This window comes from Amborella trichopoda, chromosome 9 (assembly GCF_054954075.1).
Source record: "Amborella trichopoda isolate Santa Cruz 75 chromosome 9, AtrichopodaSantaCruz75HAP2 v2.0, whole genome shotgun sequence".
NCBI classification, from domain to species: domain Eukaryota; kingdom Viridiplantae; phylum Streptophyta; class Magnoliopsida; order Amborellales; family Amborellaceae; genus Amborella; species Amborella trichopoda.
Genome location: NC_142344.1, coordinates 3,577,981 through 3,649,676, shown reverse-complemented (window position 1 = coordinate 3,649,676; position 71,696 = coordinate 3,577,981). Strand labels below are relative to the sequence as shown.

The following is a 71,696-nucleotide window of genomic DNA, read 5'->3' as shown; positions in this document are numbered from 1 at the left end:
CAGTAAGAGGCTCAATGTCTCCCATCTTCACCATAGCTGAGGCAAAATCTGAATAGAAAGTGCTCCTACTTTCGCTATAAGTTCTGACCAAACTATCAGTAGAGCCATTATTGAACAAGACTTGATCAGAGTGGAGCAAGCCCTCCAATTGAAGCAAGTTCTCGAAGTAGTTGTTATCAAAGCTAGTTGGAGTGACTAAGTCCAGAGGAGCCAAGTTGCTCATTGTATGATTTGGAGAGATGTATTTATAGAGAGAGTGAGGCGGGGTCTTGACGTGGTTCAGGGAAATTGTGAAATGTTACTGAGCGGCGGCTAGTTGCATGGACGCCAACTACGACTGTTTCTCTGTCTACAACTATGACTGTTTCTCTCCCTACAATTACGAGTAAGCCAGATGACAGTGTTGGACGTGGCCTATTTCTTGGTTTTTTAAGTATTTGACTCTTTAAACTTCAAACCTTTCGATGAAGGAGTGTGGTTTTGTATAGAGCTGAGGCTCTAAAACAATCAAAGTAAAATGCACTTTCAAATACTATCGAGAAATATAATTTTAATATTAAAAATCTTTGTGATAGCTTTAAAATATATTTTTATTTTTAATTATAAAATTTAATGCTTATAAAATAATGTAGATATCTATAAAAACTCAAAAATCTTAAAAATTGAAGGTCCAAAAATATATTACAAAATTTATTATTTTTAAAACTTGAAATCTATTTTTTCAAAGTCCATGCATCTTGATGTTGAGATGGCTACTTTAAAGATATTTGGGCATCAAGATAACCTCTTCTCGTAAAATTTGTTAGATAGGTTCTAATTTGGTTGTTTAGAGCCTCGGCTCTCGATATGAACTTCTTCTTTCAAGGAATGAGGAGTTTGCTTTTGGGTACGGTATATTGGCCTAATTATGAACCCTTATTGAATATCATGCTGTCTGCGAAATTGTATGCAAAATGATATGTTGCTCCCGCATGAGCATATTGTTCACTTATTTTCTTAGATAAATCTCAGGCTCTTAAATTTTGGGGATGTAGCTTGAGCGTAGCAAACAAACTTCCAACATAACTTTTTTCTTTCAGATAGCACATTATTGCATATTTCATGCGCTTCAAGTAACACTGTTCCAAGATTGAATAAGGAATGTCCAATTTTTAGAGGGCTAGATCTAAGATTTGAAAACCTGAAAAATTATTTTTTATTTGAAAATAATCATCTTCTGAGTTGGATCCCAGAAATCTGAATAAAAATTCCCCAATATATCTATTTTGCTGATGTGATTAATATATATTATGATCATGCGGTATCATGCTATATACGTTCTCTTTTATTTATAAGAAAAAGTCATTTATTTTTTGAAGAAGGTCAGAATCATTTTTGGCCTTTTGGATTTGGAACCAGATGGACAATTTAACTTTCACACATGATAAAAAAATTATTTTTGGCCCGTGGAGGTAGAATCAGGCGGTTTAGGGATATGCGGAGAACCTACAACAGGAAAAGCATTTGTCACATTTCTTATATAACCAATTCTTTTCTTTGGTTATGTTTTCGCAGAAGAATTGGGATTTGAAGTTCTCATCATTGTTACCACTTGTACCACTATGTATGAAGAGTAAAATCAAATAAAAGAAAACAGTAGAGCAACACAGTACAATGAATGTCAAATTGAAGAAGCAGCTTAAATTTTGATTGAATCGTGGAGAACTAAGGATTTAGCTATGAACAGTTATAGAAACTGTGAAGTTATAGAAACCATTAATTGTACTTTCATGTATAAATTCACCACTGTAAATCACGTTTATATATCAATACAAATAATATCAAGTTTATATATCAATAGACCTGCAAAGCCTGGAGACGTGATTCAGGGCCATCAAAGGTGTTCCATATTTTCTCTCTGTTCATTCTCTCCATTTCTATTTTTCTCTCTCTAAAATCTCCGCCATTATCTCTCTGCAACTTTAAAAAAAAATAAAAATTCATTCGGCCCCTCTTTCTTTCTCTCCTGCTCTGCCCCTTCTTCTTTCTCCCCTGAAACCTGATTTGAATCTCTGATTGTCTTCATTCTAAAACCACATCTAAACTTGCCATCCTACAAAACTCTACCATCAGTTGGATCTGTTGACTGCACCGCTTATGGATCTACTGTCTCTATCATCCGGTTGAGAAGCTCTGCTCTCTGCATCTCGGTCGCTCTCCCTTCTCTCTCTTTTGTCACAGTGAACCTGGTCTCTCTTGATTTCCTAGATTTTGTCTCTCTTAATTTGTTGGATTTGTTTCTCTTTTTTCATTTTGCTTGATTTTTATCACTCTATATCATCTTGTGTTCACATTTTCTCTCTCTAGATCGAATTTGCATTCAAAGAGATAAATCTTCATCCTCAGATATTTTCTCTCTCTAGAAAATTTCCTTGTCTTGGTGTTTGGTATTTGTGGATAAGACAAAGATTTGTGCATGAAATTCTCGTTCTTGGGATACGCTGAACGTTGCCCAGGTTTCTCTCTAGAACTCTGTTTTTCACTCTCTTGTGAGACCCTTCAAACTCCTCTCTTTATTGTTGAAAATCTTTATTGTTTTTCACTCTCTTGTAAATTTCTATGTGCCTTTCCATGGCCATGAAACCCTTCTTAAAGAGGGATGGAGGAAGCAGTTCTCCAACGTTCAGCTTCCTTCTGAAATCTTTGAGAAAACGCGGCTTTGTAATCCTGGGAAGTGGGTGGTTACTTTCTAGCCATTAGATAATGACACTTTCTCTCTCTAAGAAGCCTTCTTTTTTTAGTAATAAGCATTAAATTATAAGAGAGAGAAATATTGTACGTTTAAAGGCCTCATGGCCACACACACATACCAACATCTCCCACTTGGCCATTAGGGCCAGATATATTGAAATATCATAAAGTCTTTACCACTTAATGAATTTAATATTTATGCGCATATTTTTGTCATGAGGCTTTTATACAAGTGCGGTTATACATTTCATAACAAAAAATATCTAAAGTCATGTCATGGTTTTTACATTAATGCGGTTTTTCTTCTCATGTTCAAGACATCAAAAAATATCCCATTTGGGAGTTCTTGACTTAAATATTTCTAAGTCCCAGCAAAGCTACATGCTTTGATAATATTTCTGCACTCAATCCCTTTGTTAAAGGGTCTGCAATCATATCTGAAGATGGCAAATAACTTACAGTTATTTTATTCTATCTAATAATATCATAAATATAATGATAATCAATTTCAATGTGCTTACCTTGGAACTATAAGCTCCATTTCTAATTGATGAAATAGTAGCCTGATTATCACAAACACTTGTAACCGGTCCGTCAGCTACATCCCGCTGCAAATCATTTATGAAGCGTTTAATCTAGACGACATAGGTTGTAGCACTGCTACAAGCAATATACTCGGCTTCCATAGTATACCGAGCTACACAACCTTGTTTTTTAATAGACCAAGAAACACATCCACCTCCAAAGAGGAATACAATTCCTGAGGTTGATTTTCTATCATCTGGGTCTCTTGCAAAATCTGCATCAGAGTACCCAGTAACCTCTAAGTTGTTAGCTTGGAAGCACAACTTGTAATTTTTAGTTTTCTAAATATATCTTTGTATCCTTTTTACAGCTTACCAATAAGCCATCCCAGGATTACTTTGAAATCTACTTACAAGACTATATGCATGACTCAAATCAGGTCTTGTACACAACATGACATAATTTATGCATCCTACAGCTTGAGCTTATGGAATTCTTTACATTTCAGCTTTATCACTATCATTTAATGGACACATTTTCTTTAATAATTTTAGGCCTTTACAAATAGGTGTATCTATGGGCTTGCAATTTTCCATCTTAAATCTCTTTAAAACACTTTCTAAATAATTTTCTTGAGATAAACATAGAAGTCTTCAACTTCTATCTCTTGTTATCTTAATGCATAATATATATGAGGCTTCTCCCATATCTTTTATCTCAAAATGAGAACTTAGCCATGATTTGATATGGTTAATCATGCCAATATCATTACCGATTATCAAAATATCATCAACATATAGTGACAATATAACAAAGTTGCTCCCACTATTTCAGATATATACACAATGGTCTAACATATTGGCTATATAACCAATTTCAGTGATTGCATTATGAAAAATAAAGTACTATTGCCTAGAAGACTGTTTTAGACCATATAAAGATTTATTAAGTTTATATACTTTGTCTTCTTAGCCTTTAATTACATATCTTTCTGGTTGTTTCATGTATATATCTTCTTTTAATTCTCCATTTAAGAAAGCTGTTTTGACATCCATCTGAAATAATTCTAGATCATAATATGCAACTAATGCAACGATGATCCTAATAGATAAAAATTTGGCTACTGGAGAATAAGTTTCTACATAATATATTCCTTCCCTTTGGGTAAATCCTTTAGCTACCAACCTAACTTTATATTTATTAATGGATCCATTTACATTAAGCTTTTTTTTTAGAACTCATTTGCAACTGATGACTTTTCTCTCTTTAGGGAGGTCAACCAACTCCTAGACTTGATTTCTTTTAATAGAATCAAGTTCATCATCCATGGCTTGAATCCACTCAGCTGAGTCAAGTGAGCTAATAGCTTCATTGTAGCTTTGAGGTTCATCTATTGTATCTTCACTCATTGAAGTGTAATTATCTTCATTCATAAATACATAAAATTCTTCTAAAGTCGTTGGTGGGGCTCTAGTTCTTTTTAGCCTATCTGGTATACTTGATTCAATTGAATCATTCTCACCAAATATAGAGGGAGTTTGAGAAACAGGGTCTTTCTGACCCTTATCTCTATCAATTTTACGTAAGTCAATATGCTTACTTAAAATTTTTTCATCATCTATATTTTCTAAGAAATGAGCATCACGATTCTCTACTAATGATCTAGTATCATGGTTATAGAATCTATACCCTTTAGAATTTTTTGAATAGCCTATAAAGAGCATTTTATAGTTTTACTTTGTAATTTATTTCTATTTTATGATGGTATAAACACATGTACCCAAGAACTCCAAACTTTCAAGATAGTAAGGTCAGGTTTCCTACCTGTCCATGATTCATATGGGTCAAGTTTATATATTTAGTTGGAACATGCTTAATGATATATATTACAGTGTTGAGAGCCTCACCCAAAACATGAAGTGATAAATTTGAATGGCTCATCATGGACCTAACCATGTCTATTAGAGTTCTATTCTTCTTTCAGCTACACCATTTTGTTGTGGTGTATATGGCATAGTTGTTTGGTGAATTATATCATTCTCCTTACAAAATTTAGAAAATAAGGCAGAACAATATACACCTCCCCTATCTGTTCGAAGAATTTTAATATGTCTACCTAACTGATTTTCTACCTCAGCTTTATATTCTTTAAATGTTTTTAATGCATTTGATTTCTTACTAATTAGGTATACATATCCATAACGTGAATAATCGTCTATAAATGTTATGAAATATTACATACCTCTATGTGTTTTCACATTTAATGGGCCACATATATCAGAGTGAACAATACTAAATAATGCACTAGACCTTGTCCTATTATGGAAAGACTTCTTAGTTAATTTACCAGAAATACATGGCTCGCATGTTTTGAATACAATTTCTCTTAAATTGGGGAGCAAGCCTCTTTTAACTATTTGATTCATTTTGTCTTTATTTATTTGTCTTAATCTACAGTGACATAAATATGGATCATCCATACACATAAAAGCATCTAAAGAACCACCAATATAACCAGAAAACGAAGAAATTTTATTAATGTTCAGTCAGTACAAATTGTCAACTTTAGTACCATACACTAAAGCCCTAGAATGCTTCCCAATGGTAATTCAACTAGACTTGAATCTTATTTCGTAAACCTTGTCGTCCAGCCTAGGGACAGAAATAATTAATTTGCGCCTTATATTGGACGCATATAATGTATCAGTCAATAAGAGACTTGTTCCTCCTGGTAAACATAGCTTGAAAGTACCAACACCTAGTACATCGCAGTAGGTGTCATTTCCCATGTAAATTCGCTGGTTACCGGCTGTAATCTCTTTCAATTATGTGAATCCGTCTTTGGTCCTCGAGACATGTCAAGTGGAGGCTGAGTCGACCCACCAATTTCTCAGGTAATGATCGAAAACTATTGATTTCAGAACAACGCAGATCAAGTCATTTCTCTTATTTTGATTATTTCGATCAAGGTTGTTATTTTTATTCCTATTTTTATTTTTCAGCTTAGGATAATTAAACTTGATGTGCCCAATTTCCTTACAATAAAAACAGGTTTTCTCAACTTTATTCTTTTGATTTTTAAATTTTCTCCCATTTCCCTTATACTTATTATTTTTCTGATAATTGAAAGGTTTCTTTCGGATCTGAGAAGATGAACGTTGGGCAAAGTAGAGCTCATTTGACTTCTTCCTCATTCTTCTCTCAGCTTCAATACTAAGATGCATGAGAAGATTTAACATGGTTATCTCTTGTGCATAATGTTTCAATGCAATTACAGCAGACTCCCAAGATGGAGGGAGACTGTTAAGGACAATGGACACTTGCATGCGATCGGGGACTGGATTCCTAGCTGCGACAAGGTCTTTTGCAAGCACTGTCATTTTACTGACATGCTCGGTCACTGAGTCCGTTTCTTTCATTCTGCAAGAATTGTATTTTTCTAACAACAATTGTATATGGGTCTCAGAAGTGGTCCCATATTTTTCAGATAGGACGCCCATCATATTTTGAGCTGTTATGTAATCTTCAAAGACTCTAATTAAATCATCTTTCATAAAGCTCAACATACTAGTCCTAGCTACTTTGTCATCTTCTAACCATTTTTCAAGTCGTCTTCTGAGTTGACCATTGGCATTAGGCTCTAAAACTGGTGGTTCTGTTTCTAAGACATAATCTACCCTATCTTGAAAGAGACTATATCCAATTTTTCTTTTTTACATAGAAAAATTGGTCCCATTGAGTTTTTCAAGTTTGGATAGTTCTGACATGACTAGCCTAGATGTCATTTTAAAATTTTAGATAATACCTAAAAGTTCAAAAAAAAAAAAATTGTGTTTAAGAAAGGGTTGTCTACTAGTTAACTCAAAAGGTTTGCCTACTCTTAGTGAGCTGAGACCTCAAAAAATAAATAATTTCTCGAAGAGTTTATGTTTGCACTGCTATGATGAAACAAAAAATTAATAAAGTACGGCAACAAATACTTTATGTCAAATCTTGTATAAAAATAAGTTTTATAAATATATGAATATGTTTTAGCACAAAAGAGAGTATACAATGATATTTTGATATTTTCCAACAAAAATATGGCATTGCATAATCATAAAAATAATGAATTCACAAAATCAAGATCATAAAATTTTCTAACTTAAAAAGACCCAAGCATAGGATAATTATGCAATGCAATGACAATTATTATGCAAATAAAATATGTAGTAAATCCCTAAATTATAAGCCACAAAAAAAATGCATGCAATTGCTATTACAACCTTTACTTGAATAGTTCTTGTGTGCATAAAAATTTTCAATAATTCAATAAAAATATGCACAAATTTTCAGCAATAAAATATGGAAGAAATTAAGGTGCAAGCCAACCGATTTTCAGCAATTATATGTCTTTATCTTTCTCTCTCTAAAATTTGTACAATCTTTTATTTATTTATATTTTTATAACTATCAACAACGATATCTGTTGAAAAAGTTTGCCTCAAAAAAAAAAAATTGGTCACAAAGTGGCACAAAAAAAAAAAAAAAAAAAAAAAACAAGCTAGCATTAAAAAAAAATGTTACCTTGATGATGAGCAAGAAATAAAGGTCAAGAGAGAATAAAAAATATGCGATTTGTTTCTCTCTACCTTTTGATAGAAATCTCCTATTTACAAAGTGTGTATATCAAAAGTGCAGATGGTTTAAATCAAAGTGCGTCTACTTTTGTTGCTTTAACAAAGTACGCCTATTAACTTGCAAAAGGTATAATAATTTATGAGAGAAAATAGTAACAGATTGATATCAAAGGATTTCAGCTAATTTTTACAACAATAAGATAAACCTAACAATGGAACAATTATCTTAGAGATAATAACAAATAAATAATAAATTGACTCATGGCTCATGAAATCAACTTTCTCGGAGATGACAAATTTCAACAAAGTAAATAGAGAATTGATAAATGTTTTTTTTAAAAGAGATATTATTCAATAAAATACAAACTCACAGGAAACCAAATAATCGATTTCGATCTTGGGACCTGTGGGTTATGTGCAAGAATTAAATAAAACATAAATAAATGAATAATGGAACCTGGGAACAGTAGGTTACAAGCCCACCACGCTTCCAGAAAAAACTCTGATACCAATGTTGAAAAACTTGAGGGAAGAGATGGACCCACTCTTAGGATTAGGGGCAGTGTCTTGAGACTATCGATTGTAAAGATCATGCTTTTACCTGAATTGTAAGAACTTTGTAAATTTCTATGTACCTCTCCATGGCCATGAAACCCTTCTTAAAGAGGGATGGATGAGGCCGTTCTCCAACATTTGGCTTCCTCCAAAAATCTCTGAGAAAACGTGGCCCTGTAATCCTGGAAAGTGGGTGGTTACTTTCTAGCCGTTAGATAACGATACTTTCTCTCTCTAAGAAGCCTTCATTTTTTAGTGATAAACATTAAATTATAATAGAGAGAAATATTGCACTTTTAAAGGCCCCATGGCCACACACACGTACCAACATTTATTTTAGAGTGAGAGTTGAGAATGTCTCTGGTTTTTTGTAGCCTTCTCTTCTTGTTTTATCCTCAAGAGCATTTCGTCTTTGGCTGATCCTTACTTGGATGCACTGTGCTTGGCTTGGTTGTGGCTGTTAAGGGCATGATATGATTTGAAAGTCTTGTTACACTCTTCACAAGGTTGGAGCCACGGTTTCTTCGTAGTTAGGAGAAGAGAGAGAAAGCCCATTTTCAACCTTTTGTTGCTCTCTCAGTATTGTCCTCTCTCAACCCTCTATGTTTCCTTCACAGGAAATCAATTTTTCTCTCTACAAACAACCTCCCTCTCTCTCTCTGCCAGGCTGCAACTTTCCCTCTATTTGAGTCTCTTTGCCACCCAAAAGGGACCACCTTGCTACACTATTCCTTCATTTTGCATCCCTTCCCATGGAAAAATCAGAGTCCTTCCAACTTGTACCCATCAAACTCAATGTCACCAATTACACCTTTTGGGCCCCATTTATGCCAAATGTCATTCATGGAAAATGTCTTCTTGGATATATAGATGGGACTTAGAGGAAATCTATTGAGCCAGGAAAACTTGAAGAATGGGGCATAAATAATATTCAAATTATAACATGGCTGATGGGCTCCTCTGAAAGCAATATAGGGATCAACCTAAGCACTTTCAAAACTGCTAGAGAAGATTGGAAATTTCTTGAGGACATTTATAATCAGACTAACTGGGCATGAAAGTACCAGTTAGTACAGGAACTTCGCTTCTTCAAACAGAGAGAGCAGTCAATTCAAGATTTTTACTCCTCCATGAAGATACATTGAGACTCTAGCATTAATGGAACATGCAATTGAACATGGTCCTAGTGCAAAAATAATTACAAAATCTCGGGATGAATTTGAGAGTGTCAGAAATGACCTGATCCATAGAAGGTCTCTCCCCATTCTGAATCACGCTTTTTTTGAGCCAATTGTAGAAGAAACTAAGATCAAATCTCTTTACTCAAGTGTTAAAGGAAACATTGTTTTTTGGCAACCCGACTTCAGAAGTCAAATGTGGTTAAACAGAATCCGCGCAATTCGTATTATATTCCTTTCAAGAACAAGCAATCTGTTAGATGTAACTATTGTAAAGAACTAGGACACCTCAAGTACAACTGCCCAAACAAGAAGAAATACATATTCGATGTTGTTGTTGATACAAATTAACCATTGCTCAAGACCCCACCAACGCAAATTGGAGGTCCCAGTCCTATTCCTGCTTCACCACTTGTATAACTCAAGTACATTTATTCTGGAACAAGCATAGTCTATGTTTTCTCAGTCACACATGGCCTCTAAACCCACTCCCTCCTTTTTAGGTAACTCTGTTTCTACCTCTTGGTTGATCCACGTAGGAGCTTCTCACCATATGACCTCCAATGAGTCCATCCTAGTTGATTGTAACCCCTTGTCTGATACTATATCTATTGTGATGGGGATGAAAGTATAAAAAATGGGCTCTATATCTCTTACCTCAGACCCTTCTAGTAAATTAAGGTTCTAATATTTACCATGTTCTTTCTCTTACCATGAATTTATTGTCCGTTGGTCAGCTTACTCATTCCAATTGTAATATTGTTTTTTTTCCATCTTTTTGCCTCATACAGGATCAACAATCAGGGCAATTGATTAAGACTGGACGCAAAGTTGGTAATTTGTACTACTTGGACTATCTGCATATGTCAAACTCTTATGTCTGTGTTGTTTCTATTGTGGATGACACATCCCTGTGACATCAACGCCTTGGTCTCATCTCTACATCTCATTTACAGTCTTTATTTTCCTGCAATGTTCTTGGTACTATTCGAAATAAAATTTTTATTAATGTCCAACATTATACAATTTGCAAATTCGCTAAGCCTCATGCTTTACCTTTTTCTCGAAGTACTTTTGTTTTCCCTTTTATGTTTGATCTTGTTCATGCTAATGTGTGGGGTCCTGCACCTATTCCATCTAAATGAGGGTCATGCTATTTTGTAACATTTGTTGATGATCATACTCATTATACATGGGTTTTCATTATGAATAATCGCACTGAACTTTTTAAAACCTTCACTCAGTTTTATTCATATGTAGAAACCCAATTTTCCACTAAAATTAAAGCTCTGCACTCAGATTCTGGAGGGGAATATGTCAGTGGGTTGCTTCAACAATTTTTGGCTAGTCACAACATTTAACACCACAAAACCTATCCCCTTATACACCAGAACAAAATGGTGTTGCTGAATGTAAAAATCGTTATATCTTGGAAATCACAAGGTCCCTTCTTTTTTCTGCATCTGTCCCAAAAGAATTTTGGGCAGAAGCTATTCATACCTCAGTCTTCCTCATCAACATCATGCCATCCTCTATTTTATCTGGTGAAACACCTTTTCAAAAATTGTTTGTACGACCACCCGATTATTTGCTCTTACGTGTATTTGGCTACAATTGCTTTGTTTTATTACCACTAATTGAGAGAGATAAGTTGTCTCCAAAGACGATCAAATGTTGCTTTATTGGTTACCCTGATCATAAAAAAAGATATAGATGTTATGACTCTGTGACTAAAAGACTTTGGGTATCTCGACATGTGATGTTTTCTGAGTATATTCAATTCTTTGCTAATAACAATAATTCATTACCTTCTCATCTTTCTTTCTTGGTCCCCTTCTTTGATTCTGTTCTTCATACCTCTGGTCATTCCACTCATGTCGCTCCTTCTGAAGTCCAGGAAGAAACTCAAGCATCTCATGCTGACAGTCCTGATCAAAACTCTGCATCTGCTGATCCTCTGCCGCTCCCTACTCTTAAACGGAGCACCCGGGCATCTGCTCCACCTTCCCGCCTTGCTGACTATGAAATCTTCTTACCTCAACCCCAAGCTTTCCTTGCCTCTGTTAACTCTTTTTCAGGACCTCGGACTTATAAAGAAGCTACAAGTCAACTTGAGTGGGAACAAGCAATGACTGATGAGTTGAATGCCCTCGAGCGTATGCATGCTTGGGACCTGGCAACTCTCTTGAAAGGAAAAACTTCCGTAGGTTGTCGATGGGTATATAAAATTAAAACCAATGCAGATGGCAGTCTTGAACGCCACAAAACCCTCTTGGTGGCAAAAGGTTACAATAAGCAATATGGTATTAACTTTGCATACACTTTTGCAGTTGCTCATATAACTACAATTTGTACACTGATCTCAGTGGCTTCTGTTCATCATTGGCCTCTCTATCAATTGGATGTAAAAAATGCTTTTCTCAATGGTGATCTTGATACAGACGTATCTATGAAGTTATCTCCTGGCATTGTGGATCCTCACAACCGCGTGTGTAATCTCCGACTGGCCTTATATGGACTCAAAAAAGCACCTCGTGCTTGGTTTGAAAATTTTGGTAATAAAGTTCTTTCAGTTGGATTTCTACAAAGTCATCATGATCCAACGCTTTTTGTGTCTGAAACTTCTGCAGGACGGGTTCTCTTGTTACTATATGTCAACGATATGATTATCTCTTGTAATGATAGAGGTACAATTCATAAAATCAAACAAAGGCTCAATAACGCCTTTGAAATGAAAAATTTGGGTTTCTTGCGGTATTTTCTTGGACTTAAAGTTTCTTATTCTCCTCGTGGCTATCTGTTGTCACAACAAAAATATGCTTCAGAAATTGTTTCTCAAGCTCAACTCCAGAATGATACAAAAAAGGTTGATACCCCTCTTGTGGTCAATGCCAACTTTCGGGCTACCGCTGGTGAAGCTCTTCCTGACCCAACCTTTTATAGGCAACTGATTGGAAACTGATATATCTAACCATTTTATGCCCTGATATTGCTTATACAATACATATGGTTAGTCAGTTTTTGAGTGTTGAAGACAACAAAAACCTAGGGTTGGGAATGAATCTAGGGTTCTAAAGGTAATAGGGTTAATTAAATATAGGAATCCAACCTAGGGTTTTGTAACATCCAAACCCTAGCATTGGTTTCCTGCAGCAGGTAGAGAGCATTTGAAAACTAAGATGAGTCCCTAGAAAGCCCATCCATTTGAATTTGACAACGGGGGTATTTATAGTGCAAGATGAACCAGGTTCCTATCATGACAAGTTTAACTAAATCATATCTCACCCCACCTGATTAATTAAATCCTACCTATTCAATTCTCTGTCATCAAGAAAGGCTCGGATAATCTTTGAGGTCCTAGTAAGTATCTCCCATCTAGCAAACTTAAAATTGGTAAATTTCAAGAATTTATTATTTTTGGAAAATTTATTGTTGTTGTTGTTGTTATTATTTGTGCCCCTTGTTAGATCTAATCATTGTCTCAATCACAATGTCACGTCTCTACACTATTTTATTTTTACTTTGTTTTATAAACTATTTTGACACCAAATTTGGACATCTATTCCCCTATAAAACTCGCAGTAGCGAAAAATGCATAAAAAATATTTTCAATAAAACAATAGCAACAGGCAAAAATAGCAAGCAATGCAGGTGCCAAATCTGTCAACGAAAGTGGAAATCTTATATTCTTGAACTTATGATTTGTAAGGGCCATGACTCCTTAAATGAGGTGATCCCCAATTTAGTCTTGGGAAAGGTCTCTATACTTCTTTTACAACATATAATATTTATGCTTCCCCTACCATCCAGTCGTCCAATTTTGATCAAGAGAGCCACTCACCATATGATCTTAGATCTAACGTCTCAAAGTATTTTATTTTTAGTTTTTTTATACAAATTTTATAAATATGAAAATTGGTATGTGTCATCTTCTCATTGGGGCGCACCTATAAAAACATATTAAAAATAATTTTTGATAAAATATAATGACCAGAATACCTCTTGAATATTTCAAAAGTATTTTGGTCATTTTATTTTATTGGAAATATTTGTTTTATATTTTTTACTAGTGCAAGTTTAATAGAGAATTGGATGTATAAAATTTGGCGTTAAAATAGTTTGTATAAATAATAGTAAAAATAAAATAATATAAAGACGTGACATTGTGATTGGGGCAATCTTTACTCTCCGTTCAGAATGGACGGTTGGATACGAGGAAGTATATCAGATTCATGTAGTAGGGAAAACATAGAAAGCTTTCTATTTTCTGAATTCAATACTAACCGTGACAATGAAGTCATGGACATCTTATAGTTTTAAACTTTGTTATGACCTTTAGCTACTTAACTTCAAATCTGATAGCCCAATGTGATTATGTCATTTTGTCCAAAAAAATCAAATAATTTGTGGTGTACAAATTTAAAAAGAAATGCTTCATTATTCACGACACAAATTACAAGAAAGCAATTTCATGAAATAAACTAATCACACATCTACATGAATGAGAAGCACATAGGCCCCCACAATATACAATTACAAAGGGCCTCGTCTAAAAAAGAACAAATTAATAACATAAACCACAATCCCTATCAAGAATCAATCAATTGGGCACGGAGCACCTTGCCCTAATCTGCCCAGCTGATCCAGTAAGAGGCTCAATATCCCCCATCTTCACCATAGCCTCCGCAAAATCCGAGTAGAAAGCACTGCGACTCTTACTATATGACCTCACTATCTCATCAGTTGATCCACCATTAAACAGCACCTGATCTGATTCCAACAAACCCTTTTTCTGCATCAAAATCTTGAAGTAGTTGTTGTCGAAGCTAGTGGGTGTAACAAGGTCAAGCGGTGCGAGCTTCGAGTCCCCACCATTTGAAGGGCAGCGATTACGCCTTTTGCGAGCAAAGCCAGAGTCGATGTTGGTGTGGTTGTGAATTCTGTCTCTGAATGTGAAGCACTGGGCTTGGCCTATGGTGTGTGCACCAGAGAGAGCCACCAAGTCTTTGGCACTGAGTCCCTTTCTGCGGAAGAGAGAGATGAGACTGTCCAAGGGAGTGGTGAAGAGAGGGAGTTCTCTCTCTGCCTCACTCTTGCTTGCCGTTGCAGAGTCTCTTCGCCATAGCTTTACAGTCCACGATGGACCTCCCAACTGCATATAGTTTATTTCTATATCAGTTTTCGAATGTTAGGATGATATTTTGACCCCTTCAAACCGATTTTGGATGAATATTTTTATGACTTATTTTGGATGACTGCTTTGCCTTGAATCTTGGTTTAAGACATGCAATAAACTTGTTTAATTTGGGAGAAGTAGTAAATTAGTAAAAACAGACTTTTTCTTTATTTTAGCAATCGTACAAGGTCACAATCATATATGTAGCTGTCCGATATGACATCTAATAGCCTGAGGTATATTATATTATAAAGTTTGAAAACTTCATTTAGAACTTTGAGCCCGATTAATAGGAGACCTACATCTAACCGATTTTAGATCTAATAGCCAAAGTTAATTGCGATCATAATTATATATATTTATCCTTTTGAAAATTATAAGCCTCAATCATGAACAATGAGACTAGAAATATCCTCTTGAAAATTATAAGCCTCAATCATGAACAATGAGACTAGAAAGGCCTTGGTGTCGCTTCCACGTATGCAGGGGGAGGGGTGAGATGGAAACGGTCCTAACTGTTAATCTTTAGTTTTTTATGCACAAAGTGATCGCACTCGAACCCATGCTCTTAACTGCTAATCTTTAGCTTTGATATGCTTACCTTTACAGAAGAGTCTCTTGCTGCAACTGCAAGGATGTCGGCACAGGAGACCACACCTGGACATATGCTTTCCACTCTCGACTTTGCCTTTTCAATGACTTGGAAGCCTCTAGCAGACTCGATGTTCTGAATGGCATTCTGTTCGCTCTCGAAAGAGGAAGTCGAGTCCAACAGCAGCGATGCATCGCAACCCTGCACATAGATATCCATACACCTAAGATCACCCACATTCATAAGATAGATCGAGTTTGATAAATAGATTAAAAGAAATTCAGACTAATAGATTAATAGATCGATAGATACGAATTGTTAAACATAAATATTAAGAACTCACATTGACAAAGCAATCGTGGAAGTGGAGGCGAATAAGGGAGGCTCCCATGGGCCTCTCTGCCGATATCGCGGCATGAATGGCGGTGCGGATGGTAGAGAAGGCATTGGGGCAGCTCGAATCATAGAACTTGGAGCTCAGCTGCTTCCCTTCACATAGTAACAGCATGCTACATAGCACTATCATGAGCAGTGTTGCTATATGAGCAGTAGAGCAAGAGCCCATCTCTTTTCTTGATATAACAGTTTAGAAAGAGAAGGAGGGGGTTAAAGAAGCCTCTTAAAGAGAGAGAATGGCTCGTTCAAGGGTGTAGTTTTTGGCCTTAAATGCACAAGAAAACCTAGAGAGAGAAAGAGAGGTAAAAATGTTAAGATTGATGAGAAGAGATGAAGAGCAAGAGATGTACTTATAGAGAGAGAGACATCCTAAAGCGGAGCTCCGTTATAAGACTTTCGTGCGGGTAAGGTTTTTTATTAATGCGAACACGAAACATTCAATTATGAGGTTCTGTCCAAATACCAAAATGCCCAAATACTCTCTCTCCGATGGATTGATGCCATCCTCCTAATTTGTAAAGGGCATATGCCCTAAAATAAGATAAAAATGAAAATAAAAATCAATTTCCACGTTCAAAATACGACAGCGTGATTATAATTATAATGTTTGTATTGATCAATGGAAATAGTTTATATAAGGTTGCACCTTTAATATGTAGAATCAAAGACTCACATAGAAAATACATCAGAAAAAGTTGGTTTAATGTTGAAAAATCCTAAAGTGATCATCTCATCATGGAGATATACGAATATGAACAAAAAAAAATTTGACTTTAAGCCCTCGAAAATAGTGCATCTTAGAACATATTATCTAGACCATCTATTTTCAAAATTTATATATATATATATATATATATATATATATATATATATATACTTGATTTTAATTATTTTTAAAGTTTAAAATTTTATAATTAGAGATGAAAATAGATTTTAAAATAATCCTATTAATTTTTATACCAAAATTGTGAATCCGGCAAAATCATTGGCATTTCTCTATCATTTGACCTACAATAGCATCTCTCTCGACAATTACTGTGATACAGACCAGCTCTTATGGTTCCCTTCAAAAAAGGAAAAGATAAAAAGACTAGCTCATACCTTATCTTCTCATAAATCAAAGCGTAATAAAGTGACCACAAGAAACGAACATAATAGATATAAGAATATCATTAACAACTGACACGAGTAAAATGACGTGCATTCTAAATATTTTTTTAGCGTTGTTAATTTACGGAAAGTGTATATTGACGTGTATTGTAAAGTTCAGGGAAAATACAAAAACCCTATAAAATGGGTCACCCAACTTTTCCTAACAACTTCCCATAAAAAAAAAAATCATTTTTTCTAGAAAATAACCTTATATATTTTTTTAAACGAAAATACCCTTCTCTCGTGTAACAAATTTTTTCGGATCCCAATAAAAGAAAACGTAGGATTGCATTTGTACCACGCCGGACTGCTCACATCAAAACCACGGACTGCTAGTTCAAAACGTCAGACTGCACCTTCAAAATGTTGGACCGCAATATCAAAACGATGAACTACCCTTTCAAAATGCCGGACCACCAGGTTGTCCCTTCAAAATACCGGACCGCCGAATTGCCCCTCCAAAATGTCGGACAGCCATATCAAAATGCGGACTACCCCTTCAAAATGCCGGACCTCAACTTCAAAACACCGGATGCCCATTCCAGTAAAAAATAATTGCGGAACTGCCATCATGAAACACCATACCGCCACCATGAAACGCCGGACCGGCCATTCCAACAAAAATAATCGCCGCACCACCTATTCAAAATGGTGGACCGCCCTCTCCAATAAAAATAATTTTTGATACGAGGGAAGGGTAATGTCATCTAAAAAAAAATGAACTTTTGTATGGGGGTATTTGCTAGGAAAGGTTGAGTGGGGTAAAGTACGTAAAAAGAACTTTTGTATGGGGTTATTTGCTAGGAAAGCTTAAGTGGGGTAAAGTACGTAAAAAGTCCATTTTCGAGGGTTTTCGCAATTTTCCCTAAAGTTGATTTAATATGTTTTATGTTTGGGTGCGGTTTGTATAGAGCCGAGGCTCTAAACAATCAAATTAGAGCCTACCTTCAAATAGTGTCGAGAAATATGGTTTCAATACTGGAAAAATTTGTGATAATCTTAAATTATATTTGCATCTTTAGTTATAAACTTAAAGTTTTAAAAATAGTGTAGATTGAGCAAATCTATGAAAACTCGAAAATCTTGAAAATTAACGGTCCAAAAATGCATTACAAGATGCACTATTCTCAAAATTTGAATTGCATTTTTTTCTCATGTTCATGCATCTTTATGTCGAGATGATCAATTTGATGATATTTGGGCATCAAAACAACCTCTTCTAGTGAAAGTTTTGAGGTAGTCTCTAATTTGATTGTTTTAGCTCTACATAAATTTTTCCTGTATTTTTTTTTTTTGGTCCATCTAAATCCAAGCAAATAACTTCTATTTTATTTATTATTTATTTTTAAATATTTTTTAGATCACCATTTAGATTGATCCAAATTGATCTAGATTGACAATTCAACAATTTGACACATGTCTGTGGACCCCACCGATCTAGGTCTTTAAAAACTATATAAAGGCAAAAGACAAAAAATATTTTATCCATCTAATATTTTGGTTTCCTTTTTTAGAATCACCAAATACATTTAAAATGTCATAACTGATATAACTCGAGCATATCTACAAAGATTTTGAGAATCTTGGAAATAGATGGTTTGGATAACTTATTACAAGTGCCTATTTTCAGGATTTGAAATTTTTTTTTTCTTCATATCCACATATCTTGAGGTCGAGATGATCAATTCGAGGGTTCTCCAACATCGGAATACCCTCTTCTAGAGGAATTTTTATATGTGCCTTGCATCTATTATATAGGACTACGACCTTACATAAATGTTTTTTGAGACAAAAAAAAAATATAGAAGTATAAGATTGGACAACTTCATGGTATTATCGTCGCAGTCCCTCTCCATGTTCTCGCGTGGCTCACTCTTTCCTATACTCTTCTTTGCCTTTTAGGTCTCTATCCATGGTTAAAAGCACCTCTACAATTTTCTAGAATTCAAAGGAAGCATATTTTCCAAATATTTTTTCATAAAGACGTATCATAATTATCATCATCCAAACTTTATCTTAATTATTTGAGGTCGGCTACATGAATTATATTATGTCATTATGCCCTATCAAGGGGTCATACTTCAGCCAAACCATAAATCACCATATTCTTTCTCACCACTTCCATCTGTACCCTTTTAGCCCTTCCTCACCGGTGTTGTACTTGGTCGATGGTGCTCATGGCTAGCACACTTAAGTTTACTTTTCATCATCTTGTCGTCTATTGGGGCTGCCCGAAGTTACAACAGACATATTCAATCTGAATTCTATCATTTCCTTTCTTGTCACTCATCTATCTCAACATCATCATCTCAACTACATTTATTCAATGAATATGTTATTTCTTGATTGCCAAATATTCTACCCCATATAGCATGGTTGGTCTTACAATTGCCTTAAGAACTTCTCCTTCAGCTTCATTGGTATATAGAAATAACATAAAACTCTGAAAGTATAGCTCCACTTCGTCCACACAATTATAATTCTATATGTCAGATCTTCCTCAATCTTTGCTTTCTCATAGATTATCGATCCTAGATATTGAAAATAATCTCTTTTAGGTACTTCTTGGCCATCAATCTTAATTACTATGCTGTTTCTTCTCCTATCATTACTAAATTTGCATTTCATATATTCTGTTTTAGTTTAGCTAATTTTAAAACCTTTAGATTCTAGGGCATCCCTTTGAAGTTCTAACCTTGTGTTGACATCATTTCTAGTCTCACCAATTAAAACTATGTCATCCGTGAATAATTTAAACCATAATACTTTATCTTGTACTCGCCCATAACCAAAACATAGACATATAGGCTTAACGCTAACCCCTGATGTAGGCCTATTTTTATTTCTCTCTACTAGTTATCACCACGCTAGTTTGCGCTCCCTCGTACATCTCTTTCGCTATGTCGATTTATCATCTAGAGACTCAGTTGTTTTTCAACACCCACCAAATTAACTCTCTAGGTATCCTATTGTATGCTTTTTTTAAATCAATAAAAACCATGTGGAGGTCTTTGTTCTTCTTCCTACACTTCTCAATTAATCACCTAAGTAGGAAAATACTCTCAATTGTTGACCCCCCCAACATAAATACAAAGTAATTTTTCTGAAACACATATTTCATTTCTTAGTCAAGCTAAATCGTTCTCATGGCTAATGAGTTTGACCATTCCATATTTCATGTAATTCTTTGTCTCCTTTGTTCTTGTAAATAGGTATCACATTAATTTTGCTCTAGTAATTTTGTATTTTCTTTCTTCTCACTTCTTGTTGAACAACTTCATCGACCAGGATATTGCCAATCTCTCCCATACACTTTCAATTTTCTATTTGGAAAACCATATAGTACTAAAGCTTTTCCTATCTTCACCTTTCACAAAGTTTTTTTGACATCAGATATCCTAATCTCACTGATATATCTATGACCTCCGGTCTCATTTAACTCAAAGGTTACCGCTAGCCATGTGCTCCCATAGTCTATATTATTTAACTAATTTTTTAATTTTTAAAAGAAATCTCCACCTTTTGTTTGATCTCATCATCTTTCAACATGACCATATGATCCTCACTTTTAATGCATTTAACATGATCTAGATCCCTACACTTCTTGTCTCTCATTTTTGTTAGTTTGAAACATCGCTTTCACCTTTTCATATCCCTAATTTGTTGTATAGAACATTATTTTCCTTAAGCTTAATTTTACTATGTTTTTAGCTTCTTTTTTTTTTTTAGTATTTTCATATTCTTCTAAGTTTTGATCATATCTATTTTACTATTAAACTTTATATCAAAATCGATTTTTGTTAATATCATAACGCTAGATATATTTTGAAAATGAATTATGGGTCGTGGAAACCTAGTGTGTGAATAAATAGATTGTAACACGTTTAGTCGTCCTATGATCTTATGGGTCGTTTGGCTCTATGCTGACTGAACTTAGAAGTGAAGCACATCAGAAAACAAACCCAGGTTTTGAATCGTAACCTTATTAATGCTAAAGCTCGGTTATGTTAAAATGCGGTTATTGAAATAGGATTGCTTGGATAGCTTTTGAATGATACTCAAATTATGCAAATCTCATGGTTAGATCATCTATTTGTGTAACATGGGTTTGCTGTTATGGAGTTTAATATTATATGCCGTTGTGGTCCACCTCACCTCGAAAGTGATTCAATGTTTTCAAGCAAAGGCAGAGGAGGAGGAGAAAGAATCTGGGTGTCGTTTTGGTGACCCCTACTGTGAGAGGCAAAAAGATACAAACAAGGGTGCAGGTGGCTCAGAGAGAGCGAGGATAGTGTCTCTGTCTAGGAGAGATAGAGTAATGAATGTAGATATTCATCTTGAATATCTAATTTTAAAGGATTGGTTTTCTTTAATTTAGGTTTTAAAGCCTATTATTTAGGACCTAAATTTATGGATAAGTCTTATTATTAGGATGGAGCATGTCCACAATTAAATAGAGATAAAGTTAAGTTTCAATATAATGGGTGATTTAGAGAAAAAGATTCAAAAAAATAACGGGATATTTTTGGGTTTTTTTGTAAAAGATAAAATTATAGAAAAGAAGCCTTTGTGGAAGGTTGAGTTTCTCTCAAGTAAGTTGCTTTATAATTTTTTTTCTTTGATTTAGTTAAAAACATCGATCGTCTTCCCCCGTAGTCACATCTGTGACGAACCATGCAAATTATGGTGTTCTTTTTCTCTCATATCTATGACGAAACACGTAAATCCTAGTGTTCTTTTTCTATTATTTATTTTCTGCTTTATTTTTGTTACTTGTTGCTTATTTATTTACTTTATTGATTCTTTTTTCTCGTATTTTATTTGCCAAAAATCAATCCATCAGGTTTAGAGTTTCTGCGTACAATAATGAAAAGGCGGCAGTATCACCTCTCAATTCTTTAGTAGGTGTAATAAAACTCGGGGCAAACTCACCTCGGCTATAGGCGGAGGCCAAGTAACTCAGTTGAGTCTGCCAAGTCTTAAAACACTAAATAAGACGTATGTCGTTGAGTTGAATAAGGACCCCATAGAAAGAAATACTCTTGGATAGGGATGAGAGTTTAGTATAGGAGCATCCATGTTATCTAGAGAGAGATCACAAAAATGTAGGGAGCAATGATATTATGCAACTGCTGTATAGTAATATGATGCAACAACTTTAAAAAATCATTTTATGGTCATTTATTTTATCCAAATTTTGTAATATACATTCTTCTCATTTTAATGAACAATCACAAAATAAGAAAAAATTGAAAACACAACGTAGAAAGTATTTTTTTAGCCCAATTAACATAGGCCGTTAATTTTGGTGAGATGCTTAGATCTGGACCTCATAAGGATTTTTTCATTTTCGATTTTTTTGGATGGCTTTATTATTATTAGATGAACAATGTTAAAAAAAAAAAAAAAAGATTTTGAGTTTATAAAGGCTAAGATCTTGAAATTCACAAAATGAATGGTCTAAATTCGTTTTTGGAGGGAACTCATTTTGACCATATCTTGGGCTCTTTTTTTGGGGCGATTGATTATTGAGATGAAGAGTGTGTGTGAAAAATTTGGAGTCATACAAATATCACAAACATGGTTTTCTAGAAGTGACGTTGCTTTATACTATAATACAACCGTTCCATTGGATCATTGCTCAAATGTAGGATATAATTTTCATCTAAAATCCGTGTTATCTAAAGAGTGATCACAAAAGTATTAAAATATTTGAATTGGATGTTTATTTCGTTTGTTTTAAATTTGGATAAAGGTCTCTATGCTTCCCCTACAGTATAGAAGTTCTATCCTCCCCTAATCATTCAGCCATCCAATTTTGATCAAGAGAGTCACGTACCATTTGATCTTTGATCCGATGTCTCAAAGTATTTTATTTTTAGTTTTTTTTATACAAATTGTATAGATATGAAATTTGGTACGTGACATCTTGTCATTGGGGCAGACCTATTAAAATATTAAAATAATTTTTTAATAAAATATAATGACCAAAATACTTTTTAAAACTTTCAAAGGAATTTTGGTCATTTTATTTTATCAAAAATATTTTTATATATTTTTTGCTAGTACGCGTTTAATAGGAGAGTGGATGTCCAAAATTTAGTGTTGAAATAGTTTATAGAAAAAAAAATTAAAAATAAATAGTATAAAAACATGACATTGTAATTAGGGTAATCTTAGCCCACCATTTAAAATGGACAGTTGGATAAGAAAGAAGATAAAACTTCTATGCTGTAGGGGAAACGTAGAAATTTTGCCCTTGAATTTGTTGTTTGTCACTACCAAATGCTTATTTTTTAACCGAATTACAATAGTTTCATTTGAATTGAATTTGGTTTCGCGTTAATACATTTGCATAACATAGATTTCTGGCACTTGAATCACATCTTTAAGCATCAGTTTGGCATTAGCCTTAGATTGTTTAAGGAGCCAACCTTATACAAAACCTCACCCTTAAAATTTTGAGGATCCCTTAGTTATGGAATGAAACTTTAAAGAAAAATTAGATTTGAGTTTTAAACAATAAATTTGACTAGAATCACCATATGACAATTAAAAAGAAATCTAAATATTATGTTTCTAAACACTTTGATTTGAATGTCCAAAAATTTAGATAATTTCGATTATAGGATATTATTTTTCAAGCACATATAGATAGGGTTGTTAATGGAATGAGCCGGGCCGGCTTCGGGCCAGGCCACCACTCAAAGTGCTGGTTAACGCCCCCAGACACAAAAGACCCAGAAAAACGTGAAAATGTGCCCAACAGGCCGGACTGGCCCCTGCAAGCCGAAAATATTGCGGCCAGGCCCGTTTAAAGTGTCTTTTTTTTTTTTGGTTAAAGCTTCGCTCTTCAAACTTTTCTTATTCACAGTAGGCCAAAATTAAAATAGAATAACTGGATGCTAAAATATTTTAAAAAAATTTAAAACCCATTCTCTCTCTTTAGAAATCCAATCTCTCTTTTTTCTATGAAAACCCATTGTTTCTCTTTATAAACTCAATCTCTCTTTCTCCCTCTAAACTCATTGTCTTGCTCATTAGAAACTCAATCTTTTTCTCTCTCTAAAATACCAATCTCTCTTTCTCTCTATAGAAACCCAATGTCTCTTTCTAAAAACTTATGCTCTCCCTCTCTCTCTCTCTCTCCAAACCTAATATATCCTTTCCTCTAAAATTCCAATCTCTCTTTCTATCACTAAAAACCTACTCTCTATCTAGGATCCCAATCTCCCTCTAGAATTTCAATTTCTCTTGCTCTCTAAAATCCAATCTTTCTCTAAAACCCCATTCTCTCTCTAGAAATCTAATCTCTCTAAAAACCCATTCTCTCTCTAAAAAGCAATATCCCTTTCTCTCTCTAAAAATCTATTTTTTATAAAAACCTATTTTCTCTCTCTAAAACCCAATCTCTCTCTCTCTAAATCTCAATCTTGCTCTCTAAAAACCCAATCTCTCTTGCTCTCTCTAAAAACTCATTCTCTCTCTCTCTAAAAATCCAATCTCACTTACTATCTCTAAAACTCATTCTCTCTAGAAACTTAGTCTCTTTTTAAGAACTCATGCTTTCTCCCTAAGAACCAATATGTCCTTCTCTCTGAAAACCCAATCGAATTTCTTTGCATAACCCATTATATTTTTCTAGATACTTAATATCTCTTTCTCTTTCTAAAAAATATTTGCATAATTTTTCTTTTTTTGCTTACTACCCAAAAAAGTATGAAGAGTAAGATAGAAATAATAATAATAATAATAATAATAATAATAAAATAAGAGGCTTCTAAATGGGACGGCTTGGGCCCAACACAATCCAATAGAGTCTTAACAGGCCGAGCCGGGCCATGCTTCATTGTTGCAGTTTTGGGCTGGGCCAGGATTTTCATGAACAAATTTCGGGCCGCATCGACAGTTTCAGGCCTTATTGGACTTCGGGCTTCAGGCTTGCCCTGGCCCAGCCTATTGGCAACCCTATATACATAATGCCTTGGTTTTTTTTTGCCAATTATTTGATAAATTAAAATAAAATAGTTAGATTTATTTGGTTAATATAGTTAAAAACATTAGCTTGATAGAAAAGGAGAAGATTGACTCAGTACCATGGTCTTTCAAGAGAGGTGCATCCCCAAATTTAAATGTCTTAAATTACTTGAGTTCTTATTTGGGTATTTCCCAACCCCATGATGGGGTCTCTCACTTCATTCTTATCAAACAAATTGTAGGGGCCAAATCCCCATTGATTTACATTTTTTTTTTTTTCTTTCACTGACTTAACCAAAAAAAAAATCATAAATTTTTCTTAATATTATAATCAACGCACTAGCCTCTTAGTTCAAGAAGGTTTTCTTTCAAATTTTTCTTTTGACGATGAAACAATTTCAAGGCAAAAAAGCATTTAAGACTTCAAAACCTCTTACAAAGTTAAAAAGGGGCCAAAATATCTCAATTAATATTAAAAAGCTTGATTTTTACTTTCATCTCACTCAATTTTATCAGCAAAGAATTTCTTTCAAAAATACATTAAGAACTCTAAACAAACATGGGCATTTGAATAATTTACACAACCCTAGATAGACAGGTATACTCTATTCATTTTGTTGAGATGGGTCAAGTTACTAAAATGCCCCTATTTGTTAGTATTCACAACCATGACTAGAGGCAATTTAATCATGGAAAACTTTCTAGGTTCTTCTACATCATAGAAGTTCTATCCCCCCCCTTATCCAACCGTCCATTTTTTAATGGAGAGCTAAGATTGCCCCAATCACAATGTCACGTTTCTACATTATTTTATTTTTATTTTTTTTAAACTATTTTGACACCAAATTTTGGACGTCCAGTCCTCTATTAAACTCGCACTAACGAAAAATATAAAAAAAATACTCAATAAAATAAAATGACCAAAATACCCTTGAAAGCTTATAGGGGTGGTCATCATATTTTATCGAAAAAGTATTGTTAATATTTTTTATAGGTGCACCCCAATGAGTACCAAATTTCATATTCAGAAAAATTGTATTAAAAAAACTAAAAATAAAATACTTTGAGATGTCGGACCTAAGATCAAATGGTGAGTGGCTCTCTTGATAAAAAATAGACGGCTGGATGGTAAGGGGAGGATAGAACTTCTATGTTGTTAAAGGAACATAGAAAGCTTTCCCTTTAATCATTTATAAGGATTTTTTGAAAAGATACATATGTATTAAAATTAAAAATAAACCCCTTAATGCTATTTGCTACACTTTCAAGGCTTATGATTTGTAAGGGTCATGGCTCCTTAAATGATGCTATTCCCAATTTGGTCTCTCTAATTTCAACACCAACTCAACATTTTATATTCCTGAACTCTGCCATAACCGCATCTAACTTCAAATATATCAGCTAAGGGTGGTAGTGGCGTGTTGTACAGAACTAAATAATTTGCATTATACAAATCTAAAAAGAATTACTTCATTGTTCAGGACACAAATTACAAGAGACCAATTTCATGCAATTAACCAATCACACATTTACATCTAAGCCCCCACAATATGGAATTACAAAGGCCCTTGGACTAAAACTGAACAACTTATTAACATAAACCACAATCCCAATAAAGAATCAATCAATTACAAAAGAATCAAAACAAGTAAAGCATAATACAAATATACTACACAATATACTTTTCCCAGTCTTTGCAATGTTTATGGCAGTAACACCGTTCAATTGGGCACTGAGCACCTGGCCCTAATCTGCCTAGCTGATCCAGTAAGAGGCTCAATATCCCCCATCTTTACCATAGCCTCAGCAAAATCCAAGTAGAAAGCACTTCGACTCTTACTATAAGACCTCACTATCTCATCAGTTGATCCACCATTAAATAACACCTGATCTGATTCCAACAAACCCTTTTTCTCCATCAAAATCTTGAAGTAGTTGTTATCGAAGCTATTGGGTGTAACAAGGTCAAGAGGTGCGAGCTTCGAGTCCCCGCCATTTGAAGGGCAGTGATTACGCCTTTTGCGAGCAAAGCCAGAGTCGATGTTGGTGTGGTTGTAAATTCTGTCTCTGAATGTGAAGCACTGGGCTTGGCCTATGGTGTGTGCACCAGAGAGAGCCACCAAATCTTTGGCACTGAGTCCCTTTCGGCGGAAGAGAGAGATGAGACTGTCCAAGGGAGCGGTGAAGAGAGGGAGTTCTCTCTCTGCCTCACTCTTGCTTGCCGTTGCAGAGTCTCTTCGCCCTAGCTTTACTGTCCACGATGGACCTCCCAACTGCGCAGAGTTTATTTCTACATCAGTTTTTATTTCTCTGTTGGATTTTTTATCAAGAAATACAAGACTGAAATCCTAAATTGACGAGATACATGTTTAGAATTGAAATCATAATCGTAGGAAAAGAAATATTAAAAATGTTTGGGAAAACCTAAACATAATTACATCTTACGAATCGGTCCAAATGCTTCAAATGTTAGGATGATATTTTGACCCCTTAAAACTTATTTTTGCTGAATATTTTATGAGTTATTTAAGACGACTACTTTTATACAAGGAAGTCTTAATTACCTTTAGCCGTCAGATATGACATTTGATACCTTGAGGTATGTCATAAAGTTTGAAAAATTCATTTTGAACTTGGGGCCTGCTCAATAGGAGACCTACATCTAACTTATTTTACATCTAATACCTAAGGTTGATTCTGATCATAGTTTTATTATATTTATAAACTTATCCTCTTGAAAATTATAAGCCACACTCATGAGATGACTGACCCCCAAAAAAAAAAATTCCAACTCTTGAATTATTATCCTGGAGACATTCCAATATGAGATTCCTTATAAATGTAAAGGACTATAAAAGATCTTAAGAGGAAATTGTTGCTGAAGAAATCGTTTTGCTTAGATATTCTTACCTTTACAGAAGAGTCTCTTGCTGCAACTGCAAGGATGTCGGCACAGGAGACCACACCTGGACATATGCTTTCCACTCTCGACTTTGCCTTTTCAATGACTTGGAAGCCTCTAGCAGACCCGATGTTCTGAATGGCATTCTGTTCGCTCTCGAAAGAGGAAGTCGAGTCCAACAGCAGCGATGCATCGCAACCCTGCACATAGACATCCATACATCTAAGATCACCCACATGCATAAGATGGATTGAGTTCGATAAATAGATTAAAAGAAATTCAGACTCATAGATGAATAGATTGATAGATACGAATCGTTAAACAGAAAGATCAAGAACTCACATTGACAAAGCAATCATGGAAGTGGAGGCGAATAAGGGAGGCTCCCATGCGTCTCTCTGCTGATATCGCGGTGCGAATGGCGGTGCGGATGGTAGAGAGGGCGTTGGGGCAGCTCGAATCATAGAAGTTGGATCTCAGCTGATGCCCTTCACATAGTAACAGCATGCTACATAGCAGTATCATGAGCAGTGTTGCTATATGGCCAGTAGAGTAAGAACCCATCTCTTTTCTTAATACAACAGTATAGAAAGAGAACGAGGGAGTTAAAAGAAGCCTCTTAAAGCGAGAATGGCTCCTTCAAGGGAATGTGCAGTTTTTGGCACAAGAAAAAGAAAGAGGTCACAAATCTTAAGAGTGATGAGAAGAGATGAAGGGGAAGAGATGTATTTATAGAGAGAGAGAGAGACGTTCTAAAGCGGAGCTGCATTATAAGACTTTCCTGCTGGCAAGTTTTTTATTGATTGGGGCATGAAACATTCAATTTTGAGGCCATTTCTCTCTCTTTCCTTTTGGCTCGGCGGCCCTAGGCTTCCATGAATGACACTTGTAAAACGTATTTGGTAGGCCCTTAACCTATACTCCTAATTTTTCAATTTTGAGTGATTCAGGTTTCCCTTGAAACAGACCAAATGCCCAAAATACTCTCTCTCTTTTATGCCATCCTCATAATTTGTAAAGGACACTTGCCTTTAAAAAAGATAAAAATGAAAATAAACACCAATTTCAACGTTCAAAATATGACAGCGTGATTATTATGGTTTTTAGTGATCAATTAGCTTTGGTTGAAGTGGTCATAACTACCCCTGGCCCTCAAATGTGAAATATAATTGATTAGAGTATCTAACATTATTATTATTATTATTATTATTTGACAATAAAGTATCTATAATAATATTATCCATGGGACTATGGATGTGGCCAATGGCACACTCCTAGCCGCCGGATTATTATCTAACAATTAATTATAATTGTTACTCTTTTACGTAAAAGAGAAATAGGTTTTTATAGAAAAAATTTATATAGGGTGTTAACTTTATGATATATGAGTAAGGGGCATTTAGAAAACCTAGTAGAGAAGTTTGTTCCTATGTTAGCAAACCCTCATATCGATCATCTCAACCTCAAATTCATAAACATAAAAAAAAATGACATTTTGAGTCCTAAAATTAGTTTACTTTCTAATATATTATTTGGACCATCTATTTTTAAGTGTTTATAGAACTGCTTGACCTTCATCATTTCTAGAACTTTAAATTTCATAATTGTGGCCCACAATAGATTTTTATATGATCGCAAGGGTTTAGAGCAACGAAAATGCACTTTCAACATAGTTTTGAGTTACACGTTGGCACCTTATACAAACCCCACCCTAGTTTTATCATATACTTTTCGGTTACCTAACTTGATTGACATTTAATCATAGTCAAAATGATTCTATTTTACTTACGCAAGTTAAAACGATTATGACTCAAATGGTTTTTTTTTTTAATTATCAATCGAGCAGAGTCATTGGCATTTCTCTCTCATTTGACCTACATTGCATCTCTCTCTCTCGCCAAATACGGTGATACTTCCTCAGAAAGTTTGAAAGACCAGCTCTTATTCTTCTTTTCAAAAAAAAAAAAAAAGACTAGCTCTTACTTTATCTCCTCAAAAACAAAGGCGTAATAAATTGACCGCATGAAAAGAACAAAAGGAATATAAGAATGTCATTGACAAGTTACGTGAGGAAAATGACGTGTTTCATGGATGTTTATATTGACGTGTATTGTAAAGTTTATATAATGTCTTTTTGGGTCCTATCTAAATTCCAGCAAAAAAATTCTTATTTTTATTTTTGTTTATTTTTAAATATTTTTTTGATCACCAATTGGATTGTTCCAAACCTGATCTAGATTGATGATTCGGCCATCGAACACAAGTTTGTGGGTAAACAATCTGCCCCACCGATCCAGGTTTTGAAATACAAAAAGGTAAAAGACAATAAATATTTCATCCATCTAATATTTTGGTTTTTATTTTAGAATCACCAAATATATTTTTAAATAAAAAAAACTAAAATTCCGAGTTTTTTTATAACAAATAGACCTTATCATTCAAAAATCGGAAAGATCCCCAATCAATTCCAATACACTATTTTTCAAACAGATAAGTATACAAATAATTTTTTTCCTCTTTCAATATTGACGTTGGTGCCTAACCGAAAGAGGGTAAATTCTGAATTGGGGGTCCTAAAAATACTCTCAAATAGATTTATGCTCAAGAGAGCATCCACTAAGGGGAGCATATAATCTAATTTCTATGCCCACTTGCAACTAAGAAGAGTACAAGTAAAGCCAACACATTATGTGCTCCTTCAGGAACATATTGCCTCTTAACTTCCTTATGTAAATTCCTAGGACCATTTAGGACTTCAAATTTTGTGGATATAAAGTCTTCAATACATGGATTAACTTTGATTTAAAAAATACAAAAATAACTAAAAGAGCTCTCATATCATGCTATCTATGCTGTACCTATTCAGCATACTGTAAAGCGTAGTTTAAGGATAGAACAAGTGGCATGTACTAAAATAGAGACTTATTGAGATAAGGATAAGGTAGAAAGGCGCCCATCTAAGGCATACCTCCAAAATTTGCTTAGAGATGTAATTTTGGTGTTCAAAAACATTATGAGGGCTTGAAAATCTATTTTATCCCTTGTTATAAAAACTAAAATTTTATAAATGATATAACTCGAGCGGATTTATAAAGACTTTGAAAGTTTGGAAAATAGACAGTCTAGATAACTTATTATACATGCTCATTTTTAGGACTTGAAATTCTTTTTTCCTTCCAATCCACATATCTCAAGGTTGAAATGAAAAATTCGAGGGTTCTTCAACATCGAAACACCATCTTCTAGAGGATTTTTGATGTGCACCTTGCTTCTATAGTACTAGGCTGCAACTTTACATAAACTTTTCCCTTAATAAAAATAAAATAAAGAAGTATACGAGAGGATGACTTCAGAATATTTTCCTCTGCAGTCGCCCTCCTTCTTCTCACGTGGTCAATCTTTCCTTTTTTTTTTTTGCTTTAGGTCTCAATCCCTGGTTAAAAGGACCCATACTTTTCTCAAATTTCAATAGAAGTATATTTTGCAATAATTATTTTATAAAGACATGTCATCACTATCATCTAAATCTTATTCCAACTATTTGGGGTCAGTTACACGAATCATGTTGCCACATTCTCCTCTATCAAGGTCCATACCTCAGTCCAACCATAAATCACGATATCCCTTCTCACATCTATTCGTGTCCTTTTAAGTCTTCCCCTTGCCTCTTTAGAGCTTCTTAATTGAACCAAGGTTCCCTCCTTACCTATGTTGTAATAAGTCGATGGTACGCTAGCCCACATAAGTTTATTTTTCCACATCTTGACACTTTTGGGGCCAGCCCTAAGTTCTATGAGACGTATTCATTTGGAATTCTATCATTTCATATGTTGTCACTCACATATCTCAACATCCTCATCTCAACTACACTGATTCTATAGATATGTTGTTTGTTGATTGCCTAATATTTCATCCCATATGGCATGGTTGGTCTTATATATGTCCTATAAAACTTCACCTTCAGCTTCATTGGTATGCAGCGATCACATAGAACTCCATAAGTACATATTCAGTTCATCTATCCAGTTCTAATTTTATGTATGATAGCTTCCTCGATCTTGATATTCTCATGGATTATCGATCTTAGATATCAAAAATGATCTGTAGGTACTTTTTGACCATCAATCTTAGTCAGCACCTCCTTTCGACTCCTATTATTATTAAATTTTTATTTCATACATTATGTCATAGTTCAGCTAATTTTAAAACATTTAGATTCCATAGCATCCGTCCAAAGTTCTAATTTGGTGTTGACATCATCTTAAGTCTAATCAATCGAAACTATGTTATCTGGCAAACAATATACACTGCAATACTTCATCATGTGCTCCTCCATAACCAAAACAAAGATATATGGGCCCAACACTAATACCTGATGTAGGTGTATTGTCATTGAAAATTCATGTTTCTCTCTACTAGTTGTCATCACACTAACTAGTGTTCCCTTGAACATATCTTTCACCATGTCAATTTATCCTTTAGAGACTCATTTTTTTTCTGGCACCGACCGAATTAACTCTCTCGACACCTTATCGTATGTTTTCTCTAAATCATAAAAATCATGCGGAAGTCTTTCTTCTTCTCCCATAACTTCTCAATTAGTCACTTAAGTAGGAAAATAGCTTCAATTATTGACCTCCCTAGTATAAAACCGAACTACTTTTTTGAAGCACTCGTTTCATATCTTAGTCATTCTCAGTCACTCTCTTCTGTAGGTTCACAGTGTAGCTCATGAGTTTGATCCCTCCATTTGTCATGTAGTTCTGTATGTTTCCTTTATTCTTGAATCTATTGATTGACAAGGATCAACGATTCATACTTTTTTATGCAATGCCTGCAACCTTTTCTCTAATTCGACGCACCACAATACTTTCTCTCTAGTAATATCACATTTTCTTTCTTCTCAAGATCTTGTTGAAATAGCTTCATCAACTAGAATATGCCAATCTCTCCCATGCACTTTCAAACTTCTATTTAGAAACCATATGGTCCTAAAGTCTTTCTTATATTCATTTTTCTCAAAGCTTCTTTGACTTCAGATATCTTAATCCCACAAATATATCTATGACCTTCGATTTCATTTATGTCAAAGGTTCCCCCTTAGCCCTATGCTCCCATTGTCTATGTTATTTTACTACATTTGAAAATACAATTCTCCACCTTTCGTTGATCTTGCCATCCTACAACAAGAATCATCATTCTTAATGTATTTAACATAATCTAGATCCCCACACTTCCTCTCTCTCATTTTTGTTAGTTTGAAGACCTTGTTTTTACTTTCTCATATCCCCAATTTGTTGTATAGATCATCATATTCCTTAAGTTTAGCCTTGCATAATATGTTCTTATCATTGTTTCTAGCAATTTCATAGTCTTTTAAGTTTTGATCATTTCTATCACATTGCCAAGCATTTATATCAATCATTTTTTACTAATTTCAAATAGACATGTATTTTAAAAACGAATTATAGGTCACAGAAACCTAGTGTGTGCATAATTAGATTGTAGAGTGACTTACTTATGGACTCTAAAATTTAGATAAGATACGAAATTGTCCACTTATAGGCATAAATTACAAAGAAGGTCGGTCAACTCGTCTTTTTAGCTTTTCCAAAATTGCCTCTCGGTCAACCCAAATTTTAGGGGGAGAGAGAGATAAATGAAGAAAGGGAAGTTGGAAATCCATCCCCCTTTGAGAGACAAAAACTACCTGGATCAGAGAGAGGAAGAGGCATTGTATCTGGCTGAGAGAGAGTGTGTGTGTGTGTGTGTGACGTAAGGGGGGTGGCATCACCTCCCAATTCTCAAGGAGGTGTACATGAAACTTGGGGCCAACTCACGTCAGCCATAGGTGGAGGCCAAGTAACTTAGCTGAGTCGACTAGGTCTTAAAACACTAAATAGGACGTGTGTCATTGAATTAAATATGGACCCTATAGATAGAAAAACTATAGGATAGGGGAGAGAGTTTATTATAGGAGCATCTAGGTTATCTATGGAGGGATTGCAAAATTATAGGATGTATTTCTCATCCATGTTATTCGTGTTAAAATATTTGAATAGGATAGTTTTATTTGAATTGAATTATTTTTATTTTAAATTTTTAATTATTTTTGTTATAATTAATCGGGTCCAACGGTCGAAGCGGAAGCAAAATAAAATAATCGGGAACCGGGTATCATACTTGAATGCTTGCAAAAAGATTTCTGATGAACGAATACGAAGAGGAATGATCAACTCACGTACGCACGTTCAACAACTTCTAGAGCTGCTGAAATCTACAGCACACTGTAAATCCTGAGCGAAGTAGAAGCTCACGAACACTCTTACAGATGCGATTGAGGAGTAATCCGAGCTCGACTCTTACGCACAACTCTATCTCTCAGGGCTGGTTTTATCCTTAAAACTTGAATAGGAGAGGGATTGTACTCACTCTCTATCATACGCTTTCTCTCTTTCAATAGGAGCTCTCACACTTCTTACACCTTTATCGTGTGTGTAGTGTTGTGCATAGAGACCTCCACCCCTTCCCCTTTTATAATAAGAGAAATGACGCTCTCATTCGTGTGAGAGTAACCTCCGCATGAATGGGCACCCTTATAGTGCATGGTGCATGCCGTTCATAAGAGGGTAATCTCCTTATGAAGAAGTGCAATCTCTCCCCACCTCCCTTCTTGTAGTTAACGTAACTGAAACATGAAGGGGTGTGGTCCACTTGGGTGTACCCTCACAATAGGGATGCACCTCATGTCAATAATTTTATTTTATTTTTTTGATGAGGAGGAGGGAGGATAGTTTAGCGGTAGGAGTCGCACTTGAGATGGGGCACTAGGTGAGGTCAACTAATAACAACTCAAGCCGAAACCCAATTCCTTAAATAATTTAAGGAAATTTGATTAGGGCCACCATCGAAGTTTTTAAAAGAGATTTTGGACTGCACACGAGAGTAGCAAGTGTTCCTAATTAATCGGAACAAAGAGCACACATTTACATCAATGAGAAGCACAGAAGCCTCAACACAATTGCAAAGCCCCTTCTACAACAAATGAACAACTGAGCAACAAGAACCACAATTTCTCTTAAGAATGAATTGAATATAAAGAATAGATAGAGCTGAACAAACACAAGCATAGTATCCAATACCAGTTGAACTTCCCATTGCTAGCATTATTTGTGCCACTTGCACCAGCCCGTTGGGGCACTGAGCACCTAGCCCTGATCTGCCCAGCTGTTCCAGTAAGTGGCTCAATGTCCCCCATCTTCACCATAGCCACCGCAAAGTCCGAGTAGAAGGCACTTTGACTGTTACTATAAAACAACACTATGCCATCAGTTGATCCACCATTAAACAACACTTGATCTGACTCTAACAAACCCTGTTTCTGCCTCAAATTATGGAAGTAGCTGTTGTCGAAGCTGTCGGGAGTATCAAGATCGAGAGGTGAGAGGGCTGAGTTGTTGCCATTTAACGGGCAGTGCGGACGTCTTATGCTAGCAATTCCAGCATTGATGTTGGGGTGATTGTAAATTCTGTTCCTGAAATTGAAGCACTGGGCTTGGCCTATGGTATGTGCACCGGAGAGAGCCACCATGTCTTTGGCAATGAGTCCCTTTCTGCCAAAGAGAAAGAGGAGAACGTGCAAGGAAGCGGTGACGACAGGGAGTTCTATCTCTCCGTCTCTCTTTCTTGCGGTTGCAGAGTCTCTACGCCCCAACTTCACTTCCCAAGATGGGCCTCCCATCTGTAGAGAGAATTATTTCACAATCAATTTTTGCTTATGTCAGTTTTCAGTTTGAGAAATAGAAGGCGAAAATCCGAAAATGTTGAGATACATGTTTAGAGTTGAAATCATACTTGTAGGTAAAAGAGTCAAAATTGTTAGGAAAAAAACTGAACAACTTGGAACATCTTACAAGTTGGTCCAAATGCTTCAATGTTAGGGTGATTGTTTTGACCCCTTAAGACCTAATTTAGATGAATCTTTTACCTCCAAGCTTGGTTTAAGACATGCCATGAACTTGTTTAAATTGGGGAGAAATAGTTATTTGGAAAACAAACTAACAAATTGTTATTTTTGAATTGGGATACATTAGATACAATGATGCCACGCTTATTATAGCCGTCAAATGGGGAATTTGATAACTTGAATATCACAGAATTCGCTTGAACTTTGACCATGGTGAATACAACGCCTGCAGCTTCGAATTTTTCTGCTAATAGCTAAGGTTAACTGTTACCACCTTGGGCTAAGATCGTGGTGATAGCACCCCCACACTATAGTCACGATATTGTGGTTTTCATTCTTGCCACTAACACCACCCTACTAACACATTCAAAAAGTTAACTCCTACTGAATTACCCAAAAAACCACTGAATTACCAAAAAAATGGGTAGGGCCTCTCTCCCCCTACTGAATTACCAAACAACCAAAAAATAATACTCATGAACTATGCAAACACACAAAAAAAGAAAACAAAGCTGTGCGACTCTTGAAATATTATTTTGAAGGACCATAATATTTGAAGGACTATAAAAGATTTTAAGAGAAAACTGTTGCTAAAGGAACCGGTCGCTTTGATATGCTTACTGCTACAGAAGAGTCTCTAGCTGCAACTGCGAGGATGTCGGCACAGGAGACCACGCCTAGACATATGCTTTCCACTTTCGACTTTGCGTTTTCAATAACTTCGAAGCCTCTTGCAGAGCCAATTTTCTGAATGGCATCCTTCTCGCTTTCAAAAGAGGAAGTCGAGTCCAAGAGCACCGATGCATCGCCCCCCTGCACATAGATATCCAGTCATCTAAGATCACCAACACGCGCAAGCCAGATAGAGTTCAATAAATAGAAAGAAATTAGACTCATAGATGAATAGATGAATAGATAAATAGATAGAAAGATATAATACATTTATAAACTGGAAGAGCGAGAGCTCACATTGACAAAGCAGTCTTTGAAGTGGAGGTTAATAAGGGAGGCTCCCATGCGCGTCTCCTCTGATATCGCGGTGAGAATGGCGGTGGGGATGGTGGAGAGCGCATCGGGGCAGCTCGAATCATAGAAGTTGGTGCTCAGCTGTTGCCCTTCACATAGTAACAGCATGCTGCTACTACTACATAGCACTATCATCAGCAATGTTGCTATATGGGCAGTAGAGCAAGAGCCCATCTCTTTTCTTTATATAACAGGTAAGAGAACGAGAGGATTAAAGAAGCCTCTTAAAGAGAGAGAATGGCTCCTGGAATGCAAATGTGTAGGGCGTAGTTTTTGGCCTTGAATGCACAAGAAAACTAGAGAGAGAAACAGAGGTTAAAATCTTAAGGGTGATAGAGAGAGAGAGAGACTTTTGTGGTATTCTTGTTGTTCTAAGTGATGAGAAGAGATGAAGGGCAATATATGTATCTATAGAGACAAGAAAATCCTTTCAGTTCATAAAACACGGATAGTCGGAGCTCCATTAGACGACTTTCTTGCTTGCAAGGTCTTTTACTCAAGGAAAAGTTAGAATCTTTCAATTTTGAGGCTCTCCATCCCCTCTCGCTCTCTTTATGGAAATAATTACAAGAACCCCTTTTCACCGAGCTTTCTTCACAACCTACCCCAGTCAAAACATTGCTGCAATATTTACCTCAAAACATCTATTTCTAGCAAATACCCCCAGGCAAAAAGTTATAGCTTTTAGGACCAAAATACCCTCTCTTTCCCCTAACACCGACTACTTAACTTTTTTCATAACAAACAAAAAGGCGGTCTGAAGTATAAACAAACGGTCGGGCAATATCCCAAAGCTATCCGGCACTGATAAAAAACTTCCCAGCAATAGGCCCATGCAGTCCAACACTGCCAAAGAGCGATCTGACAATAGGCCCATGCAGTCCGGTAGCAAGTCCATACGGTCTGGCAACAAATCCAAGTGCGGTCCAGCAATGTAAAAGAGCATACCGACACTTTTTTTTAGTTTAACAAGGTCCAACAATTGGTACATGGCAATCAGGCAATACATATAGCTTTTTGTACTGTGCCTAAACCCACGTAAATATCAAGCCAAAATTAATTTTTTATGTATAAAATTTTTTTTTTGTCAAAAATATGCTTTTTTTTATTTTTTATTTGAAGATATTTGCTAAAAAAATATATTTTGAAGTAAAATTAAAAAAAAAAATTTAATTGGAAGTAAGTTGCATATAAACTCTATTTTTTAAGGTTACTTAAAGTTCCCCTTTTTCTTGAGGTTCTCGCTCTTCCACCGCTCTCTTTTCATTTTTAAGGTTATCTCCCTCTTCTTTTGGCTGCGGGCTACCATAAAACGTGTTCCCCTTTGGTAGGCTCTTAGACTCCCACTTTGAGTGAGTCCGATTTTTTTACAATAACCAAAATGCCTTTATCTCGTGTGACTTCACGCTATCCGCATGATTTGTTAACGAAAATCGCCCGAAAAAAGAGAGAAAATAAACATCAATTTGAACGAGGTGAGGTTTACATAAGGTTGCCTCTTTATATTAGATCCTAGTTATAAAATTAAAAATTTAAAAAATGATACAAATCGATTAGATCTATACGTAATTAAAATTTTGAAAATAAACAGGCGAAGTTACAAGATGCAATCTTTTTTAACATGAATTTTTTTTTCTTTTTATATCCATATATCTCGAGATCGACATGAACGATGAGGAGGTTTTCCAGCTTCATAAAATTGTTTTCTACTGGATTATTGAGGTGTAACTTACATCTACAATATAAGAATCACTATATAAACTTTTTCATTTGAACATTCAACAGCTTGTTGTGTAAGGCGAAAAATCTAAATTAGTTGGTTAATTTGGAATCATTTATATATTGTAAGATCATTTATCTTTGGTACGGTCAATAGCACTTCTCCAACTGCTGGAATATATATCCAACGGGCGATAGTGATTGTAAACTTTTTGTGAAAAAAATAAGGGGTAAGGTTTACATAGGGTTGCCACCTTATAGTATAGAAGTAAGGCGTGTTTCTTAAATTTGTTTGGGGATTTAGTATCAATGTCAGAAATCATTAGATGGCTTTTAAAATTTATATTCGACCCTAGTTATAAAATTGAAAATTTCAGAAATGGTAAAGATCAAGCTGATCTATAAACACTTGAAAATTTTGAAAATAGACAGCCTAAATAACATGTTACAAGATGCATAACTCTTTGGACTTGAATTTTTTTTTTCTTTTACTTCCATGCATCTCGAGGTCGAGATGATTTACATCTATACATCTTGAGGTTGAGATGATTGATTAGAGGGATTTCCAACTTCAGAAAGCATTTTTTTAGTGGACTTTTAAGATGCACCTTATTTCTACATTATAAAGTTGCAATCTTATATAAACTTTTTTCTACAATATAAAGTTGCAATCTTATATAAACATTTTTCAAAAATAAATAATTTTATTGTGTACTTTTCTTTAAAATCCATACATGTTCTCATTGACATTTATCCTAAGTCAATATCATTTATCTAGCAAAGTCATTGGCATTTCTCTCTCATTTGACCTACAATTAACAAATAAATATCTTAAAGGAAAATGTTTTGAAACGACCATAGCCTTACCTAACTCACCCAAAATTATAGGTCTGGTGTTAAAAAAACATTCAAATCCATCATCTCAGCGTTAACAACTATGATTGTAAAAAAAATAAGGTTTTAAGCCCTAAAAAAACATATATTGAAACACATTATATAGAATATCCATTTCGCCCTAAAAATAAATGTTCATTTATTAACAAGATTTATACCATTTTTTGAGCTTCAAATTCCATAATCAATATTGGAAATTGAATTTAGAGCCATCGTTGTTATTTCCAATACCATGCTTTTTGGACGAGAATTCGAAGTGAGGCTTTACGTTGTTTTTTGCATAGCCTAGGCCTTAGAAGAATTAGATCCTATTTTAAATAAAAAAAATAAAATTTGGATGCTATGTTTTTAAACACATAGATCATATCGTTCAAAAATTGGATAGGTCTCCATCCAATTTCAAAATACTATCTTTTCACACAAATAAAAATACAAATAAGAAAAGAGAAATGATCCTATAGGACCATCTTCCACCCATGTGTGTAAGACCCCAAAGGATCATAATTAAATTTGGCATAATTCTCTAAAAAAATCAAATCTCACACCTATGGGAGAGGGCCTACAAGATCATTACTCAATAAAAAAAATACACTTTTTTTTTTTTTTTTCGAGGCTGAAGCTTAGGCTGAAGGATGAACTTATGATCCTAAAAATACTCCGGTGTAGACCTATGCTCAATAGGGTCTACGTGAAAAATTTTATAATTCCATTCCCCACTTACAAATGGGAAGGATGCAAGTAAAGTTAAAACGTTATGTGCTAGGAACACATCGTTTATTGACTCCTTCATGTAATGCCTAAACTACGAGTATTTAGGGCCTCAAATTTGGGCGATCCAAAGTTTTCAAGCATGGATTAGCATTATTAATTAAAAAATAAATAAAATTTTTATATCACATTATTTATGTGCATCCATTTTATAGTGGATTGTCTAGCATTTACCTTTTGTACAAAGAAATCACAACTATTCCCTTGGGGTGTGTCACGGCGAGAAAATTTTGTCTTGAACTTTGTGTCAAATCAATGACACTTTTACAACCACTCATTTTGAAATCTATAAAAAAAGAATGATTGTGACATCTTTGTACAAAAAGTAAATAGTCTCTTTGCAGACAATTCCATGCGATAAAGCTATAGTTAATGATAGGGCAAGTGGTATCTACTAAAATAGAGATCTACTAAATTAAAAATAAGAAAAAATTATGCATATATCTTTTTAAATTTATGTTATTTAACATATCCCTAGATATTTTTTGTTGTTACATTTGTACCTACTTGGATTGCAAATTTTATAAATTGAACAAAAAGCTCATAATTTGGTTCTTAAAGATCTGAAATTGATCATTTCTTCTAATTTAGTGATTTGATCACAGTCGTAATCCACGAGCACTTTTATATTTGTATAATCAAAAAATTATCCCGGCCTTGAGGCAGGAAAAGAGTATTTTTTGGATTTTCAAATCTTAAATTATTTTTTTTTCAAGGATTATTTTCAGATTTCCAAATTCAAAATTTTTAGATTTTCAAATTTTGAAATTGTTCTTGGCCTTGCTTCACAAATGGGCAAAATTAATTTTTGAATTTTGAAGATCCAAAAATTCCAAGTAATTTTCGATCTTTGTAAATCTGAAATAAGAGCATAAAATAAAATAAAAACAAGTGATTAGATGCGAACGTAGATTTTGAACTTTAAAGAGAAGTTAAAAAATTATAGGAAATATGCATGGAATTTAAAACTAAAAAAAAAAACACAAAACACGGGAAGGACTACTTCACGATATTTCCATAGGCACTCTCCCTCCATTTCCGGGGTGTACATTAAACTTGGGGGCAACTTGCCTCGGCCATTGGCATAGGCCTCGTAACTAAGTCAAGTTGGCCAAGTCTTAAAGCACTGGATAGGACACATGGCTCTCAATCAACCTATAGATAGAACGACTGTAGGGTAGGGGACAGATTTTAGTGCAGAAGCACTCCTGTTATCTAAAAGAGAGATCACACACTTGTAGGATACAAAATTTTATAAGGAACCAATTTCAAAAAATTAATCAAACAAACCAATATACATCAATGAGAAGCACATAGGCCTCAACACTATACAATTACAAAGCCTCTTCCACTACCAATGAACAACTTATGAGCACGAACCACAATCCCTCTTAGTAATCAATAGAATATAAAGAATAAAAAGAACTAAATAAACACAATCTTAGATTCCAGCACCAATTGAAATTCCATCCTCTGCTTGAACTGCTTATGGCGCTTGCACCAGTCAATTGGGCACTGAGCACCTGGCCCTGATCTGCCCTGCTGATCCAGTAAGAGGTTCAATGTCCCCCATCTTCACCATAGCTGCCGCAAAGTCCGAGTAGAAGGCACTTCGACTATTACTATAAGACCTCACTATGTCATCAGTTGATCCACCATTAAACAACACCTGATCTGATTCCAACAAACCCTTTTTCTGCATCAAAATCTTGAAGTAGTTGTTGTCGAAGCTGGTGGGTGTAACAAGGTCAAGAGCTGCGAGGTTGGAGTCCCCTCCATTTGAAGGGCAGTTGCCACGCCTTTTGCGAGCAAAGCTGGCGTCGATGTTGGTGTGGTTGTAAATTCTGTCTCTGAATGTGAAGCACTGGGCTTGGCCTATTGTGTGTGCACCGGAGAGAGCAACCATGTCTTTGGCACTGAGTCCCTTTCTGTCAAAGAGAGAGATGAGATTATCCAAGGGGGCGGTGAAGAGAGGGAGTTCTCTCTCTGCCTCGCTCTTGCTTGCGGTTCTAGAGTCCCTACGCCCTAGTTTCACTGTCCAAGATGGACCTCCCATCTGTAGAGAGAATTATTTCTTCATCACTTATTAATTCTTATCTCGGTTTTTCATGTGAGAAATTGAAGGCTAAAATCCTAAAGTGTTGAGATACATGTTTGAAATTGAAATCATAATCGTAGAAGAAAAAATCAAAATTTTTGGGAACAGTGTGCATCTTTCATGTTGGTTCAAATGCTCCAAGTGTTAGGATGATATTTTGAACCCTTAAAACTTATTTTAGATAACTCTTTTACCATCGAGCTTGGTTTAAGACATGCCATCGCCTTTTCAAATTCGGAAGTCATCTAGAAAAAGTTCTTTATTTCTTGAAATAGGTATCATAAAACCAATTATCTTTATTACGATGAGCTCACAATCATCTATAGCCATCAAATGTAAAATCTGATAATTTGATCCATGTTTTAAAATTCCAAAAAAAATTTGAATTTCGACCATGACCAATAGGACACCTACAACCTACAACTATAGAATTTTACGACCAATTGCCAAGACTGATCGTAACAGCCTTGTATTAAAAAGTAAATAATCTTACGAAATACTTTTCCTTTTTAAATTTGTGGACCGCACTCATGAACAATGCAAAGAAACAAAAAAGAAAAATCAAGACTATTCCACTTTCGAAATATTGTATTGAGTTTTTTCCAATATAAGTTTCCCAGTAGATGTAAAAGATTTTAAGAGGAAATTGTTGATGAATGAAGTGGTGTGTTTCGTATGCTCACAGCCACAGAAGAGTCTCTTGCCGCAACTGCAAGGATGTCGGCGCAGGAGACCACGCCGGGGCATACGCTTTCCACTTTCGACTTTGCGTTTTCAATGACATGGAAGCCTCTAGCAGAGCCAATGTTCTGAATGGCATTCTGTTCGCTCTCGAAAGAGGAAGTGGAGTCCAACAACAGCGATGCATCGCACCCCTGCACATAGATATCCATAGTTACATCTAAGATCACCCACATTCATACGATAGACTGCTTTCGATAAATTGATAAAAAGAAATTCAGACTCATAGATGAATAGATAGATAGATGGGAATTGTTGAAAAGAAAGATCAAGAACTCACATTGACAAAGCAATCATGGAAGTGGAGACGAATAAGGGAGGCTCCCATGCGCCTCTCCGCCGAAATCGCAGTGCGAATGGCAGTGCGGATGGTAGAGAGGGCGTTGGGGCAGGTGGAATCATAGAAGTTGGAGCTCAGCTGCTGCCCTTCACATAGTAACAGCATGCTACTACCGCTACATAACAGTATCATCAACAATGTTGTAATGTAGGCACCAGAGATAGAGCCCATCTCTTTTCTGAATACAATTGGATAGAAAGAGAAGGAGGGGCGAAAAAGAGGCCTCTTAAAGAGTTTAAGAGAGAGAGAGGGTCCTAGGAAATTAAATGTAAGATGTAATTGTTGGTCTCCAATGGATTAAAAAGCTTAGAGAGAGATAGAGAAGCTAAGAATCACCGAGTGATAGATAGAGAGAGAGAGAGGCCCAAAAACGTATTCGTTGTTGTTGTCTGTGAATGAGAAGGGATGAAGAGACAGAGAGATATATTTATAGAGAGGGAGAGAGTCCCTAACGCGGAGGAGCATTGGGGGACTTTTGAATATGAAACATTCAACTTTGAGGCGGCTCTAAGCTTGGAGGTGCCCTCTCTCTCTCTCTCTCTCTCTCTCTCTCTCTCTCTTCTTTTGGGTGCGGGGCATGACATGGAGCACAGCTGTAGAACGTGATCTCTTTATGGGAGCTCTTTTAGACCTCAAAATGTTCCACCTTTGAGTGAGTCCGATTTGTCATCCACATCATTTGTAAAGGGATTTTACCAAACATCATAAATAAAAAAAAAAGGAAAATTACACATATATCTCTTTTATTATACATTATTACGGATGTACTGAATAGTTTCTGTTATTATATGTCTGTCCATTTTTTATCTTTTATAACGTAATTTTTAAAAAAATATGACTTTACCCTTTTTTGAGTGTTCAACATCCGAATTAAATGGCGGATGTGCAACATCCGAAAATAGAAAAAAGTTTAACGTTCGCAGTCATATTTTCGGCATTTCCGGATGTTGAACATCGAAAATGTGCCTGCGGAATTTAAACATTAAACTTTCGGGCTATTTTCGGATGTTGAACATCTAAAAAAAACATTCAATTCAGATGTTGAACGCCCGATAAAATGGTAAAGTCGTCTTTTTAAAAAAATTACCTTAAAAATCGCACAGACATGTAATAATAGAAACTTTTTGATACATCCGTAATAACACAAATATAACAGATATATATATAATTTTCACAAAAAAAAACATCAATTTGTAAAGGGATTTTGCCAAAGATCAAAAATAAAAGAAAAACATTATTTATTTACAAATTATAAGGATGGGTCCTATGATTTATTTTTATTTTTATTTTTATTGAATGTGGGAGAAATCATAAGATTTTGTGGAAAATCCATACCTGTTCTCACTTGGTCATTCGAAGTAAAGTCAAAAGGTTTACATTTTAGTTTTGCAAGTTAAACGCAGAGAAAATTACAATTAGCCCCCAAGAATAGATTTCATAAGCAATTTACCTCTGATAAAAACAAATTTCTCACTTTTTACCTCAAAACACATTTCCTTAGCAAATACCTCCAACTAAAAATAAATAAAAAAGAAAGACTAAACTACCCTCCTTTGACTTTTACCCACGCCTCTCTCTCCTATTTTCCCACCAAACATGCGGCATATTGTGATTCTTTTTTAGGGGTCCAACACTTTTAAAATGCAGTCCGGCACTGTTACCATTTTTTAAGGGGTCCAATAGTTTTAAAATACGGACAGACACACTTCTTAGTTTCGAAGGAGTCGGGCAGATTCAAAAGGTGGCCCGACAGGAAGTAGTCCTGGATTTGTAAGGGGGTCCGACAGATAATAAAAGAGGTCTGACGGCTTTTCAAGTTTAACGGGGTCGAGCAATTGCTACATGGTGGTCTGGCAGCCCATGTAGATTTTGATAGTGAGCGTAAGCCCACATGAATGTCCGGCCAAAATTAATTTTTTACGTATGAAAAAGAGTATTTCCGTTCAAAAAAAATTCTTGTTTTTTTATTTGCGGAGGTATTTGCTAGGAAAATATATTTAAGGGTAAAAGTGGGCAAAAATGTTTGGTTGGAGATAAGTTGTATAGGAAATTTATTATTAGGAGTTATTTGTAATTTTCCCTTAAAAGAATTATGACATAAATGGGGTTTGGGTTTGTTGTTAATAATCAAGCAAAATTAGGGGCAATTCTCTCTCATTTGACATCAAATTGCATCACTCTCTTTGGAGAATAATGATTATACTTTATTATTGACATGCTAGGTCTATTTGCGTTGGTCCTTTTGTGAATCAAATTGTAACTAAAAAAAGTAGCCATTATTGCTTTGTCCTCGTATTGATCAAGGCGTAATAGATTGACTATACTGCTTGATGTAAGGAAAACCAAGGAAGATAAGGAATTCATTGACGAGCCGCACGTGTTACATGAGATAAATATTACCTGAGCCCTCGGTCTTTGTTGACCCAAAAGGTCTTGGCCTTTGTGTCTTATCTCGCTAACAAATCGAAGAGATCCTTGACTCTGCACGGTGTATAATTGTCGACTCTCTCTCGAATTAATTATTCAACTCCAATGTCCTCTCAAAACTTGCGGGACAATCAAGCTTCTTCTATCGATCCCTTCGATTCTAAAGCACAAAAACTTCAGCTTTCCTCTTTATCCAAATATTTCAGCTCTGCTCATCGTCCATAGTTGAATCAATCAACACCCTCAGTTTAGTGAGAGAAACTCATACATCAAGGAAGCACTATCAAAGGCCTTTGAGTCGTGTTTCGACTCTCTGCTGAGTATGTTTCGACTCTCTGTCGAATCATATTTCGACTCTTTGCAAAACAGCCTTTGTATTTGTTCTGCCCTGTGTTCTGAATTGCGAGTTGTTGAATATGTCTCGACTGCGAGTTGCTGAATCTGTCTCGGATTCACACCGTGTTCTGTTGGCTTTTCCAAGTGCCATTCTGTGAAGTGTCATTCTGTGCTTTTTGTTCAAGCAAGAGACCACTGCTTCTATTGTTATCTCCATGCACGTGAAAACTTAATTAAGCAACTTATTATTCAAACTCCAACTGCTTTGTGTAAAAGCATCTTGAGTTTGAGGGAAAGTGTTAGCGTATGGATATCCTGTTAGTATTAACATACATCATTTTTAGTATTGATATACAACATTATGAATATATATCAATATGGATATGTATTTGTATGGGTCTGTATCTCGTAATTAGGCACCTCTTGATTATGATAAGATTAGTTTAGTAATTATCCATATCCATTGGTATTTATCTTTAATTGTTACTGGCTGTATATTTAAACGGGGTCTTGTATATTCTTGATTGATCAATTAATAAAGAGAGTTCTCTACAGTATTTTGAGTTTTTAACACTATGAATACTTGAAAATCTTAAAAATTGGGGGCCCAGAAAATGAATTATCAGATGCAGTATTTCAAATATTTGAATGTGTTTTTTCTCATGTCCATACATATTGAGGTCAAGATGATTAATTTGAGGATTTTTGGGTATCGAAACAACCTCTTCAAGTAAATTTTTAAGGTATGCCTTAATTTGATTGTTTAGGGCCTCACCCTTATATAAAATCTCTATTAAAAATAACTTTTTCTTACAAAAAATTTATATACGGGCGAGAATGGGATCTCAGTATTTTTGTGTTAAAAGACAAAGATGGCTTTAAATTCCTGGAGAAGAGCGAACTTGTCGGCAATGTGACGAAGATGCTATTGAGGACAAATATCACATTTTAATGCAAAGTGCCACCACAACAAAAACAAGGAAAAAGTGGAACATCATTGTTTATATTTTGATTGATTTGTTCCAAACCCCATCCAGAACTCTTGGTTACTTTATTGGGGAAATTTTTCAAACTTATGCCATGTACACTTTTATCCACTAGATCCTAAGGGATTTATATGGACTTAATAAAAGTTCAGCATCAAAACATTGTAGAAATTGTTGAAGATCTTGTATTATTTCGTGTGTGTATATATATATATATATATATATATAGTTAGTGCAGTGTGTAATCATATAAAGTATGTCTATCATATATCATTATAAAATAGAAGGTAGTGTACTATGGATTGTACTCTCTCTAGCTATGCAAGTTAGATTGTACTCGATCTTGCTACCCAATTTACCTTGTGTTGTATATATACGTTCATAATAGTAAATGAATATACAAGTTTTCTTTTCGCCTTTTTAGTGTTAGATGGACCTAAGATGGGCAAAGAGGTGTTTCATTTGGAGGGTGAATGCGTATAATTGTTTGACAGAGAAACGGGACATTCATATGTGTGAGAGAACATTTCAGCATGCATGGGTGCGCTTGAGAGAGAGTCTTTTGCAGTTATGTTAGTTGCTGCCTACATATTGGTGCAAAATCTGTTCTACATATATAAAGCTGCAGTTTAAGAATAGGACACATGATATCTGCTAAACATAGAGGCTGAAAGATTCTTTTTAATTTTGAGCATGTTTAATTGAATAAATACAGCCATCCAATTTCACAACCAATTATCAAGATTGAATGTGATCACCTTACACTAAAAGTATATATTCTCGGTGCACTTTTTCAAAATAATAATGATAATAACAACATAGGAGAGACAACTCAACTGTTAGGTTCCCATATGTTCTTTCTTTCCTAGATATGAAATACATTGAGGTATGTATAAATCTGATGAATTTGATCTCCTTGCTTATTTTCCGTCTTTTGTGGATACGTTTTTTTTGTATAGATACGTGCAATCTGTAATATATAACAGCCTTTCTATATTTATTCCTTTTTCATTGCTAATGAAAAATACAACAACTTTCTCTGCCTCTCTGCAAATTATCATGGTATCAGAACCTTAAGGCCTATGCAGAAAACAACCGCACTAAATTGATGGCATCGGTTTGCATTCTAGCCTGCTGATTTGTTGTTATCTGTTCTGTTAGTTAAGAATCCATCTACTCAGATTCATTGTCAAACAAGTCTTGTATCACCCGTGGATGATACATTTGTACCTACTTGGATTGCAAATCTTTTTTAAATGACCAAAAAGGTCATAATTCGGATATTTAAGATATGAAATTGATATTTTTTAAATTTAGTGATTCGATCCCAATCGTTTTCCACGATCACTTTTAGATTTTTCTAATATCCAAAAATTTTAAAAATCTATATATTAATTGAGATAGGGACAACTGCATTTTTTGGATTTTAAAAAAAAAATTTAATTTTTGGAATAAAATCCCAAAATTTTCATTGGATTTTTTTTTCTAAGACCATTTCCAGATTTTAAAAATCTAAATATTAAAAAAAATATATATATATTTTAAAATTTTGAATTTGTTCTTGGCCTTGCTTCACAAATGGGCGTAAATGACTTTTTGGACTTTGAAAATCCAAAAATTTCAAATACTTTTCAAACTTTGAAAATCTGAAATAAGAGCAATATAGGAAAAAAAAAAAAAAGTGAACAAGAGATCGGATATGAACGAAAAGTTTGAACTTTAAAGAGAATTTTTATAATAACAAAAATCATTGGAAATATACATGTAAATTTACTCTAATAAGAAAATAGGAAAAAAGAATGACTTCAGGATATTTTCATATGCAGTCCTCCTCCATTTACCAGGTGTATATCGAACTCGGGGGCAACTTGCCCTGGCCATTGGCAGAGGCCTTGTCACTGAGCCAAGTCCTAAAACCAGTGATTTAAAAAACGAATCGATGCCTCGGATCAGGCACTTCAAAAATTCATTCGGATAGGTGAATCGACGATCCGGATTGAAAATCAGTTGACTCGATCGGATTAAGCTCTAAAAAAATCAAAAAAAATTATTAAAATTAATTATAAATGTTGTCTTTTAAGAATCCAATAAGAAGTGAGGGTACTCTATTGTTAACTTTCACTTTTTTCATCAATTTGTGAATATTGATATGTTTTTTCTCTGTTTAAACTTATGTTAACCATTAAATTTACATCACACATAAGAAAAATCATATAATTATCATGGATAAAATATATAGACATACATGGACTACTATAAAGAGTAAATTTAATTGATAAAAAATGGCCATCAAAAACTCAAATTGGCGGAAAACCCTAATCGCCTAAAAATACCCAAATTATTACAAACTAATTAACTACAATCCAAATTTAGTACAACCTAACGAACTATAATGTTACATGTTGAAATTAAAATTGTTGGTTTAAATTTTATAATACAAATAATAAAAAATCTAAAATATTTTGTAATACGATCTAATTTAAAATGTATTATTGAAAACTGTAAGAAAGATAATAAATTACATGATTTATAATACAAAAATTAATAAATAAAATAAAAATTTGGTTAAAAATTAATAGAATTTATACCAATTTTCGAAATAACACTTTAATTTTTCAAAATTGTAATTTTTTAGATTTCTAGAATAAATTTAGTAAAAGAGATTGTTAATAGAAAGAGAGAGATTTCAAATGGAATAAATTTCTTTTAAAAAAATAATTTTTTATATTTATAAAATAAATTTAGTAACAGATTATTAATAGGAAGAGAAAGATTTCAAAAAAAAAATTAAAAAAAAATTTATTTTCTGCTTATTTTTATTGTCCACAAAAATAAAATAAAATGTATCCAAGAGGAATCGAAACGTGAAGGCTTAACGTGAAAGTGATAACCACTCCGCCACATCAGCACAAGTGTAATTGTTTTGTACATTAATAATACTTATCCAAATTCCGTCATAATTTAATCCATCGTGGGAATTATCCCACATCCAACAGCGAGCTTTAGTTTCGCTTCTATAAATTGCTTTGTAAGTTCCTTAAGGTTTGTGTGTATGTGCCCGAGGTTGCCATCCACACGCGCCCGGTAGGTGACTATAGTCTTGCACATGTGAACTACCGAAAATCAGTATTTTGCGGGCGACTTTCACCCGTGTATGACGTCATACAAACGGTTCACTGCGCATGACCGGCCGATTCGTTCCGAAATCGATACTTTGCCTCATACGGGCAACTTTCACCCGTGTATGAAGCCATACGGTTCCCGGTTTTACATTGGCCGGTTCCGAAAATCGGGATTTTGCCTCATATGGGCAACTTTCTCCCGTGTATGACGTCATATGGTTCCCGGCTTTACACTGGACGGTTCCGAAAATCGGTATTTTGCCTCATACGAGAGACTTTCATAAGTGTATGACGTCATTCGGTTCCCGGTTTCACACTGGCCGGTTCCGAAAATCGGTATTTTGCCTCATACGGGCGACTTTCACCCGTGTATGACATCATACAAGCAGTTCACTATGCAGAACCGGGTAGTTCCCGTGTATGACATCATACAAGTGGTTCACAATGCAGAACCGGCAAATTCGTTCTAGAACCGGGCCCTTTCCGGTTTTACACTGGAATCGGCACGGGGTAGCCGATTCCCGTGTCGATTCGGATGAGTCCGTTACGACACGTCGTAAATCATTGCTTAAAACATTGAATAAGACACATGGCATTCAATTAAATAAGGAACCCATAGATAGAGAGATTATAGGGTACGGAAATGATTTCAGTCCAGAAGCATCCCTGTTATGTACCTGTTATCTAGAGAGAGATCACACAATTGTAGGATACAAAATTTTATACGGAACCAATTTAATAAAATTAATCAAACAATGTAACAAACAAATACATATCAAGGAGAAGCAGATAGGCCTCAACACTATACAATTACAAAACCTCTTCCACTACCAATGAACAACTTATTAGCACAAACCACAATCCCTCTTAAGAATGATTTGAATGTAAAGAATTAAACAAATACAATCTTAGTATCCGACACCAGTTGAAATTCCATCCATTGCTTTTGGCGCTTGCACCAGTCAATTGGGCACAGAGCACCTTGCCCTGATCTGCCCTGCTGATCCAGTAAGAGGTTCAATGTCCCCCATCTTCACCATAGCCGGCGCAAAATCGGAGTAGAAGGCACTTCGACTGTTACTATAAGACCTCACTATGTCATCAGTCGATCCACCATTAAGCAACACCTGATCCGATTCCAACAAACCCTTTTTCTGCATCAAAATCTTGAAGTAGTTGTTGTCGAAGCTGGTGGGTGTAACAAGGTCAAGAGCTGCGAGGTTGGAGTCCCCTCCAGTTGAAGGGCAGTTACCACGGCAAAGCCGGCATCGATGTTGGTGTGGTTGTAAATTCTGTCTCTGAATGTGAAGCACTGGGCTTGGCCTATGGTGTGTGCACCGGAGAGAGCAACCATGTCTTTGGCACTGAGTCCCTATCTGCCGAAGAGAGAGATGAGATCATCCAAGGGAGCAGTGAAGAGAGAAAGTTCTCTCTCTGCCTCATCTTTGCTTGCAGTTGCAGAGTCTCTGCGCCATAGGTTCACTGTCCAGGATGGACCTCCCATCTGTAGAGAATTATTTCTTCATCAGTTATTAATTCTAATCTTGGTTTTTCATTTGAAAAATAGAAGGCTAAAATCCTCAAGTGTTGAGACACATGTTTGAAATTGAAATCATAATCGTAGAAGAAAAAAATCAAAATTGTTGGGAAAAATCTGAACAACAGTGTGCATCTTACAAGTTGGTCCAAATGTCTCGAATGTTAGGATCATATTTTGAACCCCTTAAATCTTATTTTAGATAGATGTTTTACCTCCAAGTTTGGTTGAAGACGTGTCGTCAACTTTTTAAATTGGGAAGCAGGCATTTAGAAAAAAAACGAACAGGTTCTTTATGTTTTAAATTGGCACCATAAAACCATTTATCATTTGTACAATGAGCCCACAATATCTATAGTTGTTGGATGTGAAATCTTAGTTTGAGGCTTGTCACAAAGTAAAGTTCGAAAGGTTTATTTTGAATTTTGAGCATAGCTAATAGGATACCTACAACTACCTAATTTTGCGCCTAATAGCCGAGATTGATTCTAACCGCCAAATAGTCTAAACGTATACTTTTCCTTTTCCTTTTGAAATTTGTGAACCACACTCATGAACCGTGATGAACTGGTCTGTTTGGATATGTTTACCGCTACAGAAGAGTCTCTAGCTGCAACTGCAAGGATGTCGGAGCAGGAGACCACGCCTGGGCATATGCTTTCCACTCTCGACATTGCGTTTTCGATGACATGGTAGCCTCTAGCAGAGTCAATGTTCTGAATGGCATTCTGTTCGCTCTCGAAAGAGGAAGTCGAGTCCAACAGCAGCGATGCATCGCACCCCTGCATATAGATATCCACAGTTACATCTAAGATCACACACATTCATACGATAGACCAAGCTTGATAAATAGCAAAAAAGAATTCAGACTCATAGATGAATAGATAGGTAGATGAGAATTGTTAAACAGAAAGATCAAGAACTCACATTGACAAAGCAATCATGGAAGTGGAGATGAATAAGGGAGGCTCCCATGCGCCTCTCCGCCGAAATCGCAGTGCGAATGGCAGTGCGGATGGTGGAGAGCGCATCGGGGCAGCTCGAATCATAGAGGTTGGTGCTCAGCTGTTGCCCTTCACATAGTAACAGCATGCTTCTACTGCTAGCACTATCGTCAACAATGTGGCTATATGGGCAGTAGAGCAAGAGCCAATCTCTTTTCTTGATAGAACAGGATCGAGAACGAGAGGATTAAAGAAGCCTCTTAAAGAGAGAGAGTGGCTCCTGGAATGCAAATGTGTAGGGCGCCTTGAATGCACAAGAAAACTAGAGAGAGAAACAGAGGTAAAAATCTTAAGGGTGATAGAGAGAGAGAGAGACTTTTGTGGTATTCTTGTTGTTCTAAGTGATGAGAAGAGATGAAGGACAATATATGTATCTATAGAGACAAGAAAGACCTTTCAGTTCAATAAAACACAGATAGTCGGAGCTCCATTAGACGACTTTCTTGCTGGCAAGGTCTTTTACTCAAGGAAAAGTTGAATCTTTCAATTTTGAGGCTCTCTCCAACCCCTCTCGCTCTCTTTATGGAAATAATTACAAGAATCCCTTGTCAACCAACTTTCTTCACAACCTACCCCAAGCAAAACACTGCTGCAATATTTACCTCAAAAGATCTATTTCTAGCAAATACCCCCAAGCAAAAAGTTATAGCTTTTAGGACCAAAATACCCTCTCTTTCCCCTAACACCGACTACTTAACTTTTCCCACAACAAACAAAAAGGCGTTCTAGCAATATAAACAAACGGTCGGGCAATATCCCAAAGCGGTTCGGCATTGATAAAAAACTTCCCGGCAATAGGCCCATGCAATCCAGCACTACCAAAGAGCGGTCTGGCAATAGCCCCATGCGATACAGCAACAAGTCCACACGGTATGGCAACAGGTCCAAGTGCGGTACAGTAATGTTAAAGAGCAGTCCGACACTTTTTTTAGTTTAACATGGTCCAACAATTGGTACATGGCAATCAGGCATTACATGTAGTTTTTAGTACTGTGCGTAAACCCACGTAAATATCCGACCAAAATTAATTTTTTATGCATAAAAAAAATCTATCAAAAATATGTTTTTTTTCTTTTTTTGTATTTTAAGATATTTGTTAGAAAAATAAATTTTGAAGTAAAATTTTAAAAAAAAAAACTTCGTTGGAAGTAAGTTGCATAGGTTACTTAAAGTTCCCCTTTTTCTTATGGTTCTCGCTCTTCCACCGCTCTCTTTTCATTTTAAGGTTCTCTTTGTCGTCTTTTGGCCGCGGGGCCCTAGCCTGCCATAAAACGTGTTCCCCTGTGGTAGGCTCTTAGACTCCAACTTTGAATGAGTCAGACTTTTTTAAAATAACCAAAATGCCCTTATCTCGTGTGACTTCACGCTATGCGCATATTAGATCCTAGTTATAAAATTAAAAATTTAAAAAACGATACAAATCGAGTAGATCTATACGTATTTAAAATTTTGAAAATAAACAGTCGAAATAAGCTGTTACAAGATGCAATCTTTTTTGACATTGAATTTTTTTTTCTTTTTATATCTATATATCTTGAGATCAACATGATCGATGAGGAGGTTTTCCAGCTTCATAAAATTGTTTTGTACTGGATTATTGAGGTGCACCTTACATCTACAATATAAGAATCACTATATAAACTTTTTTCATTTGAACATACAACAGCTTGTTGTGTAAGACGAAAAATCTAAAATAGTTGGTAAATTTGGAATCATTTATATATTGTAAGATCATTTATCTTTGGTACGGTCAATGCACTTCTCCAACTGCTGGAATATATATCCAACGGGTGAGAGTGATTGTAAACTTTTTGTGCAAAAAATAAGGGGTGAGGTTTACATAGGGTTGCCACTGCGTGCATTTGAAATTTGTCTTTGATTTAGTATCAATGTCTGAAATCATATGATGGCTTTAAAATTTATATTCGACCCTAGTTATAAAATTGAAAATTTCAAAAATGGTAAAGATCAAGCCGATCTATAAATCCTTGAAAATTTAAAAAATAGACAGCCCAAATAACATGTTACAAGATGCATTACTTTTTGGACTTGAATTTTTTTTTTGTTTTACTTCCATATATCTTGAGGTCGAGATGATTGATTAGAGAGATTTCCAACTTCGAAAAGCTTTTTTTTAGTAGACTTTTAAGATGCACCATACTTCTACAATATAAAGTTGCAATCTTATATAAACATTTTTCAAAAATAAATAATTTTATTGTGTACTTTTCTTTAAAATCCATACGTGTTCTCATTGACATTTATCCTAAGTCCATATCATTTATCCAGCAAAGTCATTGGCATTTCTCTCTCATTTGAGCAACAATTACCAAATAAATATCTTAAAGGAAAATGTTTTGAAACGACCATAGCCTTACCTAACTCACCCAAAATTATAGGTCTAGTGTTAAAAAACCTTCAAATCTATCATCTCAGCGTTAACAACTATGATTGTAAAAAAAATAAGGTTTTAAGCCCTAAAAAAACATATATTGAAACACATTATATGAAATATCCATTTCGCCCTAAAAATAAATGTTCATTTATTAACAAGATTTATACTATTTTGTGAGCCTCAAATTCCATAATCAATGTTGGAAATTGAATTTAGAGCCATCTTTGTTATTTCCAATACCATGCTTTTTGGACGAGAATTCGAAGAGAGGCTTTACATTGTTTTTTGCATAGCCTAGGCCTTAGAAGAAAGAGATCCTATTTTTAATAAAAATAAATAAAATTTGGATGCTATGTTTTTAAACACATAGATCATATCGTTCAAAAATTGGATAGGTCTCCATCCAATTTCAAAATACTATTTTTTCACACAAATAAAAATACAAATAAGAAAAGAGAAATGATCCTATAGGACCCTCTTCCACCCATGTGTGAAGGACCTCAAAGAATCACAATTAAATTTGGAATAATTCTCCAAAAAAATCAAATCTCACACCTATGGGAGAGGGCCTACATAATCATTACTCAATAAAAAAAATACACTTTTTTTTTTTTTTTTCGAGGCTGACGCTTAGGCTGAAAGATGAACTTATGATCCTAAAAATACTCCAGTGTAGACCTATGCTCAAGAGGGTCTACGTGAAAAATTTTATAATTCCATTCCCCACTTACAAATGGGAAGGATGCAAGTAAAGTTAAAACGTTATGTGCTAGGAACTCATCGTTTATTGACTCCTTCATGTAATGCCTAATCTACCAGTATTTAGGGCCTCAAATTTTGCCGATCCAAAGTTTTCAAGCATGGATTAGCATTATTAATTAAAAAATAAATAAAATTCTTATATCACATTATTTATGTGCATCCATTTTATAGTGGATTGTCTAGCATTTACCTTTTGTACAAAGAAATCACAATTATTCCCTTGGAGTGTGTCACAACGAGAAAATTTTGTCTTGAACTTTGTGTCAAATCAATGACACTTTTTCAACCACTCATTTTGAAATCTATAAAAAAAGAATGATTATGACATCTTTCTACACAAAGTAAATAGTATCTTTGCAGACAATTCCATGTGATAAAGCTATAGTTAATGATAGGGCAAGTGGTATCTATTAAAATAGAGATCTACTAAATTAAAAATAAAAAACAATTATGCATATATCTTTGTAAATTTATGTTATTTAACATATCCGTAGATATTTTTTGTTGTTACATTTGTACCTACTTGGATTGCAAATTTTATAAATTGAACAAAAAGCTCATAATTTGGTTCTTAAAGATCTAAAATTGATCATTTCTTTTAATTTAGTGATTTGATCACAGTCGTAATCCACGAGCACTTTTATATTTGTATAATCAAAAAAAAAAATTAAAAAAAACTCAATGATATTAAAAAAAATCAAAAAATTATCCTGGCCATGAGGCAGATAGGGAAAAGGGTATTTTTTGGATTTTCAAATCTTAAATTATTTTTTTTTCAAGGATTATTTTCAGATTTCCAAATTCAAAATTTTTAGATTTTCAAATTTTGAAATTGTTCTTGGCCTTGCTTCACAAATGGGCAAAATTAATTTTTGAATTTTGAAGATCCAAAAATTCCAAGTAATTTTCGATCTTTGTAAATCTGAAATAAGAGCATAAAATAAAATAAAAACAAGTGATTAGATGCGAACGTAGATTTTGAACTTTAAAGAGAAGTTAAAAAATTATAGGAAATATGCATGGAATTTAAAACTAAAAAAAAAAACACAAAACACGGGAAGGACTACTTCACGATATTTCCATAGGCACTCTCCCTCCATTTCCGGGGTGTACATTAAACTTGGGGGCAACTTGCCTCGGCCATTGGCATAGGCCTCGTAACTAAGTCAAGTTGGCCAAGTCTTAAAGCACTGGATAGGACACATGGCTCTCAATCAACCTATAGATAGAACGACTGTAGGGTAGGGGACAGATTTTAGTGCAGAAGCACTCCTGTTATCTAAAAGAGAGATCACACACTTGTAGGATACAAAATTTTATAAGGAACCAATTTCAAAAAATTAATCAAACAAACCAATATACATCAATGAGAAGCACATAGGCCTCAACACTATACAATTACAAAGCCTCTTCCACTACCAATGAACAACTTATGAGCACGAACCACAATCCCTCTTAGTAATCAATAGAATATAAAGAATAAAAAGAACTAAATAAACACAATCTTAGATTCCAGCACCAATTGAAATTCCATCCTCTGCTTGAACTGCTTATGGCGCTTGCACCAGTCAATTGGGCACTGAGCACCTGGCCCTGATCTGCCCTGCTGATCCAGTAAGAGGTTCAATGTCCCCCATCTTCACCATAGCTGCCGCAAAGTCCGAGTAGAAGGCACTTCGACTATTACTATAAGACCTCACTATGTCATCAGTTGATCCACCATTAAACAACACCTGATCTGATTCCAACAAACCCTTTTTCTGCATCAAAATCTTGAAGTAGTTGTTGTCGAAGCTGGTGGGTGTAACAAGGTCAAGAGCTGCGAGGTTGGAGTCCCCTCCATTTGAAGGGCAGTTGCCACGCCTTTTGCGAGCAAAGCTGGCGTCGATGTTGGTGTGGTTGTAAATTCTGTCTCTGAATGTGAAGCACTGGGCTTGGCCTATTGTGTGTGCACCGGAGAGAGCAACCATGTCTTTGGCACTGAGTCCCTTTCTGTCAAAGAGAGAGATGAGATTATCCAAGGGGGCGGTGAAGAGAGGGAGTTCTCTCTCTGCCTTGCTCTTGCTTGCGGTTCTAGAGTCTCTACGCCCTAGTTTCACTGTCCAAGATGGACCTCCCATCTGTAGAGAGAATTATTTCTTCATCAGTTATTAATTCTTATCTCGGTTTTTCATGTGAGAAATTGAAGGCTAAAATCCTAAAGTGTTGAGATACATGTTTGAAATTGAAATCATAATCGTAGAAGAAAAAATCAAAATTTTTGGGAACAGTGTGCATCTTTCAAGTTGGTTCAAATGCTCCAAATGTTAGGATGATATTTTGAACCCTTAAAACTTATTTTAGATAACTCTTTTACCATCAAGCTTGGTTTAAGACATGCCATCGCCTTTTCAAATTCGGAAGTCATCTAGAAAAAGTTCTTTATTTCTTGAAATAGGTATCATAAAACCAATTTTTATAGCCGTCAAATGTAAAATCTGATAATTTGATCCATGTTTTAAAATTCCAAAAAAAATTTGAATTTCGACCATGACCAATAGGACACCTACAACCTACAACTATAGAATTTTACGACCAATTGCCAAGACTGATCGTAACAGCCTTGTATTAAAAAGTAAATAATCTTACGAAATACTTTTCCTTTTTAAATTTGTGGACCGCACTCATGAACAATGCAAAGAAACAAAAAAGAAAAATCAAGACTATTCCACTTTCGAAATATTGTATTGAGTTTTTTCCAATATAAGTTTCCCAGTAGATGTAAAAGATTTTAAGAGGAAATTGTTGATGAATGAAGTGGTGTGTTTCGTATGCTCACAGCCACAGAAGAGTCTCTTGCCGCAACTGCAAGGATGTCGGCGCAGGAGACCACGCCGGGGCATACGCTTTCCACTTTCGACTTTGCGTTTTCAATGACATGGAAGCCTCTAGCAGAGCCAATGTTCTGAATGGCATTCTGTTCGCTCTCGAAAGAGGAAGTGGAGTCCAACAACAGCGATGCATCGCACCCCTGCACATAGATATCCATAGTTACATCTAAGATCACCCACATTCATACGATAGACTGCTTTCGATAAATTGATAAAAAGAAATTCAGACTCATAGATGAATAGATAGATAGATGGGAATTGTTGAAAAGAAAGATCAAGAACTCACATTGACAAAGCAATCATGGAAGTGGAGACGAATAAGGGAGGCTCCCATGCGCCTCTCCGCCGAAATCGCAGTGCGAATGGCAGTGCGGATGGTAGAGAGGGCGTTGGGGCAGGTGGAATCATAGAAGTTGGAGCTCAGCTGCTGCCCTTCACATAGTAACAGCATGCTACTACCGCTACATAACAGTATCATCAACAATGTTGTAATGTAGGCACCAGAGATAGAGCCCATCTCTTTTCTGAATACAATTGGATAGAAAGAGAAGGAGGGGCGAAAAAGAGGCCTCTTAAAGAGTTTAAGAGAGAGAGAGGGTCCTAGGAAATTAAATGTAAGATGTAATTGTTGGTCTCCAATGGATTAAAAAGCTTAGAGAGAGATAGAGAAGCTAAGAATCACCGAGTGATAGATAGAGAGAGAGAGAGGCCCAAAAACGTATTCGTTGTTGTTGTCTGTGAATGAGAAGGGATGAAGAGACAGAGAGATATATTTATAGAGAGGGAGAGAGTCCCTAACGCGGAGGAGCATTGGGGGACTTTTGAATATGAAACATTCAACTTTGAGGCGGCTCTAAGCTTGGAGGTGCCCTCTCTCTCTCTCTCTCTCTCTCTCTCTCTCTCTCTTCTTTTGGGTGCGGGGCATGACATGGAGCACAGCTGTAGAACGTGATCTCTTTATGGGAGCTCTTTTAGACCTCAAAATGTTCCACCTTTGAGTGAGTCCGATTTGTCATCCACATCATTTGTAAAGGGATTTTACCAAACATCATAAATAAAAAAAAAAGGAAAATTACACATATATCTCTTTTATTATACATTATTACGGATGTACTGAATAGTTTCTGTTATTATATGTCTGTCCATTTTTTATCTTTTATAACGTAATTTTTAAAAAAATATGACTTTACCCTTTTTTGAGTGTTCAACATCCGAATTAAATGGCGGATGTGCAACATCCGAAAATAGAAAAAAGTTTAACGTTCGCAGTCATATTTTCGGCATTTCCGGATGTTGAACATCGAAAATGTGCCTGCGGAATTTAAACATTAAACTTTCGGGCTATTTTCGGATGTTGAACATCTAAAAAAAACATTCAATTCAGATGTTGAACGCCCGATAAAATGGTAAAGTCGTCTTTTTAAAAAAATTACCTTAAAAATCGCACAGACATGTAATAATAGAAACTTTTTGATACATCCGTAATAACACAAATATAACAGATATATATATAATTTTCACAAAAAAAAACATCAATTTGTAAAGGGATTTTGCCAAAGATCAAAAATAAAAGAAAAACATTATTTATTTACAAATTATAAGGATGGGTCCTATGATTTATTTTTATTTTTATTTTTATTGAATGTGGGAGAAATCATAAGATTTTGTGGAAAATCCATACCTGTTCTCACTTGGTCATTCGAAGTAAAGTCAAAAGGTTTACATTTTAGTTTTGCAAGTTAAACGCAGAGAAAATTACAATTAGCCCCCAAGAATAGATTTCATAAGCAATTTACCTCTGATAAAAACAAATTTCTCACTTTTTACCTCAAAACACATTTCCTTAGCAAATACCTCCAACTAAAAATAAATAAAAAAGAAAGACTAAACTACCCTCCTTTGACTTTTACCCACGCCTCTCTCTCCTATTTTCCCACCAAACATGCGGCATATTGTGATTCTTTTTTAGGGGTCCAACACTTTTAAAATGCAGTCCGGCACTGTTACCATTTTTTAAGGGGTCCAATAGTTTTAAAATACGGACAGACACACTTCTTAGTTTCGAAGGAGTCGGGCAGATTCAAAAGGTGGCCCGACAGGAAGTAGTCCTGGATTTGTAAGGGGGTCCGACAGATAATAAAAGAGGTCTGACGGCTTTTCAAGTTTAACGGGGTCGAGCAATTGCTACATGGTGGTCTGGCAGCCCATGTAGATTTTGATAGTGAGCGTAAGCCCACATGAATGTCCGGCCAAAATTAATTTTTTACGTATGAAAAAGAGTATTTCCGTTCAAAAAAAATTCTTGTTTTTTTATTTGCGGAGGTATTTGCTAGGAAAATATATTTAAGGGTAAAAGTGGGCAAAAATGTTTGGTTGGAGATAAGTTGTATAGGAAATTTATTATTAGGAGTTATTTGTAATTTTCCCTTAAAAGAATTATGACATAAATGGGGTTTGGGTTTGTTGTTAATAATCAAGCAAAATTAGGGGCAATTCTCTCTCATTTGACATCAAATTGCATCACTCTCTTTGGAGAATAATGATTATACTTTATTATTGACATGCTAGGTCTATTTGCGTTGGTCCTTTTGTGAATCAAATTGTAACTAAAAAAAGTAGCCATTATTGCTTTGTCCTCGTATTGATCAAGGCGTAATAGATTGACTATACTGCTTGATGTAAGGAAAACCAAGGAAGATAAGGAATTCATTGACGAGCCGCACGTGTTACATGAGATAAATATTACCTGAGCCCTCGGTCTTTGTTGACCCAAAAGGTCTTGGCCTTTGTGTCTTATCTCGCTAACAAATCGAAGAGATCCTTGACTCTGCACGGTGTATAATTGTCGACTCTCTCTCGAATTAATTATTCAACTCCAATGTCCTCTCAAAACTTGCGGGACAATCAAGCTTCTTCTATCGATCCCTTCGATTCTAAAGCACAAAAACTTCAGCTTTCCTCTTTATCCAAATATTTCAGCTCTGCTCATCGTCCATAGTTGAATCAATCAACACCCTCAGTTTAGTGAGAGAAACTCATACATCAAGGAAGCACTATCAAAGGCCTTTGAGTCGTGTTTCGACTCTCTGCTGAGTATGTTTCGACTCTCTGTCGAATCATATTTCGACTCTTTGCAAAACAGCCTTTGTATTTGTTCTGCCCTGTGTTCTGAATTGCGAGTTGTTGAATATGTCTCGACTGCGAGTTGCTGAATCTGTCTCGGATTCACACCGTGTTCTGTTGGCTTTTCCAAGTGCCATTCTGTGAAGTGTCATTCTGTGCTTTTTGTTCAAGCAAGAGACCACTGCTTCTATTGTTATCTCCATGCACGTGAAAACTTAATTAAGCAACTTATTATTCAAACTCCAACTGCTTTGTGTAAAAGCATCTTGAGTTTGAGGGAAAGTGTTAGCGTATGGATATCCTGTTAGTATTAACATACATCATTTTTAGTATTGATATACAACATTATGAATATATATCAATATGGATATGTATTTGTATGGGTCTGTATCTCGTAATTAGGCACCTCTTGATTATGATAAGATTAGTTTAGTAATTATCCATATCCATTGGTATTTATCTTTAATTGTTACTGGCTGTATATTTAAACGGGGTCTTGTATATTCTTGATTGATCAATTAATAAAGAGAGTTCTCTACAGTATTTTGAGTTTTTAACACTATGAATACTTGAAAATCTTAAAAATTGGGGGCCCAGAAAATGAATTATCAGATGCAGTATTTCAAATATTTGAATGTGTTTTTTCTCATGTCCATACATATTGAGGTCAAGATGATTAATTTGAGGATTTTTGGGTATCGAAACAACCTCTTCAAGTAAATTTTTAAGGTATGCCTTAATTTGATTGTTTAGGGCCTCACCCTTATATAAAATCTCTATTAAAAATAACTTTTTCTTACAAAAAATTTATATACGGGCGAGAATGGGATCTCAGTATTTTTGTGTTAAAAGACAAAGATGGCTTTAAATTCCTGGAGAAGAGCGAACTTGTCGGCAATGTGACGAAGATGCTATTGAGGACAAATATCACATTTTAATGCAAAGTGCCACCACAACAAAAACAAGGAAAAAGTGGAACATCATTGTTTATATTTTGATTGATTTGTTCCAAACCCCATCCAGAACTCTTGGTTACTTTATTGGGGAAATTTTTCAAACTTATGCCATGTACACTTTTATCCACTAGATCCTAAGGGATTTATATGGACTTAATAAAAGTTCAGCATCAAAACATTGTAGAAATTGTTGAAGATCTTGTATTATTTCGTGTGTGTATATATATATATATATATATATATAGTTAGTGCAGTGTGTAATCATATAAAGTATGTCTATCATATATCATTATAAAATAGAAGGTAGTGTACTATGGATTGTACTCTCTCTAGCTATGCAAGTTAGATTGTACTCGATCTTGCTACCCAATTTACCTTGTGTTGTATATATACGTTCATAATAGTAAATGAATATACAAGTTTTCTTTTCGCCTTTTTAGTGTTAGATGGACCTAAGATGGGCAAAGAGGTGTTTCATTTGGAGGGTGAATGCGTATAATTGTTTGACAGAGAAACGGGACATTCATATGTGTGAGAGAACATTTCAGCATGCATGGGTGCGCTTGAGAGAGAGTCTTTTGCAGTTATGTTAGTTGCTGCCTACATATTGGTGCAAAATCTGTTCTACATATATAAAGCTGCAGTTTAAGAATAGGACACATGATATCTGCTAAACATAGAGGCTGAAAGATTCTTTTTAATTTTGAGCATGTTTAATTGAATAAATACAGCCATCCAATTTCACAACCAATTATCAAGATTGAATGTGATCACCTTACACTAAAAGTATATATTCTCGGTGCACTTTTTCAAAATAATAATGATAATAACAACATAGGAGAGACAACTCAACTGTTAGGTTCCCATATGTTCTTTCTTTCCTAGATATGAAATACATTGAGGTATGTATAAATCTGATGAATTTGATCTCCTTGCTTATTTTCCGTCTTTTGTGGATACGTTTTTTTTGTATAGATACGTGCAATCTGTAATATATAACAGCCTTTCTATATTTATTCCTTTTTCATTGCTAATGAAAAATACAACAACTTTCTCTGCCTCTCTGCAAATTATCATGGTATCAGAACCTTAAGGCCTATGCAGAAAACAACCGCACTAAATTGATGGCATCGGTTTGCATTCTAGCCTGCTGATTTGTTGTTATCTGTTCTGTTAGTTAAGAATCCATCTACTCAGATTCATTGTCAAACAAGTCTTGTATCACCCGTGGATGATACATTTGTACCTACTTGGATTGCAAATCTTTTTTAAATGACCAAAAAGGTCATAATTCGGATATTTAAGATATGAAATTGATATTTTTTAAATTTAGTGATTCGATCCCAATCGTTTTCCACGATCACTTTTAGATTTTTCTAATATCCAAAAATTTTAAAAATCTATATATTAATTGAGATAGGGACAACTGCATTTTTTGGATTTTAAAAAAAAAATTTAATTTTTGGAATAAAATCCCAAAATTTTCATTGGATTTTTTTTTCTAAGACCATTTCCAGATTTTAAAAATCTAAATATTAAAAAAAATATATATATATTTTAAAATTTTGAATTTGTTCTTGGCCTTGCTTCACAAATGGGCGTAAATGACTTTTTGGACTTTGAAAATCCAAAAATTTCAAATACTTTTCAAACTTTGAAAATCTGAAATAAGAGCAATATAGGAAAAAAAAAAAAAAGTGAACAAGAGATCGGATATGAACGAAAAGTTTGAACTTTAAAGAGAATTTTTATAATAACAAAAATCATTGGAAATATACATGTAAATTTACTCTAATAAGAAAATAGGAAAAAAGAATGACTTCAGGATATTTTCATATGCAGTCCTCCTCCATTTACCAGGTGTATATCAAACTCGGGGGCAACTTGCCCTGGCCATTGGCAGAGGCCTTGTCACTGAGCCAAGTCCTAAAACCAGTGATTTAAAAAACGAATCGATGCCTCGGATCAGGCACTTCAAAAATTCATTCGGATAGGTGAATCGGCGATCCGGATTGAAAATCAGTTGACTCGATCGGATTAAGCTCTAAAAAAATCAAAAAAAATTATTAAAATTAATTATAAATGTTGTCTTTTAAGAATCCAATAAGAAGTGAGGGTACTCTATTGTTAACTTTCACTTTTTTCATCAATTTGTGAATATTGATATGTTTTTTCTCTGTTTAAACTTATGTTAACCATTAAATTTACATCACACATAAGAAAAATCATATAATTATCATGGATAAAATATATAGACATACATGGACTACTATAAAGAGTAAATTTAATTGATAAAAAATGGCCATCAAAAACTCAAATTGGCGGAAAACCCTAATCGCCTAAAAATACCCAAATTATTACAAACTAATTAACTACAATCCAAATTTAGTACAACCTAACGAACTATAATGTTACATGTTGAAATTAAAATTGTTGGTTTAAATTTTATAATACAAATAATAAAAAATCTAAAATATTTTGTAATACGATCTAATTTAAAATGTATTATTGAAAACTGTAAGAAAGATAATAAATTACATGATTTATAATACAAAAATTAATAAATAAAATAAAAATTTGGTTAAAAATTAATAGAATTTATACCAACTTTCGAAATAACACTTTAATTTTTCAAAATTGTAATTTTTTAGATTTCTAGAATAAATTTAGTAAAAGAGATTGTTAATAGAAAGAGAGAGATTTCAAATGGAATAAATTTCTTTTAAAAAAATAATTTTTTATATTTATAAAATAAATTTAGTAACAGATTATTAATAGGAAGAGAAAGATTTCAAAAAAAAAATTAAAAAAAAATTTATTTTCTGCTTATTTTTATTGTCCACAAAAATAAAATAAAATGTATCCAAGAGGAATCGAAACGTGAAGGCTTAACGTGAAAGTGATAACCACTCCGCCACATCAGCACAAGTGTAATTGTTTTGTACATTAATAATACTTATCCAAATTCCGTCATAATTTAATCCATCGTGGGAATTATCCCACATCCAACAGCGAGCTTTAGTTTCGCTTCTATAAATTGCTTTGTAAGTTCCTTAAGGTTTGTGTGTATGTGCCCGAGGTTGCCATCCACACGCGCCCGGTAGGTGACTATAGTCTTGCACATGTGAACTACCGAAAATCAGTATTTTGCGGGCGACTTTCACCCGTGTATGACGTCATACAAACGGTTCACTGCGCATGACCGGCCGATTCGTTCCGAAATCGATACTTTGCCTCATACGGGCAACTTTCACCCGTGTATGAAGCCATACGGTTCCCGGTTTTACATTGGCCGGTTCCGAAAATCGGGATTTTGCCTCATATGGGCAACTTTCTCCCGTGTATGACGTCATATGGTTCCCGGCTTTACACTGGACGGTTCCGAAAATCGGTATTTTGCCTCATACGAGAGACTTTCATAAGTGTATGACGTCATTCGGTTCCCGGTTTCACACTGGCCGGTTCCGAAAATCGGTATTTTGCCTCATACGGGCGACTTTCACCCGTGTATGACATCATACAAGCAGTTCACTATACAGAACCGGGTAGTTCCCGTGTATGACATCATACAAGTGGTTCACAATGCAGAACCGGCAAATTCGTTCTAGAACCGGGCCCTTTCCGGTTTTACACTGGAATCGGCACGGGGTAGCCGATTCCCGTGTCGATTCGGATGAGTCCGTTACGACACGTCGTAAATCATTGCTTAAAACATTGAATAAGACACATGGCATTCAATTAAATAAGGAACCCATAGATAGAGAGATTATAGGGTACGGAAATGATTTCAGTCCAGAAGCATCCCTGTTATGTACCTGTTATCTAGAGAGAGATCACACAATTGTAGGATACAAAATTTTATACGGAACCAATTTAATAAAATTAATCAAACAATGTAACAAACAAATACATATCAAGGAGAAGCAGATAGGCCTCAACACTATACAATTACAAAACCTCTTCCACTACCAATGAACAACTTATTAGCACAAACCACAATCCCTCTTAAGAATGATTTGAATGTAAAGAATTAAACAAATACAATCTTAGTATCCGACACCAGTTGAAATTCCATCCATTGCTTTTGGCGCTTGCACCAGTCAATTGGGCACAGAGCACCTTGCCCTGATCTGCCCTGCTGATCCAGTAAGAGGTTCAATGTCCCCCATCTTCACCATAGCCGGCGCAAAATCGGAGTAGAAGGCACTTCGACTGTTACTATAAGACCTCACTATGTCATCAGTCGATCCACCATTAAGCAACACCTGATCCGATTCCAACAAACCCTTTTTCTGCATCAAAATCTTGAAGTAGTTGTTGTCGAAGCTGGTGGGTGTAACAAGGTCAAGAGCTGCGAGGTTGGAGTCCCCTCCAGTTGAAGGGCAGTTACCACGGCAAAGCCGGCATCGATGTTGGTGTGGTTGTAAATTCTGTCTCTGAATGTGAAGCACTGGGCTTGGCCTATGGTGTGTGCACCGGAGAGAGCAACCATGTCTTTGGCACTGAGTCCCTATCTGCCGAAGAGAGAGATGAGATCATCCAAGGGAGCAGTGAAGAGAGAAAGTTCTCTCTCTGCCTCATCTTTGCTTGCAGTTGCAGAGTCTCTGCGCCATAGGTTCACTGTCCAGGATGGACCTCCCATCTGTAGAGAATTATTTCTTCATCAGTTATTAATTCTAATCTTGGTTTTTCATTTGAAAAATAGAAGGCTAAAATCCTCAAGTGTTGAGACACATGTTTGAAATTGAAATCATAATCGTAGAAGAAAAAAATCAAAATTGTTGGGAAAAATCTGAACAACAGTGTGCATCTTACAAGTTGGTCCAAATGTCTCGAATGTTAGGATCATATTTTGAACCCCTTAAATCTTATTTTAGATAGATGTTTTACCTCCAAGTTTGGTTGAAGACGTGTCGTCAACTTTTTAAATTGGGAAGCAGGCATTTAGAAAAAAAACGAACAGGTTCTTTATGTTTTAAATTGGCACCATAAAACCATTTATCATTTGTACAATGAGCCCACAATATCTATAGTTGTTGGATGTGAAATCTTAGTTTGAGGCTTGTCACAAAGTAAAGTTCGAAAGGTTTATTTTGAATTTTGAGCATAGCTAATAGGATACCTACAACTACCTAATTTTGCGCCTAATAGCCGAGATTGATTCTAACCGCCAAATAGTCTAAACGTATACTTTTCCTTTTCCTTTTGAAATTTGTGAACCACACTCATGAACCGTGATGAACTGGTCTGTTTGGATATGTTTACCGCTACAGAAGAGTCTCTAGCTGCAACTGCAAGGATGTCGGAGCAGGAGACCACGCCTGGGCATATGCTTTCCACTCTCGACATTGCGTTTTCGATGACATGGTAGCCTCTAGCAGAGTCAATGTTCTGAATGGCATTCTGTTCGCTCTCGAAAGAGGAAGTCGAGTCCAACAGCAGCGATGCATCGCACCCCTGCATATAGATATCCACAGTTACATCTAAGATCACACACATTCATACGATAGACCAAGCTTGATAAATAGCAAAAAAGAATTCAGACTCATAGATGAATAGATAGGTAGATGAGAATTGTTAAACAGAAAGATCAAGAACTCACATTGACAAAGCAATCATGGAAGTGGAGATGAATAAGGGAGGCTCCCATGCGCCTCTCCGCCGAAATCGCAGTGCGAATGGCAGTGCGGATGGTGGAGAGCGCATCGGGGCAGCTCGAATCATAGAGGTTGGTGCTCAGCTGTTGCCCTTCACATAGTAACAGCATGCTTCTACTGCTAGCACTATCGTCAACAATGTGGCTATATGGGCAGTAGAGCAAGAGCCAATCTCTTTTCTTGATAGAACAGGATCGAGAACGAGAGGATTAAAGAAGCCTCTTAAAGAGAGAGAGTGGCTCCTGGAATGCAAATGTGTAGGGCGCCTTGAATGCACAAGAAAACTAGAGAGAGAAACAGAGGTAAAAATCTTAAGGGTGATAGAGAGAGAGAGAGACTTTTGTGGTATTCTTGTTGTTCTAAGTGATGAGAAGAGATGAAGGACAATATATGTATCTATAGAGACAAGAAAGACCTTTCAGTTCAATAAAACACAGATAGTCGGAGCTCCATTAGACGACTTTCTTGCTGGCAAGGTCTTTTACTCAAGGAAAAGTTGAATCTTTCAATTTTGAGGCTCTCTCCAACCCCTCTCGCTCTCTTTATGGAAATAATTACAAGAATCCCTTGTCAACCAACTTTCTTCACAACCTACCCCAAGCAAAACACTGCTGCAATATTTACCTCAAAAGATCTATTTCTAGCAAATACCCCCAAGCAAAAAGTTATAGCTTTTAGGACCAAAATACCCTCTCTTTCCCCTAACACCGACTACTTAACTTTTCCCACAACAAACAAAAAGGCGTTCTAGCAATATAAACAAACGGTCGGGCAATATCCCAAAGCGGTTCGGCATTGATAAAAAACTTCCCGGCAATAGGCCCATGCAATCCAGCACTACCAAAGAGCGGTCTGGCAATAGCCCCATGCGATACAGCAACAAGTCCACACGGTATGGCAACAGGTCCAAGTGCGGTACAGTAATGTTAAAGAGCAGTCCGACACTTTTTTTAGTTTAACATGGTCCAACAATTGGTACATGGCAATCAGGCATTACATGTAGTTTTTAGTACTGTGCGTAAACCCACGTAAATATCCGACCAAAATTAATTTTTTATGCATAAAAAAAATCTATCAAAAATATGTTTTTTTTCTTTTTTTGTATTTTAAGATATTTGTTAGAAAAATAAATTTTGAAGTAAAATTTTAAAAAAAAAAACTTCGTTGGAAGTAAGTTGCATAGGTTACTTAAAGTTCCCCTTTTTCTTATGGTTCTCGCTCTTCCACCGCTCTCTTTTCATTTTAAGGTTCTCTTTGTCGTCTTTTGGCCGCGGGGCCCTAGCCTGCCATAAAACGTGTTCCCCTGTGGTAGGCTCTTAGACTCCAACTTTGAATGAGTCAGACTTTTTTAAAATAACCAAAATGCCCTTATCTCGTGTGACTTCACGCTATGCGCATATTAGATCCTAGTTATAAAATTAAAAATTTAAAAAACGATACAAATCGAGTAGATCTATACGTATTTAAAATTTTGAAAATAAACAGTCGAAATAAGCTGTTACAAGATGCAATCTTTTTTGACATTGAATTTTTTTTTCTTTTTATATCTATATATCTTGAGATCAACATGATCGATGAGGAGGTTTTCCAGCTTCATAAAATTGTTTTGTACTGGATTATTGAGGTGCACCTTACATCTACAATATAAGAATCACTATATAAACTTTTTTCATTTGAACATACAACAGCTTGTTGTGTAAGACGAAAAATCTAAAATAGTTGGTAAATTTGGAATCATTTATATATTGTAAGATCATTTATCTTTGGTACGGTCAATGCACTTCTCCAACTGCTGGAATATATATCCAACGGGTGAGAGTGATTGTAAACTTTTTGTGCAAAAAATAAGGGGTGAGGTTTACATAGGGTTGCCACTGCGTGCATTTGAAATTTGTCTTTGATTTAGTATCAATGTCTGAAATCATATGATGGCTTTAAAATTTATATTCGACCCTAGTTATAAAATTGAAAATTTCAAAAATGGTAAAGATCAAGCCGATCTATAAATCCTTGAAAATTTAAAAAATAGACAGCCCAAATAACATGTTACAAGATGCATTACTTTTTGGACTTGAATTTTTTTTTTGTTTTACTTCCATATATCTTGAGGTCGAGATGATTGATTAGAGAGATTTCCAACTTCGAAAAGCTTTTTTTTAGTAGACTTTTAAGATGCACCATACTTCTACAATATAAAGTTGCAATCTTATATAAACATTTTTCAAAAATAAATAATTTTATTGTGTACTTTTCTTTAAAATCCATACGTGTTCTCATTGACATTTATCCTAAGTCCATATCATTTATCCAGCAAAGTCATTGGCATTTCTCTCTCATTTGAGCAACAATTACCAAATAAATATCTTAAAGGAAAATGTTTTGAAACGACCATAGCCTTACCTAACTCACCCAAAATTATAGGTCTAGTGTTAAAAAACCTTCAAATCTATCATCTCAGCGTTAACAACTATGATTGTAAAAAAAATAAGGTTTTAAGCCCTAAAAAAACATATATTGAAACACATTATATGAAATATCCATTTCGCCCTAAAAATAAATGTTCATTTATTAACAAGATTTATACTATTTTGTGAGCCTCAAATTCCATAATCAATGTTGGAAATTGAATTTAGAGCCATCTTTGTTATTTCCAATACCATGCTTTTTGGACGAGAATTCGAAGAGAGGCTTTACATTGTTTTTTGCATAGCCTAGGCCTTAGAAGAAAGAGATCCTATTTTTAATAAAAATAAATAAAATTTGGATGCTATGTTTTTAAACACATAGATCATATCGTTCAAAAATTGGATAGGTCTCCATCCAATTTCAAAATACTATTTTTTCACACAAATAAAAATACAAATAAGAAAAGAGAAATGATCCTATAGGACCCTCTTCCACCCATGTGTGAAGGACCTCAAAGAATCACAATTAAATTTGGAATAATTCTCCAAAAAAATCAAATCTCACACCTATGGGAGAGGGCCTACATAATCATTACTCAATAAAAAAAATACACTTTTTTTTTTTTTTTTCGAGGCTGACGCTTAGGCTGAAAGATGAACTTATGATCCTAAAAATACTCCAGTGTAGACCTATGCTCAAGAGGGTCTACGTGAAAAATTTTATAATTCCATTCCCCACTTACAAATGGGAAGGATGCAAGT

The 71,696-nt window shown here is 35.2% G+C and overlaps 5 protein-coding genes and 2 pseudogenes across 7 annotated transcripts; all 7 read right to left on the bottom strand.

Annotated features, from left to right (window-relative positions):
- Positions 1-14,025: 14,025 nt before the first annotated feature.
- On the bottom strand, positions 14,026-16,096 carry LOC18437754 (lignin-forming anionic peroxidase). The gene is made up of 3 exons (XM_011626509.3): positions 15,719-16,096; positions 15,385-15,576; positions 14,026-14,759 (listed from the first exon to the last, which is right to left on the bottom strand). Exons 1-3 carry the CDS (start codon positions 15,938-15,940, stop codon positions 14,208-14,210), a joined length of 966 nt encoding a protein of 321 aa, XP_011624811.1. The 5' UTR covers positions 15,941-16,096; the 3' UTR covers positions 14,026-14,207.
- A 10,293-nt stretch (positions 16,097-26,389) lies between these two features.
- LOC18437753 (lignin-forming anionic peroxidase) lies at positions 26,390-28,504 on the bottom strand. The gene is made up of 3 exons (XM_011626508.2): positions 28,145-28,504; positions 27,811-28,002; positions 26,390-27,173 (listed from the first exon to the last, which is right to left on the bottom strand). Exons 1-3 carry the CDS (start codon positions 28,364-28,366, stop codon positions 26,622-26,624), a joined length of 966 nt encoding a protein of 321 aa, XP_011624810.1. The 5' UTR covers positions 28,367-28,504; the 3' UTR covers positions 26,390-26,621.
- Positions 28,505-34,814: 6,310 nt separating this feature from the next.
- Positions 34,815-36,968, bottom strand: LOC18437751 (peroxidase P7). The gene is made up of 4 exons (XM_006847950.4): positions 36,738-36,968; positions 36,390-36,581; positions 34,945-35,543; positions 34,815-34,854 (listed from the first exon to the last, which is right to left on the bottom strand). Exons 1-4 carry the CDS (start codon positions 36,966-36,968, stop codon positions 34,815-34,817), a joined length of 1,062 nt encoding a protein of 353 aa, XP_006848013.4.
- Positions 36,969-41,425: 4,457 nt separating this feature from the next.
- Positions 41,426-43,893, bottom strand: LOC18437749 (lignin-forming anionic peroxidase). The gene is made up of 3 exons (XM_088847155.1): positions 43,295-43,893; positions 42,957-43,148; positions 41,426-42,231 (listed from the first exon to the last, which is right to left on the bottom strand). The coding sequence occupies exons 1-3, from the start codon at positions 43,523-43,525 to the stop codon at positions 41,680-41,682; spliced, it is 975 nt and encodes a 324-aa protein (XP_088703281.1). The 5' UTR covers positions 43,526-43,893; the 3' UTR covers positions 41,426-41,679.
- Positions 43,894-51,115: 7,222 nt separating this feature from the next.
- On the bottom strand, positions 51,116-53,105 carry LOC18437747 (lignin-forming anionic peroxidase-like; annotated as a pseudogene). The gene is made up of 3 exons (XR_016041056.1): positions 52,690-53,105; positions 52,353-52,544; positions 51,116-51,729 (listed from the first exon to the last, which is right to left on the bottom strand). The product of XR_016041056.1 is annotated as a lignin-forming anionic peroxidase-like (transcript).
- Positions 53,106-57,237: 4,132 nt separating this feature from the next.
- LOC148780305 (lignin-forming anionic peroxidase-like) lies at positions 57,238-59,673 on the bottom strand. The gene is made up of 3 exons (XM_088847154.1): positions 59,080-59,673; positions 58,742-58,933; positions 57,238-58,043 (listed from the first exon to the last, which is right to left on the bottom strand). The coding sequence occupies exons 1-3, from the start codon at positions 59,308-59,310 to the stop codon at positions 57,492-57,494; spliced, it is 975 nt and encodes a 324-aa protein (XP_088703280.1). The 5' UTR covers positions 59,311-59,673; the 3' UTR covers positions 57,238-57,491.
- Positions 59,674-66,900: 7,227 nt separating this feature from the next.
- Positions 66,901-68,890, bottom strand: LOC148780304 (lignin-forming anionic peroxidase-like; annotated as a pseudogene). Its single transcript, XR_016041055.1, has 3 exons — positions 68,475-68,890; positions 68,138-68,329; positions 66,901-67,514 (listed from the first exon to the last, which is right to left on the bottom strand). The product of XR_016041055.1 is annotated as a lignin-forming anionic peroxidase-like (transcript).
- Positions 68,891-71,696: the final 2,806 nt, after the last annotated feature.

Excerpts from the sequence above, each read along its gene's own strand:
- LOC18437751 (XM_006847950.4), bottom strand. The coding sequence starts at position 36,968 with ATGGGCTCTTGCTCTACTGCCCATATAGCAACATTGCTGATGATAGTG. Across the intron at positions 36,582-36,737 it reads TCAAAGACTGCTTTGTCAAT|GGGGGCGATGCATCGGTGCT; the intron begins GTGAGCTCTCGC and ends ATCTATGTGCAG. Across the intron at positions 34,855-34,944 it reads AGCAATGGGAAGTTCAACTG|TTGTTCATTTGTTGTAGAAG; the intron begins GTATTGGATACT and ends CTTGTTGCTCAG.
- LOC18437749 (XM_088847155.1), bottom strand. The coding sequence starts at position 43,525 with ATGGGCTCTATCTCTGGTGCCTACATTACAACATTGTTGATGATACTG. Across the intron at positions 43,149-43,294 it reads TCCATGATTGCTTTGTCAAT|GGGTGCGATGCATCGCTGTT; the intron begins GTGAGTTCTTGA and ends ATCTATGTGCAG. Across the intron at positions 42,232-42,956 it reads CAAGAGACTCTTCTGTGGCT|ATGGGAGGTCCATCTTGGAC; the intron begins GTGAGCATACGA and ends TTCTCTCTACAG.
- LOC18437754 (XM_011626509.3), bottom strand. The coding sequence starts at position 15,940 with ATGGGCTCTTGCTCTACTGCTCATATAGCAACACTGCTCATGATAGTG. Across the intron at positions 15,577-15,718 it reads TCCACGATTGCTTTGTCAAT|GGTTGCGATGCATCGCTGCT; the intron begins GTGAGTTCTTAA and ends ATCTATGTGCAG. Across the intron at positions 14,760-15,384 it reads CAAGAGACTCTTCTGTAAAG|TTGGGAGGTCCATCGTGGAC; the intron begins GTAAGCATATCA and ends AACTATATGCAG.
- LOC148780305 (XM_088847154.1), bottom strand. The coding sequence starts at position 59,310 with ATGGGCTCTATCTCTGGTGCCTACATTACAACATTGTTGATGATACTG. Across the intron at positions 58,934-59,079 it reads TCCATGATTGCTTTGTCAAT|GGGTGCGATGCATCGCTGTT; the intron begins GTGAGTTCTTGA and ends ATCTATGTGCAG. Across the intron at positions 58,044-58,741 it reads CAAGAGACTCTTCTGTGGCT|ATGGGAGGTCCATCTTGGAC; the intron begins GTGAGCATACGA and ends TTCTCTCTACAG.
- LOC18437753 (XM_011626508.2), bottom strand. The coding sequence starts at position 28,366 with ATGGGTTCTTACTCTACTGGCCATATAGCAACACTGCTCATGATACTG. Across the intron at positions 28,003-28,144 it reads TCCATGATTGCTTTGTCAAT|GGTTGCGATGCATCGCTGCT; the intron begins GTGAGTTCTTGA and ends GTCTATGTGCAG. Across the intron at positions 27,174-27,810 it reads CAAGAGACTCTTCTGTAAAG|TTGGGAGGTCCATCGTGGAC; the intron begins GTAAGAATATCT and ends AACTCTGCGCAG.